Source organism: Xiphophorus hellerii, chromosome 10 (genome assembly GCF_003331165.1).
Source record: "Xiphophorus hellerii strain 12219 chromosome 10, Xiphophorus_hellerii-4.1, whole genome shotgun sequence".
In the NCBI taxonomy this organism is placed as follows: domain Eukaryota; kingdom Metazoa; phylum Chordata; class Actinopteri; order Cyprinodontiformes; family Poeciliidae; genus Xiphophorus; species Xiphophorus hellerii.
This window is the reverse complement of record NC_045681.1, coordinates 22,914,819-22,969,472: the sequence shown is the minus strand read 5'-3', so window position 1 is coordinate 22,969,472 and position 54,654 is coordinate 22,914,819. Positions and strand designations below refer to the sequence as shown.

General features: G+C 40.0%; 3 protein-coding genes across 3 annotated transcripts; 2 read left to right on the top strand and 1 right to left on the bottom strand.

The window, feature by feature from the left end:
• Positions 1–7,951: 7,951 nt before the first annotated feature.
• On the top strand, positions 7,952–19,675 carry lrrc3ca (leucine rich repeat containing 3Ca). Its single transcript, XM_032573436.1, has 2 exons — positions 7,952–8,696; positions 12,431–19,675. The coding sequence occupies exon 2, from the start codon at positions 12,513–12,515 to the stop codon at positions 13,305–13,307; it is 795 nt and encodes a 264-aa protein (XP_032429327.1). The 5' UTR covers positions 7,952–8,696; positions 12,431–12,512; the 3' UTR covers positions 13,308–19,675.
• A 9,662-nt stretch (positions 19,676–29,337) lies between these two features.
• On the top strand, positions 29,338–32,975 carry csf3a (colony stimulating factor 3 (granulocyte) a). The gene is made up of 5 exons (XM_032574769.1): positions 29,338–29,778; positions 30,207–30,376; positions 31,437–31,538; positions 31,653–31,793; positions 31,902–32,975. Exons 1-5 carry the CDS (start codon positions 29,763–29,765, stop codon positions 32,091–32,093), a joined length of 621 nt encoding a protein of 206 aa, XP_032430660.1. The 5' UTR covers positions 29,338–29,762; the 3' UTR covers positions 32,094–32,975.
• Positions 32,976–33,306: 331 nt separating this feature from the next.
• Positions 33,307–49,192, bottom strand: med24 (mediator complex subunit 24). Its single transcript, XM_032574768.1, has 26 exons — positions 49,061–49,192; positions 48,659–48,812; positions 48,494–48,576; positions 48,378–48,416; positions 48,220–48,293; positions 47,475–47,698; positions 47,006–47,117; positions 46,732–46,882; positions 45,948–46,061; positions 45,439–45,492; positions 45,126–45,208; positions 44,929–45,015; positions 43,929–44,040; positions 43,640–43,782; positions 43,460–43,497; positions 43,289–43,371; positions 41,901–42,079; positions 41,683–41,782; positions 41,190–41,365; positions 40,820–41,084; positions 39,388–39,569; positions 39,213–39,306; positions 39,011–39,110; positions 37,522–37,602; positions 35,012–35,160; positions 33,307–33,665 (listed from the first exon to the last, which is right to left on the bottom strand). Exons 2-26 carry the CDS (start codon positions 48,786–48,788, stop codon positions 33,549–33,551), a joined length of 2,970 nt encoding a protein of 989 aa, XP_032430659.1. The 5' UTR covers positions 48,789–48,812; positions 49,061–49,192; the 3' UTR covers positions 33,307–33,548.
• Positions 49,193–54,654: the final 5,462 nt, after the last annotated feature.

Here is a 54,654-nt window from a genome sequence, read left to right as displayed (position 1 = left end):
GGTCTGAAAGACACAATGAGAGAAGGAGAATTATTAATTACTTTAAAAGGGCAGAGGAAAACAGCTTGAACTGCATCAATCATGACAGACGTGAAACTCCAGGCGAGGATAACAACTTAACATTTAAAGGTTTTGGCACGGGAAGCCGCCAGGAGCCGCTTCCCAAGCAGCCGTTTGGTTTTGTGGGCTCTTGTTCAAACGAAGCATAATTTCGTCTGTCACACTGGTCAGCAGGTTAGCGCGAGGCGAAGGTTGTTTATTGGTGTCACACTTTAAAACGGGTTTAAAAACGCCAAAAGCAAACATAAATAAAAATGGAAGGGAAAGCCCTGCCCCACCCCCACGTGTTGCTGTATCTAGGAAGACAATTACACTATTCCCTCATTTACAGGGGACATAAAGTCAGCTGCTTAGAAATATTTCTAAAGCTAAAAAAGTGCCACTCGTCCACTCTTATCAATGTAGCATGGTTTTCAAACTACAGTTTCACTTAAGTAGCTAATTTATTAAGTAGCTAATATCATATTGGTATAATTCCACTTTATTCAGTTTATTTATGCAGCATAATATTGCTTAAGCTCCCAGGTCTTGGTGTAATCATACAAAACATAGGTTCGGAGTGCAACTGGACGATCCCCAGTAATTCATAGCTTAATATGAAATAGTAAATCAGTGAGGACTGGAAAGATTCAACTGTTTTAGCAGATTAATTAAATTTTCCTCCAGTATATTTTTCTATATGGCAGAAGAATCAATTGATGGACATGAATATTTCTGTTTCTGCTATGATTTAGGATCCACAATATGCCCCTTGTAGCTCTGGTTACATGATGGCACGTTTGTAAGAAAAACTGATCTCACAGTCTCAGTATAGGGGGTGATTGCTTCAATTTTGAGGAAATTTGATTTAGTCGAAATGGAGTCAGGCAAAAATAATTCTCTGACTAATGTAATTATTTCTGTAACGACTTGTGCATACGCCCAGTGTTCTGTATCCCATATCTGAAAAGCACTTTAGGTTCCTCTGAATCACAGATTTGTGAGCAGGAAGCTTGCTCTAAAACTGGAATATTTTATTAAAAATCAAAGGGAAGTCCATTTACAGCAGGAGGTTCACACTCCAACACATCTGACTCCCTTTCTGAGTTTCCTCTCTTGTGTACAACTGCTTGCTGGTTATAAGTTTTACAGTTATTGTTTTTACAATTGCTCAAGCAAAATTTTCAAAGTAGTTTTCTGTTTCACTTTAAACAATTAGCACTACACTTTAGCTTATTTGCAAAATGGAGTACTTCAGTAAAAAACACAATCTCAGCAACTGTAAAAAATTTTTTAAAAAACTGTAAGTAAGAGGTACCTTCCTCTTAGAATAAAAGGAGAAAGTGCAATAAATGAGATCATGGAAGTACTCATAATATGACACTGGTCAGGGCTCAGTGGTGACTGGTGGGGAAAAAAACTATTGATCAGGGTAAAATAAAACAATTTCTTTATCAAAATTTCAGAGGTAAAATCAATTAACAATTTAACAACCATATTAGGCTCCATTTATGCTTTGGAAGAGAAGTTTCTTCAGGCAGGTTTACAGCAGAGGTTTGATTTCAACTCAATCTATGCAAAAAGAAGGAAAGAGAGAGAGAGGAGAATGTTTCTAAGGTGAGTGTCTGACTGCGTGATTGTTTGAAGAGATTGAGTTGTGGCGTGTGTGTGTGTGTGTGTGTGGGGGGGGGGGGGGGGGGGGGGGGGGGGGGGGGGGGGGGGGGTTGGGGGGGTGTGTGTGTGTGTGTGTGTGAGTGTGTGTATTTGAGGAGAGTGTCTAAAAAAAGATGAGAATTGGATCTTTACATATTTCACTATGATTCATATTCTGCAGGGCTAGCCTGTACTGTGTAATGAACCAAAATGGCTAACTGTAATTATTCATATGATAATCTGACGATATGCATTTCAGTCAGGACCACAATATCAAATTCCCTAACATTTATTCATTAGCATATTCATTAATGTCATTCACTTATTCATCTGAACATGTTGGAGGCTCTGCTGGTTAATATTATGGGCTTTGGCTTTAGAGTCTAAGCTTATGAGCGTACTCTCTATCAAATGTTAATTTTGTCATGCCAGGTTCCAGGTGTCACTAATTCACATTAAACCACACTATGTGTACTAATACGTTGAGTCAATGAGCCACTTTATAGTTGCCTCACCTCCATGAAGCATGGAGCTTTTACACTGGTGCATCCCAAGCTGTGTTTCCATTACGAATGTGCACTAATCTTTGTTGCTATTCTGTTGATGTTGAAAAAAAAAATACAATCTTACAATTGCAGTGATTCCACTAAATAAGAAACGAAATTAAAATCACACGTGAACGAGATTGTCGACACAACAAGTCATTAGAAGTCATGGTTGCGATTGAGGTAAACATTTACACGAGATATTTTTGTTATTCAGGCGTTGAAGTGACAAGGCCCTTATACTTGGGAGCAGCTCCCCCGCTTTGGGGAAATTGCTTTGTGTGATTTTATGGAAGAGCTACGCATTCAACATGTTCAAACGACAATTTTTTATGAACTGTGTGATGCTGGGAGAGCTCTGTTGGAGCCACATCATCCTCCTACAGCTCCCACTCGTCTTTTTCGCCGTTTCTGCCTGTAGTAACGTCCTGCTGTTGATCAAGTGATGTGAAAAAATGTGTTTTCATTGCAGTTTCGTGAAACACATCTATTTTGATATGGCCAAATAAAAAATTTAAAAAAAAAACACCTCTTCTAAAACTGACATGTTTCCAATAAGCAGATTTATTTTTCTGAACTTCAGTTTTTGCATTTTATGGTCAATGGGAACGAGGCTACAGCTTAAAATAAAATGCGTGAATTTTTACTTTGAAAACAGCAGCTTAGAGTTTGGCAAGTTTTATGAAGATAGAAACGTTATCATGCTCTCAAAACACGTTCAGGCACAAGATCAGAAGAAGTGGCCGACGATGTGTTGGGTGTAAATGTTTTCTGAACACTAAAGCAAGTCAATAAAACATGTCAATAAAATAAACAATTAGGAACACGTACATGAACATATGGGCTTTATAAAAATTGTATTAGCTTTGTTTTCTTCTTTTATAAATACCTTCAAAGCTTTTTGGATTAAAAACAGTAACGCAGAATGTCAGTGCAGGATAAGTGTAATAATAATGTGCTTCAGCAGAAAATCCATCAGCAGGCTCGTGGATTTATTTATTTTTTTGACAAGTGTTTAGTTATCTAAAGCTCTGAACATGTATAACAGTTTCATATTGGCTCTTAAATCTCTTCCTTCAATGTGAACGGCAGCAGACTTCAAAGACAGGCAGGCTGAGGTGCCCGACTGTTATTTGCAATAGCAGGGAAATCATTTTAACACAGCGCTCTGAGAGCTTTTGATTAAAAGGCCCAAGACAGGCAAAGAAATAAAAAAATGAAGCAGGTTAATGCATTCACAAAAACAAGGCAGCACTTTGATCTCGCTCAGGGGGGGGGGGAGACTCCTGTTACTGTGTGCCCGAGCACTCGCTGTAACGTCTGCAAGAAGCTAAAAGTGTGAAAGTTTGTGTGGACAAGTTGGTGGGCGAAAAAAAATTAGGATAAGAAATGAAAGTGAAAGGTAGAGGTCTCCTTAATATGAGTGTTTTTTTTGTTTTTTTGTTCTGCTGCAGCTCAGGGCACACAGCGGTGACATTGTGCAGTCTTTCTCAGGGCAGCAGCTGTTTTTTTTCTCTAAGAGTCTCACTCTGCTACCTGCAAAAAGATATCAAAGGATGCTCGATTTTGCTTTGAGACACTTAACAAACTGGAGGGCAAACCTTTTCATGTCAGATCTTCTTGAAAGAGTAACGCTCGTTTTTGAATGCAAAGGGAGCCTGAAGCAGCCAACCACGTTGGAGCGTCTAACGTAATTTAATAAAGCTGAGATGGACCGACTGCCAGAGCGCTCTTCTCTGTCTATGAAGACAGTAATCCTATTTCCCCTGTTTCCCCGTCATGTGCTTTTGCGTCTATCTGATCCTCCTTTAATTGACAAAGACATCCACTTAGACAACGTGCTGTAAAAGGTTTAGCAACAATAGCATTCATTTAATTTAATTCACGTTAAAACCACATAGTGACAAAGACACAAAATAAATTTTTTCTCATAGTAAGTTAGACCAAACTGCTCGTGTTTTCAGGGTTGCCAGAATTTGTTTTTATTTGCCAAATGACAGAATAATGAGAAATAGAGGTGTTTAAAGAATTTTCTATTAGCTTTTTCTTGAATAAAAATGTCATGATTTGCTGTAGTGGTGATGAGGTGGTGAGGCCTCTGTGACATCATGGGATAAAAATGACAATAAATCAGCCGAGATTTCAGGAAGAGAATTGCAGAGCTTCGCCGGTTTGGGCCAGTTGGGTACAGTTTCACCCAACGTTGCCACTTTTATCTGTTCAAACAAACATACGCACATGTGAACACCATGGAAACATCCAGCCATCCCACTATTCAGAGAGCCGATGAATATTTTGTTTAGAAGATTAATATGTTTTTGTGTGAAATGTGCGTATGCTAACCAAAACTGGTAAAAGATTGCCATTATCCAGAGAAAACTATTCTTTTATGCCGAAAGGTCACTTTGCAAGGAAGAAGCCATTATTTCAAAAGCAATACAGACTCAAGATTTTTATTTGAGACTGTACTTTAGGTCGAAGATCTTTATTTTTAGAGGCATGTCCTGTGGCCATTTTAAACCTAAAATTAAATTGGGTCTACTGACCAGGTCACTGCCATCCTACGCAATTGGCATAATGCTCTACTTCCGCACCTGTGAGGAAGTAGAGCATTTGTCGAGCAAACCCATGTCAAACAATGTTACGTTGGCAAAGGTAGTGCAAGTCATTGTGTTTCCTGACACATTTTTTGAGTCATTTCTGCCTTACCAGTCAACAATGAGGCAAAGACGACGGGCAAGAAAATTCTCCAGCTAGTCGTGCATCAGGTCTGTAAGGTTATTTGCGGGAAACAACAGAGAATTCAACAATAAACGCCAAGATGAAAAACGATGAGGGGAACAAAGTCTCGTTGGATGTGAGTGTGAACGCGGTGTCGCTCACATTTTGCATGTGCAAAGCCCATTTTCTCAAGATATATTTAAATCTGTCCAAACAGCGAAAAGGAGGAGTTGTGAACAATGGTGTCGAGTTCTGGCGCTGTTTCAGAATTGTAATCTGCTTCTGGTTGCAGTTTGGCAACGGCAGCGGAGGAAGTTAACGAAGGCATTCAGTCCATGTTGGCCACGCTACCAAATATTGAGCCATTAATGTTGGAGCAAGAGGAATGATTAAGACATCTTATTGCTGGCAATAAAATGAAAATAAATCAGCAGAGATTTATTTTCGTCACTTAAAAAATAAATCATCACGTAGCCTCCTCTAAGCTTCTTCATAGCTTCCTTCATAATAGTGTTGTCGCGCTACATACATCACAGCCAAACGTTAGCAACTTGGCAAAATGAGATCCAATTGTTTCAACCTTCAACAGAGTCCACACATACAGGAAGCCATCATTTCTCAGTAGGAGCAAAGCATGGAACAAGGGGCAGGTTTCTACTGCTGCCTTGCTTCTGGAGGTTGTGGGTTTGATTCCTGCTTCCTCCCCTGCCATATAGCAATGTGACCCTGGACAGAGCAACTCAAAGTTGCCTACTCATCTGCTTATCGGTGGCTTTAATGTTAGCGAGTAAAGAGGATGTGTAAAGAGCTTTCAGTGGTCAGCATGACTAGAGTGCTGTATAAATTCTACTCCAATTACTATAATGACCATCATTATATTAAGAGCAATACGGCTGAAGCTTGTAAGCCTGAGAACACTAAGTACAGAGAAGGTTACTTGATTGTAGTAGGAAGTGGTGTACTTTATAAAACTGATGGCATCATGAGAAAAAAACTTTATGTAGAACTACTGAAGTTGATGTGTAAGCACAATTGGATCTTTCGATTGGACATTAAAGCATACTACAAGTTCAATGTTTGATTATTTATGTGGCATCAATCCACAACAATTGTTCTCTCAAATCATTTTACAAACCAAACAGCTCCAATTTACAGAGGAACATATAGTCCATTCAGTCCAATTATATAGACTGATTCAAATGCAATCCGAGCCAAGTTATAAAATAAAACTATCAAGTCCAAGCTGATTGCAGTTCAGTCAGTGACTTTGCTGCAATGACTTACAGCTGCATTTCCAGGAAAATCTGATGACTTTGTGTTGTTTTCAGGACTAGAGGCTTTTATTGACAGGGCAGAAGACATGACTCTGTACATGGAGCATTTACTCCACAGCTACATTATGTAATGCCCCAACGACTTTACTTGTTTGATGAAAATGTTGCATGTTTAGTTCTTTTGTTGAGCGGGTACACTGAAAAAAAAAAAAAAAATTATTTTGGTAATATATATATTTTTAAATTCTGTATTTTTGTACAGAATGTGAGTGCTTTAGCCTTTTCAAAAGACTATTCCTTTTGAAAAGAACAGCCCTTAAGGAAGTGTTAAACATACTACTCATTAAAGCTGTAGCATGTAACTTTTATAGAAAATATGTTTTTTCCATATTTGTTAAAATTGTCACCATGTCGTGACAGAATGTTATCAGACAGCTAAAATATGAAAAGATTTATCTCTTCTATCCCCTCCCTGTGCTGTTACTGTCGTCTGAAGAAATGCACCACTCCCGACCAAAAACAACCAATCAGAGCTAAGAGGTTTGAGGGTATTAGCGCTGTCAATCAATGCTTCTCGATGTGCTAATGGCAGAGAAACAACTCACAGTTCCAGGAAAACCATCTATCTGCCATCAATGGTGGCCATGCTAACTAACCTTGCCATCCTTGGCAGGCTGAGTAGCAGAGAGCAAGAGCAGACGGTGAGCACAAGAGTGATTGACAGCACTAAGACCCTCCTCCTGGCTCTGATTGGTTGTTTCTGACTGAGTTGTGTGTTTCTACAGTCGGTAATTTGAGAACTGGGAGAAGACAGAGGAGCTCGATTTTTTTCCACAGATTATCTGTCTTTTTTATACTGTTGTGACATAATGATAATTTTAACAAATATGTACAATATATATATATATATATATATATATATATATATATATATATATATATATATATATATATATATATATATATATATATATATATAATAAAAGTTACAAACTGCAGCTTTAACCCAACATTTCTGAATTAAAAATGTTGGTAAAAATAATAGTCCGATGTCACGTTGTATTTTTACAATGTTGTGTTTTGTGTAAATGAGCAGAAAATGATCAGAATTAACAGAAATAAAACATCAGTCTGTGTGAAATTATCTTGTTTCACTTGGTGGATGGAGTAACTAAAATTAAAAGACCTTTTAAATAATATTTAAAAGGTCTATACAGCCGTGTCATTTGCTGAACACGGCTGTATAGAAAACATCACAAAGCACATGCTTGCTGACAGACAGACAGCAGTGAAGTAACTGTCTTCCAAAATCAAATGCAAAAAAACAACAAAAAAAACCCCAGCAGCAAATAAAGGAGTGTGTTGGGCCTACAGTACTGTCTCATACATTTTATTAATACATTTCAAATTGTCAAAAGGGGGATATTATATCTCACTTAAAGAGCAACGAAATATGATTTTAAGTGCATCCCACAAAGAAAGCAAAAGAAGTTAATCATAAAAAAACTCTGACAGCACCAGGGCGAGCCTGGGTGGAGTATCCCACTTTATTGATTTTAATTCCTTTAATACCTCAGGCCTCGCTGCTTGGCTGACTCACTCTCTCTCTCTCTCTCATATAGCTGTTTTTATAGTGAATTTGATTTGAGCTTCCTTATCGGCTCGCAGCAGGCAGGAAAAAAGCGGCCGAGGATCCCCAAACCTGGCAGCCAGGCTGGCATGTTTGAAACAACAAGCTTTCAGATCAAACATGATTAGTGTGGGCTGCTAGCATCGCATGAGATCATTTCTGCGTGTTTTGTGTGTGTGTGTGTGTGTGTGTGTGTGTGTGTGTGAGTGTGTGTGGGAGGGGCCGCTCACTTAGTGGCACCTGATGCTCGACGCACATCAGGCCCCCTTCAGTCCCGGCAATCAGCACAGCGAGTGAACGCGTTCAGCTGGACTATCACAAAAACAGCTATTTACATGAATTTGCTCTGCACGCGTTCAGCTGCAGCTGCAGAGGAGAACAGCCTTCAGTGCGCGCGCTCACCCTTGAGTCGCACCGTGAGTCCCGCGCGCTTCACTCGCTCTGCATTCACCGGGAAGGGGGAACAAACGGGGGGGGGGGGGGGGGGGTTTATGTGCACTTTTTTTTTTTCTCTCTTTTTTTTTTTAAGAATCCATGAAACCGCATAACCCCCGCGGGGTCAGTTCACGTTGCCCGGGTTTTGTGGTTGCGTGGAAACATAAACTACAACGACAACAAAAGAGGAGAAGGTTTTCGGTCAGCGGAGAGGAGCCGCGGAGCGCAGGAGCCATTTCCAGAGACGCGTCCGCGGGTTTCCCGCAGCGGATCGGGTGCAGAGGTTGAGCGGAGCCGCCTGGTTGGCGCGGACCGATCCGCGGCGCTGACCAGCGGGGGAGCCGCTCCATCCACCCAGAGACGCGCCATGGAGACGAGAGCAGAAACGGGAGCAGCGACGTGAGTGCGCGCGATGCCAATCATTACGCGTAAAGGTGTCACTGTAGAGTTTTTAGCGTCAAAATGAGTTCTTACCCCAAAAAGAAGAAACTAATATTAAACCGAACTTAAATTTATTTTTATATTTTGAGTACATTTTCTATTAATTTTTTTTAATTTGACCAAGTATTTAAACGTTATTGATTTTTTTTTGTGTGTGCTAAGTCTTAAAATATCTTCACTATATTGACGGTATTATTACTTTTTATTAGTCTATCCGAAGCTCATTTTTAAAAATTAAAAGCACTGTTTTCAAGCGCTATATAAATTTGAGCTATTACTATTATTATTATTAAAGAGCCAATTTACTGCTTGTAGATTCATGAAGTCCAAAAGGTTGTTTTAGCAGTTCTATGCAAAGCCTGTCATCATCATTAATCAGCTAAGGAGCATAAATTCAGGTTGCATAACTTCAAAAGTAGATTTTTTTTTATTTTCATTCCCCCCCCCCACCTTTTCTAATTGCTTTTTATCCAATTCAGAACCAAGCAGTGAATGAATTCCATTAAAATGCCTGATCCATACATTAAAACTGACCGCTTTGATAAATATTTGCTGCATTTCATTTGCTGTGATGGTTGGGTTTGAGTCCCCCATAATGGCTCCCTTATGCAGCCGGTGGCTTTTTACAGAGCGGCCCCGACAGGGGATTTATGAAGTGAGTCTGACCTGTGGCTGCTGCGACAGCGCCGGATTTATTCCCAGAGCGTTGCATTTCCTGCGTAAATTAAAAGCGGCATAAATAACAATGAGGGCAAAACTCCATCAATTTTAGGGAGACGCCAGCAGAGCCTCCGTCTGACTTATTGTGTTTGCTGTGCCACCCTTACACTCTATCCATTTCTGCCTTGATCTCATCCAGAACTTGCCTCCATCTTCAACCACTTAACTCTTCCTCCTGCCAAACATTTGCCCCTTTCCTCCATATCTCATTAGTGTCTTGCAATGTCCTCTGTGTTGTCACTGTAATCTTACCCCTCGCCTTAAATCCCCTTGATATCATTCTTTCTCCCACAAGCCTGAGCTCCTCATGTGTCCAATTTCACTTCTTGTTCACATGTTTTCACCTCCTCCTCGTCCTCCTCCTCCTCTTCCTCCTACTCCTCCTTCATCGGTAGCCCTCTTCTGCTCCCCAATTATCTCTCGCTGAAATACCAGCCTGGCAAACAGGAAGGGAAAAATGCACCCTTTTGCAAAGGCCTAGTGTCAAATGTACAAGGCTTTGTACTTGCATCCTGTTGTCTTTTTTTTCTCCATGCGATTAGACATTTGAAAGTGTCTTATCTTGGCCTTGAGGAAGATTCAGGGATACAGTGCTGTAAAAAATAGCTGCTTTATGCACTGCAAACACAAACACCAGTGTTATTAATAAGGATTTTATGGGATAGACCAACATAAAGTAGTGCATAATTTGCATATTTATCTTCCTTGTTAACTTTACTGCTATGGACAAAGAGCAGATAAAAGAAATCTAATTTAAATGAGCTAACATTTAGGATTCTCCATGCTTTTAAATCACTGACAGCACATCTGGGTTTTTTTAATTTGTCTGTTTGAAGTTGTAATTTTCTCTGGCCGGTTGAGATTTCGGTCAAAGATTGAAAGACCGACATGCCACGCACGGATGAATTATTACAGATCATAAAAGTGTCTAACTGATCTCTCGGCAGTGCTCTGAATCTATTTTAGAAGGCAACTTTTCTATTCTGGGGATGTAGACCAAGCACAAGTGGGGTTCTTACTGTGCAAGCTTTTAGGTTAAGATGCAAAACGAGCACACTTGTGGGGCTTTTTGTACTCAGTTTCAATTTAGATTCCTCATCCGTTGGTAACCAATGAGAAACAATCTGCTGATTGAGGATGATCCAGCTTCCCTTTGAGATGTTTAACTTGCACCGACTGAAGCTGCAGATTAAGCTTCATTTGATTAAATGTACAGCTGGAAATCCAGCATAAAGATGCCATGTGTGGACAGCAGAAAAGAAGAAATTTAAGGTGTTTTCATACCTGATCGTCTAATAGACTCGGGTAGATTGGGGATCAAATCAAAATTGCAACATTTGTTACATTTTCAGTTGGTGTGGCTCTCTTTCACACTGCACTGTGTGAAACCAAACTCTTTGGAAAACCTGCCCCTTTTGCCCCCTTGCCTGTGGTGACGCTGCACCAAGGACCACTGAAAGAAACAACATGAAAACCTCTGAAGAAGACACCGAGCGCAACTTCCTTCTTCACGAAATGTAAACAAAAATGGAATGGTATCAGATTTTAGTGGTTGTAGGACTTCTCTTTTGTCTACAGGCCATTTCTCCTGCTAGCGCTAGACCCTAGCATTTATTTTAGTAGTATTTACCCAGAATGCCCTGCACTATAATTTACTTATTGTTTGTTGAGTGGTCTCCAGTCTGCGTAGCATTTGAACCGCACCAAGAGTTTACTTCAACCAATCAGAGACCTCGGTTTTCAGACGGACCAGTTCACTTTTTTGGTCCGCATCAAAGTTTGATTCGCATCTCCCCAAATGAACCAAGCTTTCTAGGTAAACAAACTAGAGTTCCTTTTGTTTAACTGTGAACTACTCACTTAAACTATTTTATAAAATCTTAAAGTCAGTCCAGGACAAAATGTAAAAAAAAAAGGGGTATTGATACTTTTGCAAGGAAAAGTGAAATTCCATTGGCTCTTTGGATCAAAACATTTCTCCTGTTTTCCAAACGAAGATACGACTGCTTAGCTGTTTTTCCAGCAATCACACAGAAGCAGCACTGTCCTCAACCCACCCGTGTCATGCGATACTTCAAGGTACATAGAGGTCCATTTCATTTTGTTATCTCGGTAAGCAGATCTTACCCAGTCTCTTGGCATTTAGAAGAAATTAACAAGCGTGATTGAATTACGTTTTGTTTTTTTGTGTGTTTTTTTTCATTTTGTCCGAGCACAAAGACGGGGCATCACACTGTCAGGTTTGTTGGCCTCGTCGCTGTTTACGATGTTAGCATTTACCTCAACAAAAGGATTGCATGGCCAACGGTGATGCTACACTCACTGAGAGACTTTTCTTTAGGAGGATTAGTAACAGGATAGGCAGTAGTCCTGATCAGCTATTAATGAAGTGTGTTAGGGTGGGTAGGGCCTGCTATTTTCAATAGCCGAGGTACAGAAAATAAACTGTAATTTAGAGGACAGATGGACAAGCTTTGTGTTACTTGCACTTCTGAGCAACTGCGCCTTTTAGTGACTCGCTCAAACAATCCAAAGAAGGACATTCTAGCAATAAGCAGAGTGGTAAACTGTTAACTCTGAAAATGCGGCCAGATTTAGATCAGGTTCAGCTTGTAACATTTTGTTTCACATGGTGTTAGATCAGTATGTTAATGCAAGGGTCTGGGGACCGAAATAGCCTCGCGCTGCAGGTCCGTCAATTATAAAAGAGACAGAGCAACATCATCCACTTTTTTGTGCTTGTTTATTGTGCAGAGTTAAAGCCTGTGTTTGATCCTGTTTTTTGAAAATGCAGCTTTCCTGCTGCCTCCACACTGCAATTAGATAAAAGGCTGTACCACCAATAGATGACAACTCTGTTTGAAGAATGGTGCTAATCACTTGCATTTGATATTTTTCCATTTTTTGTTGTTCAAAACATAGACCTCTCTCTCTCCTTCGCTTCTGACCATCTGTTGCTTTTCCCGCTGTAGGTTCGTCAGCACCAGGGGAGGTTGATGTGGACTTCCACCCTGAACTCCTGCGGTCTTCCCTGGAGCATGCCCGTTGCCCACCATGCACCTGGCTGCAGTCTGGCTACTGCGTTACTCGGTGGTCATGTGTTTGCTGTTGCACAGCTTGGTCTTGATGGCCTTCTGCTTCCATCATGCTGCCACCACTTGCTCCAAGAGGTGCTACTGCTCTGAGACGGAGAGTGGAGGCAAGACGATGCGTTGCAGCAATCTGCAGCTCACGGAGATCCCAGAGGACATCCCCAACGACACGCAACGTGTCTACCTTGACTTCAATCTTCTATCCGCAGTTCCAACGAATGCGTTTGCTGGTTTGACCCACTTAGTAGAACTGGACCTGTCGCACAACGAGATAAGCCAGCTGGAGCCTGGAGCATTCAGAGGACTCAGCTCCTCCCTGCAGTTCCTGGATCTGTCTTCAAACAAGTTGGTGAACTTTAACCCTGACGCCTTTGAGGGCCTTCGAGCTCGCGCCAACCTGACGAACAATCCGTGGCTTTGCGACTGCAATTTGCAGATGGCATTGCCCCGTGTGGACCTGGAGCCAGCCTCGCTGACGGGTATAGTGTGCCAGACGTCTGATCCAGAGGAAATAGGAGTTCAAGGACTTGCGTTCCTGTTGGAACCGGATATAGACCTGTGTGTGGTGATGAAGAGGACTACAGATGTAGCTATGCTGGTTGTTATGTTTGGCTGGTTCACCATGGTCATTTCCTACCTGGTCTACTACGTCCGTGCAAATCAGGAGGATGCCCGCAGACACTTGGAGTATCTCAAATCGTTGCCCAGCAGGCAGGGCAAGTCAGAGGAGTCCTCCACCATCAGCACTGTGGTGTAGTCACAAACAGAACCTAAAATCCTAAATCACCACAAGCAGGTGTGGCATGTATCTAGACAATAATAGGGAATCTCAAGGATTTCCTTGCTGTTGAAGAGAGGAAATAAAACATTTTCGTACACAGACAGACTGAGGTGGATGTAATGTAGTCCAGATAAATAATTCATCTTTCTGGAGGCCATTAGAACTTTTTGTTGGCTGAGTTGATGGCCTTGTCTCTACACTAAGCAAGTAAAAGCAGTGAACTCCAGAAATGGGATACAAATGGGTTTTATCCAGTGGTGCATGTATCTCAACGCTCCTCTACAGTGGTCAAGACACAGTTAGCAATATCAATGGTCTGACAGTGCTATTATCACGCTCTGCGTAATATGTTTCTCAGCAGAGTCCTAATATTATAGACCCATCTAATACAAGTAAAAACGGCATTTTCAAGTTAATATGATGTTCTGTGAGTTTGTCTCATTGAAAACAATAAAGACACACTGCTTCAGAGCAGTTAATCAAACGTTTGGAACTTTAACACATTTTGTTACAGCTGCAAACGTTGGTGTATGTTCTTAGCTCAACACAAGATAAAGTATAACTGTGAAATGAACATGAAATATGTGTTTTGTGTGGTGCACATTAACCACAATGACAACTGCCTTCCTATGCAATTCCACTTGATTCTCATCTCCCTTCACTGCATCATCTGGAATTTCTCTGACTTTATTTCTCTAGTTGATTTTCAACTGGGCCAATCAGCGAAAAGGAAGAGTTGTGAACAATGGCGTTGAGTTTCTGTGCTGTTTTAGAATTGTAGTCTGCCTAAATAGGGTTGTAGTTTGGCAATGACAGTGGAGCGGAGGATGTGAACAAAGACATTCAGTCCGCGTTGGCCATGCTTCCAAATATTGAGAAATTTAAATTGGAGCAAGAGGAATGTTTAAGACATTTTATTGCTGGCAAAGATGTTGTTCAGCTCGGCACTTCTCCCTTGGAATCCTTGGGGGACGGTAGTTTACAACGAACATAATTTCCAGTAACTTTCAAAGCTTACTGGAAATGTATCATGTCCAAACGTTAGTCTTTGGATAAAATCAGGTCAAACTTAAAAGAGAGTCCACCCCTCCAGGAAGCAGTCATTTCACAATAGCTGTAGGACCAGACCCTTTGGACGAAGCAAGGAGTAGAACAAGGGGGTGGATTGTACCAGGGTAGGTGTACATATGTGTTCAACTAATTTTTCTGCAGTAAATCTAAGTTCTGAAATGATATCCCAAGCTTTGTACATTTTTAATCCATTATCTGAAATGGACTGTGATGGACTGACGACCTGCCTGGGGTGAACCCCGCCTCTCGCCCATTGACCGCTGGAGATAGGCACCAGTACCCCTCCTGACCCTACTAGGGATGAGAGTGTAAGATGATGGACGGACAGACGGACGGATGGATGGAATGACACAACTGCTAATTGAACAAGACATAGCCAACTACATAAATTGACATGAAGTAGCTAACAGCCCAACTGTAACTCTAGAAGCCGCAGACATTCACAGCTAAAGAAGAATAATCCGTTTAATGGGATAAGAAGTTTTCAGTTTTACATATCTGGCCTTTGTAGAAGAGTAGCATTAAGAAAACCATTGCTAAAAGGTTTCATTTCCAGCTTGCCACCATGGATGGGTGTCTGGAGGGCTGCGGGCAAATGTGGAAGAAGGTCTCGTTGGATGTGACCAACACTTAACTACATCCAAAACTCTGTGTGTGTGTGTGTGTGTGTGTGTAGGGGGGGAGAGGTCAGCAGGGAATGGGGGCGAGAAGTGGAGGAGTGTGAATACACCATCCCCATTGTCAGACATAATGGTGGCAGCATCATGTGGCAATTCTTTTCAGACATGCCACATGAAGCGTAGACCCCTTCATCACTGAAGGAGGCTACAACGGAAGATGGCTGCAGTTAAGTACAGGACAATCCAGGAGGAAAGATTTTGAGGCAGCAAAAGACTTGAGACTGGAGCGAAAGTTCACCTTCCAACAGGGAAACAATGCTAAACATTCAGTCACAATGGAATAGTTTAGATCCAAGTGTATTCATCTGTTAGAATGGCTCTATCAAAGCATAGATGTAAATCCAACTAAGAATCTATGGGAAGGATAGTCAGATCAGATAATCTACCCAACCTGGCTGAGCTTTAGCTATTTTGCAAAAGAAAAAAAAAATCAGTTTCTAGATGAGTTTAGAGAGATAAACCCCAAATGACTAGCAGGTATAAAAAAATGGCTCTGATTGACTCAGTGAGGCTAATTACAAATGCAAACCACACTTTTCTGATTTCTATGTATGAAAACATGTTAAAACTGTCCTCCTTCACAGTCATGCAGTACTCTGTGTTGGTCCATCAGTTTTAAATTCCTATGCAAGTGTGGAAGTTTGTGACTGCAATGTGGAGAAGCGCGAAAAGGTTTAGGGCTAAAAATACTTTTTCCAAGGCAGTCAATCTTACTTATATAAAAATTTACTTCTGTGATTTATATTTAATTTTTCATTTAAACCAGATGGATGGCATAGAAAATGCTTCAGACATCCCACTTAATTATCAAGATGTCAAATTAGATTGGTCTGACAAGTAAATATTCAAATGGTGCAAGAAATGTGAGAACAGCAATCTAAACAAGGACAGTTTTTATATTGAGATTAGAAAATGGCTGTCACTCGAAGTAATTACAGGAACATGAAGGACTCACTAATGACCATCTTATTTGGATCTGTGATTACAATTTGGGGGCCTCAGACCTCACTATGTCAGACAGTGGAGGCTGAAATAAAAATTTTAAATGATTGCAAAGTGCATTATTTTTGGCACAGGTGATAACACTTTACAAATGATGAGAGAAAATGTAATAACTATATTTTTTTAGGTTATTTGTGTTGTCAGCATGTCTTTGTCACATGTATTTTCTACGTCATGCAGGACTTTGCAGGTTTGTTATTTTGTGGTTGTAAAACTGGAAGCTTTTGGTCCTCTTAACTAGATTACCCCAGCTGCTGTTTTCTTTCCATCTAACATCCTTATTAAGCAGCCAGGGTGTCTCTATGAATTATCTATAATGCAGTCACTCCCGTGTGCTTTATAAATAACATTTAAGAGGTCGTGGCCGGTCAGTCCATTAAAGGAGGCAGCAGGGAAGTGAACTTTCCATTTCGCCGGAGCATATGGCAAAGAGCAACACGCACAAATGCATTTGAGCTCCTACTGATGAAACAGTCAATACCAGACCAAGACTGCAAAAACAGGGAAATGCATTTGAACGGGAGGCATAATTGAATCCATTACGGCCTAAACCCCGAGATGTACTCATCGGCTCTCTCTCCAGCGGAAAACAGCCTGATGTGGTGCTGAATAATGAAATCCGATGTCCGAGATGTGGGAAAGGGTTTGTCAACAAGGGTTTTCCTTGTGTTCGACACACTAATGCCTCCAGAGCAGAGCGAGACCAATAAGTTATTCATGAATATCACAAAAAAATAACTTGTGCAGAAAGGCCGGGACTGCACCCATCATCTTCTGTGACCTACTTCTTGCGAGAAATGAAAGGATAGTGCCACACGGGATCAGCGCCTCTCTGCTGTCTGACTTACATTCGTTGGGTGAAGCACTTTCCAAATGCCCTTGAGCTGCTGGGGAGTTTCCTGAGGAGTCATTTTAGGCTCTCACTTTGGTTCTTTAATGTTCATTACCAGCACAGGATGTCATGTAGTTGTGTAAATGCAGTACCACTTCAAAATCATTTCACTGGAAATATGGATACACTTTAGACTTCTAGTGATTTTATGCCATTCAATGACATCTGAAGTAGGTTAATGTAGGAGTCGAGCTAACCGAGAGGGAAATGTGAAACAAGAGTCTCACAAAGGAGTTGGGAATAATACATTGGTCTATTGAAGGAGAGACGCGGAGGAAGTTCAAACCATTTCTTCTGTCAATCACAATGGTCAAGGATCTTATCCCCTACTCCAACATCTCTCCACCTGGCTGTCTAACCCATCAGCCAGACAGAGATTTACAGTGGAAATTCCTTTACTGTCACTGTGCAAGAAAGCACAACAACATTTGTAAAATAGCAACTATTGAGGACTGTAAAAAAAAAAAAAAAGAATATTTAATTAAGTATAATATAATGCGCTAATGTAATATGAAAATATGGTAGAAACAACTGGGTTGTTAAGAGAATGATGATTGTTCAGGGTTTGGATTCATTTGTAGTGTTCACTGCAACAACAACTCCAGACAGAAACATGTTGTCTTCTTAAGATAAGACAAAGATATTTCTTTGCTGAACCCAGTGGGGACAAATTAAAAGTACTACAGCAGCACAAACACAAGTAAATTAGAAAATATCTCAATAAAATTAAAATTAAGCAGGAAATTTGTTCGATGATCTAAAACATTCAAGCGTGACAAAACAGCAAAAAGAACCCTTTAAGGAAGGGATGTCAAACTCATTTTCATTTCGGGCCACATCAAGATCATGAAGGTCCTCAAAGGGCTGTTTATGGCAGAATGTACGAATAACCTATTAAAATATTATGTTATTCTATACCTTTCTATGTATTCAGTGAGTAGTTCTTAAAATGTAATAATATTGGACATATTCCCCATTTATGTCATTTGGCACTACAGAAATAAAAACAGATTTGATTTGACTGCTAAAATAATATTTGCACAGCTTTATTGTGTGGCCCTCTTGAGTCTTCAGGGCCACATAAACAGCCATTTAGTGCCCTCAAAATCATCACAGTAAAAAGAAACTAGAGCAACGGGGAAAGACTGTAATTACAGCGCCTATTTAGTGTTTCTTATAATTAATAAGACTTTTTTAATAACTTTTTTCAAATATGATGGGAACATCAATACTGACTTGGTGGCAAAATGGGCCACTGGCTCCTTCCAACAATAAAAAACTTAAAAGTGTTTTAGAAAAGCAAAGTTACACTCTGTCTCCGACTCTGAGAGAGAAGTAGAGTCCTTTACAGCAACATATTAACTTATGCCTTAAGAACCTTATAGGAATAATTTACAGTAATCAAGCTGTGTTTGCATTGATCATATATAATAGTGCAAATTGGAATTCCGAAAATAAATTCGCTTAATGGAAACATGTCAATTTTTAAAAAAAGAAAAAAAAAAACAGCTTACATTTTTAATGAAAAAGATTTCTGCTAAGATAAGGTAATTTTTCGACTGTATCAAAATTATTTTATTTCGCAAAACCACAAAACACTTTTTTTGCATCCCATGAGTCATGTGATCAACAACCGCATGTTACTACTGATGGAAAAGACAAAGAACACGACAAAGAAGTAACAGAACAGGATGATGGCGCGGCATGTTATTTTTAGTGACTTAAACTTATTCAGGTGTAATCTTAATTGCATTTCTTATTTAATGGAAACACTGCAATTGCAAAATTTTGTATTTCTGACATTGACAAAGTGTTGTGCACATTTGTAATGGAATCGCAGCTGTTTTTGGACTGTGGGAGGTGGGAGGGAGGGAGAGAGCTGGAGTACCCAAAGAGAACCCAAATATGTACATGGAGACACGTGCAGATAATTATTAATTGATATGCTGACTGTTTTTTGAATATGCCATATGTTTTCTCACCCACGCCCCATTTAATCAGCTCCTATGTTCTGATTTGTGGAGTTGGTTGTGCAGAAAATGATATTGATCTCAAGGAAGCCCTGAAGCAGTCTCCCGTGACGAGCAGGAGGCTCAACAGTACTAAAAAATAGATGGTAAGCCTCTCTCCCTGACATTTCCTGCCACACACACACACACACTAACACACACACGCCAGCACACCCCTGCTCTTGTTAACACACTCTGGCGGTGGTTTTGAAAGCAGCCGCTCCTAAAGGAAAGCCACTCGCCACAAGAACGGACAAACCGAAAACTATTAGCAGACGTGCGTGTCAGTATTTCTCCCGGCCGATTCGAGTGTGTTCCTTCTTTTGTTCGGCCGTATGTACGACAGGTGTGTTTGCATGGCGGGAGCGAGGGTGGAGGTAACCCGACGCCTGTGTTCTCCGACACACACATCAATGCTGCTGAGGTTAATTTAAATTTCAAGGCAGCTCGGCTTGCCCCATCTGCAACCTGGGACACGTTACACTGGTGTGAGCATTACAACTGCTGGGTAATGGGACACAAAGTGGGGGATAAAGTGACTCATCCAATCCCACAGAGCGCAGGCCGGCTCGGAGTTCAGTTGCAGCTGAAGTCCTTTCTGGGTCTGAGATCTCTTGAGGCAAGGATCTGATGGGCCGCCTGAGAAGCGGCAACTTTTAGAGAAAAAGTGAAGCGATAAAAGATGAATTTTTTTTTTTAAAATCTACAGATTGGAGCATTCAATTCCCTTGCTAATAAAAGAATAAGGCATCCACCTGCTTTGGGCGAGTTCTGTCACCAGTTATGTTAAAGAAACATAAATCATTACATATGTTCATTTTATGTTTTATAGCTCCCCCTATGGAAGAGAGTGAGAGGCTTAAATATGAACCCATTTGCTAAAAATGAACTGAAAAAAGAAAGGTAATCCAACTTTTTTTTTTTAAAGTTGATTTATTACAAGTACTCAAATTAATTTTATCCAAGTAAACATATTACATTATTAACTTGTCATGTTAAACAAAATTAATTAAATTAAGTTTGATGAACTTAATTTGACTACATGTAACCAAAATGTAAATAATTGATCTAAATAGGATAATTGCAAAACAACAAAATCAGACAAAAAAAACCAAAACATTTTTGCAAGTCAATTTCTTTCACCTTTAACAAAAGCTGTAGGTATGAATTTGGTTTATTTTTGGCTAAAACAAGTTTTTGTCTTCATCCAGTGAAGTTACTTTTACTTGATTAAAGTTCCACCAAAAAGTCTGAACATTTTTTGAGACAAAATCTCAGATATTCCAAAAAGCTGACATTGTTGAATTTTGAAAATCAAAAATTTATGATGACAATCACAAAATTTCTGAGTTTTTTCTAGCAAATTTTTGACTTATCAAATTCAGAACTTTTCTTGTTTTTTCTAATAAATTTGTAAGACTAATCTCAACATTTTTTAGTTTTTTGACAAAAACGTACTCCTTTTCTATCTACAATGGCCCTAATACGCCATCTTAAAATACTGTTCTACTGGTGTTTATAGTTGGCCTCCATTTGCCTGCTTATTTTATACACGCTGCACAATGTATTGCAATAGTCAGGTACAAGGACATGGACTGAAACTAACTAAAAGAGCAGCTAAAGAGCAGCTGAAGTTCAGGAAAAACTTGAAATGTTTCCAGAAAGAATAAACAATTTTATCAAAAGAAAGTCTTGCTCCTTTGGAAGTTCTTTGATATGGTCTAAAACATTTGCACAAGACTGTTTGTAAACCCACATTAAGGACAAAAGCTATGTTGTGTAAAAGTCGTGCCAAAGTGAGTAGCTATAGAGGCTCTCATGGAAAATTTACGTCTTATCACTGTCATGCTGTCTGCTGTGAAATCATTTCCTGAGCAACATCCTTTCATGTCTACACATCCGTCCTGAGGACGAGCTGTCTGGCTCCGTTTCCACAGTTTCCACACATTATCTCCTGACTGGGCCGGCTCCAGTGAAACATCGTTTTCCAACGTAATCACAGTGTTGCTTTCACTTCACATGAAATCACATGCTTAGTAACGTCAGTCGCAGAGAAGAAAAAAAAAAAAAGTGTTGTAGGATCAATGGTGTCAGGCATCCAGCGTAAACACGAAACTCTCTGGATCTGATCCAAGTATGTCAAAGTCGGTGATCTGGTGTTGCCTTGCAAATTTTACAGAGCGGTGGCTAAACTCGGGGCAACCTTTATGCAGATACAGAAAAAATCATTGGCATCCACAGTAAGGAAGCATATCTCATGCGAAGTTGCCCACAGGCCCAATGATTTTGTGTCTGGTTAAAGCTGCAGTATGTAACTTTTATAACAAAAAAATCTATGTTTTTATTTATTTGTTGAAACTGTCACTATGTTGTGACAGTATTATACGACATAGATAATCTGTGAAAAAAAATCCAGCTCCTCTGCTTCCTACCAGTGTTAGCGTTAGGTCTTAGCGCTGTCAATCATTCCTGTGTATGTCTCCCACCAATGACAGCAGAAAAGCGTTTTATCATTAAGGGTAAGTTGTTTCTCCACCATTATCACATTTAGGAGCGCATACCTGATGGTGATTAACAGCACGAAGCCCCTCCTCCTGGCTCTGATTGGTTGTTTTTGGTCGTGAGCGGTGCATTTCTTCAGACAGCAAAAGTAGCTCAGAGAGGAAGTGCAGAAGATTGATCTTTTCACAGATTACCTGTTGATTATCTGTCAGATTGGTGCAAATCTAGTAAATAACTGAATTTGAAGTGAAAGAATTCAACCTTCATTAAATTTTTTTGAAAGATTATGATACTGATTATGACTTTAATTTTTTCACACGCAGCATAAGTCTACAGCGGGTCCTTTCCTCAAGCCTAGTGGCTGAAAGAAACTAACCTCTGACTCATGTCACGGATTTCTAATTTAGAGTTCAAGTACAAGTTGTACTTCAAGGAATTTTAAGAAGTAGCAACTAGTTGTGTAATTAGTGACTTTGTTAAAAACTGTTATTTCTCAATCTGGGATTTCCCCCACTACTCAAATCCAAGGTTGGATCTTTTCCAAATGTTCCTGTTTAACATTTATCTACAGCTCTAAAAGACGGGTTCATTTCAAGGCTTTTCACAAGTCTTCCAACACGGAGTGAATAAATATGTCTGCATTTGTATGCAGGCATAACAGTGGCAACAATGTTTTAGCACATGATTGTGAATTGAAGGCAGAGAAGTTCTCACCTGAACGCTAATGCATCCGACTTATTTCAAGTGTGTTTTAACACATTATAGTGTCTGAACAGCGGTGACTGTAGATTAATGTCAAGCACATTCAAAAGTCAGAAAACTGACATTAGATGGCCAATTACATTCCAAAAACTTTCTTATCGTTGGCTTCCTTTGCAATATAGCATAAGAACAGAGAAAGAAAATGAGAAAAACAAAAAGCCACACAATCTGAAGATTCAGGAGGTAAAAATAAAATAGGGCCAGCTTTGTTTTAGGGAGCTTTACTGACTGGTGAATAGATCAACTGTTTGAAGAGAGAGCCGAGACGTGTCCAGCTGTGCTTGGCCTCAAAATAAACTCACTGCAATGTTTTAGTATATTCAGAGGCCACAGATGCACCGCACTAAATCCACAAGGAATCATGCAGCAACACATAATGAAATAATCTGAATCTTTGAAACGTTTCTCCAATCCTTGGGTGTCCAGCTCCAGTCGAGCCAGTTATCGATGTCTCTGCTCCAATACTGGAGGGATGAGATACGGAAAATTATTGCGTCAAACCGATACGAAGTAAATACGCGGCCCCTTTCTGTGGAGCTAGATTGGGGCCATAAAGTTTGCTCAAAAGAAAAGAAATTTAAGTTGAAAAAAGAAAAAAAAGAAGATTTGAAACATATTTACATGATTTGCCATGAACTGGTGACCTGTCCTGGGTGACCCACCTTTCACCCGTTGACCGCTGGAGATAGACATCAGCTTCCCTCATGATCCCACTAGGGATACGCATGTTAGAAAATGGATGGATGGAAATTAACATGATTTGTGGGGCTTTATCCTAAATAAACAAAGTGCAAAAAAAAAATCATTTGAGAGCAAATGGAAACGAAATCTTTTTTGAAGTAGAATTGTGAAACTACAATACAAACATAAAACTACATTTCAAGAGAGAATCTGAGAGAGAGAGAGAGAAAGACTGAAACTTTTGCATTGTAGATCTAAAGGTTGTCAAGAATATTACCACCACCAGAGGGCGCTCCCATCTTGTCCTTATGTTGATATCTAAAGTCTGGTGTGCTCCCTGAATCATACCCAGTGGACATCTGCATTAATAAAATGTAACCTTTTTATTTATCTGCTGCTTTTAGTGATATTATGTATCAGTTTTCCAGGACATGACATTTCCTGGAGTCTCAATAAAATTCCTTTGATTTGCTTCTGACAGTATATTATGGTTACAAAACTAAAACTCTAATTCAGAGCTACTATCTTAGCAGCTGATGTTAGAAAGTTCTCATAGACAGTTTCTCATCTCTCCGCTGCATTGTGTGTATACTTGAAGCAGTTACATGTAAACAGATTACGAAACCCAAAGTGGCCTACAACTGCATTCAGAAGAGAGCATTAATGAGTGGAATTAAACTGCATGCAAAACATTAAACTTAATGGTCCTGCTCTTTGAACTTGAACTGAGCACCACTAAACAGTGACATACTAGAGGGTGAGCTCACAATAAGCTGAGAAACATTTAGTTCTAACTATATCAACTTTCTGCATGGAACAGTTGCAACTAAAGAGCTTGTTGAGGTGGCACAGACAAGTGAGTCTGAAACTCACCTATCTGTGAGCAAGTGAGTTTCAGACTGTTAAAGCTGTAATATGTTTTTTTATGTAAAACAAAATGTTTTTTTTACATATTTGTTAAAACTGTCTCTAGGTTGTGACAGCTTAATATCCTGGACAGGTCAACAGTGTTGAACTGATGACCTTTCTAGGACGTACGCTGCCTCCAACCCAATGACATCAGCCCACGATGACCCTGTAAAGATAGGTAGCTATAAGTTATAGATAATGGATGGATGTTTCTGCTCTAATGACTCTGTCGTTAGTCCCACATCAGAACCTGCTGCAGGCAGGGAGTCAGCAGAGATTAACGTTCTGTACCTGCATTTTTATTTTCTCAGTCCATCATGCAGGTAAGTGGCTTTTATTCATGAGTGAATCAGAGCAGCAGCCTCAAGTTGCCTCCTTAGATGCATGAATTAGTTAAAACGTTGTCCCACATATTCATAGCTCCACACACACTTGTACGTCACACTTCACCTTTTCCCGGTTCAAACAAGAGGTAACCAACAAAGCCGAGTGCAAATGTTGGTCAGTCCAGGAAAACACAAAGCATATTAAGAAAAGAAAATCCCACATAAATGGGACTGACTTTCAATTTCACTCTCCCGTCGTCAGAGGAAATGCCCGCTTCCTCCAGGCTTCTTTGTTATGCTGCTTGGGATTTCATTCAGTTAGACAAGCTCATTCATAAACTACTAGCTCAGCTGAATCACCAACGGTAACGACGGAATTTACTAGAGAGATTTGCTTAAGTTCCTGTTCTTGGAAATGGAAAGTGTTTTTAGAAATATATTAGGAGACTATTAGACAAACAATAAATTATTACAATAATAATAATATTCTATAATTATATATAATAGAATATTATTGATCAGTATCAGTAAACTCTTGTAATGTTTTCCAAGTGCTTTTGCAGAACCTTGTAACTTGTTGAAACCACCTGACTGTGTACAACAAAAAGTCTATGCCATCTGTAGAACTTCGACATAAAAGTGCAATAAAAAAACCATAAGCTATTTTCATCATTTTTTTAACCTTATATAATCCCCACTCCACCAAACAAAAGAAAAAACACCAGTAACTATAAGTATGGTCAATATTAACGTAGACACTTACTATACAGTGAAAGCTCTGCACAGATTAATCTAGATCAGTCTTTCTCAAACTGCAATCCCCAAACCACTGGTGGTCTGCAAAAGTACTGCATGTATTTGTCGTGACGTGAGGTCAAAGTGCGACGTGTACAATTATCTTACCAAAGGATTGTGTATAAAAAAATAATAGTGTACAAGTTGCTTATGATGGGGGTCACTCAAAAGAAAAGCTGGCAGTGTTTAGCTTGAGCAACAGGGTGCATACAGCCGGGTAAGACCTTAAAACGGACATACCTTCAGCTGCACAGGCAGGTATGCATCAAGTTGTTTGGTTGTTTCCTGGGTGTGAACGTGCTTCATGTTGGAGAAAAAATCTGCTTGATCAGAACCGCTTGAGGGATTTGTTGGCTGCAGAGGAGTCTTGTGTTCAGGAAGATGCTCCTTGTTGCAACTGAGACCTAAATAAAACAATCATTGCATTTTTTATAAAACTCTTAACGATGCTCTAAGTCATTTGTCCAATTGACTTTTAAGGAAAGAACGACCTAGATTTCTCAAGTCTTCTGTGTCTAAATAAGATTTCTGATTCATTTCACTAAACAAACAAAAAAAAAGTCAAAATCGGAAAATGATGGAGCAAGATTTAATGATTCACATCATCAATTTTCCTGCCCAGTTTTACATCCTCTTCATCTGCAGTCCAGGATTTCTTAAATCTCAAATGCAAAATGGTTGCAGTGACCAGGTCCGGGTCGGATATCATTTCCCCAAATTGTTTCTTCACTCCGTCTTGCAGGGTATCGACCAGTGGCTTGCATAATTTCAGCGACACTCTGGTTTTGTCAAGCTTGGAGATGAGAGCGTTGACTGTAGGGAGCAGCCATCCCATCGGAATTTCTTTTCCACAGGGTATCTGACTAATTCTAAGATTTACTTGGAATAATTTCAATAGGCGCAGCATTGGGTAATTATTAAGTGTTAAGTGCTAGGGTGTTTTCATACCTGATAGTCCGGTAGACTCAATTTGATTGGGAACTAAAATTGCAACATTTGTTACATTTTTTCAGCTGGTGCGATTGTCTTTCACACTGCACTGAGTCAAACGCTCCAAACTAGTTGAAAAACCTCTTCCCTCCCTCACCTGTGGAGGCGCTATTGCAAGAACTCCTGAAGGAAGCAACACAAAAACTTCAGAAGAAGAGATGAGTACAACTTCCTTCTTCACAAAATGTAAACAAATATTGGAAAAGTGTCAGATTTTAGCAGTTGTAGGATTTCTTTTTTGTCTTTGGTAAAAGACGACAAGCCATTTTTGTCACTAGTGCAAGACTTGCATGTTTGTTTTGGTTGTATTTACCCAGAATGCCCTGCACTATAATCCACTTCCTGCTTTTGGAGCTATCTCTGGTACACTTGCATCCACTTTTGCATTTGAACCATACAGGAGTTCACTTTAATAGAACCGAGATCTAGGTTTTTAACCGGACCACTGTTTGCCTTTTTGGTCTGCATTAGAGTTTGATTACGCATTCACACCTCTCAAAACAAACCAGACTTTATAGGCAAACCAACTCCAGTTCAATTAAAGCAGATTAAACAGGCCTGGTGTGATTGCACCCTTTGTGTGAATAGTAAAACACCAAATATTGACTACTTACACTGGAACATCAAGTGCAGCACAGACAGCTCTCACCGCTCCCTCTCCTTGCTCTTTGAGGATTCTCAGGATCCGCTCTACAGCCAAGTAAAAGGAGTTCCACCTTGTCATGTTAGGTTGCACCAGCTGCAGTTTACAATGTTCTTCAACCACCTCTTCAGCAACAGTAGACCTCACAGTCTTGTTCCAGAGAGCCTGACACTTGGAAAAGGCCGACCTCGACGATTTCTTGTAGGCCTTGTTCGAGTTTTTTGTATCCACCAGATTGAACAAATGGCAAGCACAATAAAGATGCTTCAAAAGCTGATATCTGAGACCATCATCTTCAGTCATCATGGTGCCAACTTGGATGAATTCTACTTCCTCATCCTGACAATCTTGTGTTGGATCTTCATCAGTTGCCTCCTCACCAGTAACGTTGTTGTTTTCGTCTCCTCCAAGCACTCAGACGGCTTTAACAAAGTTTGATCCCTTGTCAGTTGTGGTTCTGGCAATCTTCCTCACAGATTGCATATTAGCAGTGTACGTCATTCAAGTGCTTGCCAAGACGTCAAACGTGTGAGTGCCCTTTAACTGCATGCATACAAGACCAACAGAAGGTGCTTAGATCCAGCCAATGAGCTGTGATGCCAATGAAACTCCTCCTCCTCGCAGTCCAGCAATCAGTCGTTGTGGCTATGTATGGCACCTTCCTCATTGCTAATGTGGCTTTATCAAGTTGGAGCCGCGCAGTGGTTCAAGACATGATGGAGCAGTTCGGCTCCAGATCTCGGATAAGGCTCTGAAACGCTGGCTGCTCAACAAGAGAGAACGGCTGGAGACCATGAACTATGAAGTTCAGAACTGCCTTGTTGACACTCTTGTGAGAGACTTGCACTGTTTCGTCTGTGTGAGGTTTGTGAGAAAACCTTCAGATTTTCTCTTGCAGGTTGCTGTAGTCAATTCATTATACTGTATTTCTCCAGCTGCCTTGTACGCTTCCTCTAAAAAAAACACAGAACTTTGGTTAAAGAGAGCTAACTCAAATGGCATCAAAAGTACAACACACAATGATGGTGGTAGACAACTAGGTAAATAACAAAATTGCAATAAAAAGTTTTATTACTTCTCACCTTTAATAAAGTAATGCAATTTCATCATATTTTGTAGAGTATGGCTGGGGGAAAATAACTTCAAATAATATCACAATTCATTTACCATGTTACTTTCTTTACAAGTAATCAGCAACTATACTCATATTCTTTTATTTCTTATTATAGTCAACTTAAAAGTTACTGTTGCAAATTTTTTTTTTTTATAATACAAGAGCATTTGTTAATTTTACAATGAGTGAAAGGATTCCCAGTTTAATAATATATATGGTAATTTAATGACCATGGTAAAATATGTCTCAGAGAAATTCTCAGCAGGAAACAGCAGAACACCGGCCGCTGTTACCGATGTCAGCCTCTCAATCGGGTCACTATCTGACCTCAGACTGGATCTAGCTTCCTGTGCTGCGCAACGTTTGTCATTTTGGCGCTCAAATTGCGCCATATTTTCACTCAAACTTGTGTCACCAAACTTAGAACATTTATTGTCGGTTGTATTTCAATAATTAGTCACGGCATTTAACTGCAACCACTTAAACCTCAGTCAACTTCATTTTACGATTTTTGAAAATTGGGAGAGAAAAAAAAAGTCTGCTTACCTCAGTGTGCTTTGTCGGGTTGTAAGGCGAGTTCTTAAATGCAGAAATATAGCTTGTTTATGTTAAACACAGAAGACATTTGATACGAACAATCCTTATTTAGTCCCGAAAATTCAAACGTCGAGCTCAGACAGACACGGCTATGGCTGCATTGGCTTCTCCGCTTTTGTTTCTCCAACAGTTTCCATTGCTGAGTACCGCACGCGCGCGCGCGCGGGATGTCAGCTCGAGACACTTAACCAAGATGACCTCACTCCAAATCCCAGGTGTGAGCGGCGACTGTGATTGGTCCCCCTTCTTGCAAAGACCATAACGTGCATCCATTTCACTTCAGTAAAGAAAAACAGCAACAGCGGAGTAAAAACGCCGAAAGGAACGAGAAACGATAAGCCAACTGGAAATGTAGAGTCAAACGTACAGCATTTATTTTAAATGTAGTGGAGTGAAAGTCACAAGTTAGGTAAGGTAAAAATGTAAGGTAAAAATGTAAGGTAAGTAAGGTAAAAATGTTCTTTACTTGAGTAAAGTACATTTTACTTAAATGTACATTTGAATAGTAAAGTACTTTACATTTAAAGTAAATGTAAAGTACTTTAAATGTACTTTACATTGAAGTACATTTAAATTTAAAGTACTTTAAATGTACTTTACATTGAAGTACATTTAAATTTAAAGTACTTTAAATGTACTTTACATTGAAGTACATTTAAATGCAAGTACACCAGTACAATACAGTACACAAGTATATATACTGTACAGTGATGGGCTGTAGTCTATCTATCTATCCATCCATCCATTTTCTAACACCTTTGACCCTTGTGGGGTCAGAAGGTGCTGGTGCCCATCTCCAGCTAACGTTCTGGGCGAGAGGCGGGGAACGGCCTGGACAGGTCGTGAACCTAACCATCCCACTGAATTCATTACAAAACATGTTGAGTTTGAGATTATTATTTTTTTGCTTCATTTTGCTTCAGAGATGCTTCATTGTCTCAGAAGATTGTCATGACACATTCTCTTAATTTTAGTTTAGAAAAAAAAGAGAATAAAAATTAAATCCAGGCTAAGATTATAGGTTTTTACTGGCAACAAATCGTTATTTTGTCCATGAAGCAAATAAATGAATTCCCATTAAATGTAAGAAAAGGAAGACAAACTAGTTCACCAGTTAGTACCTTATTGGTTCCAGTTCTACCCCAACTTTCAGATTTACATCAATTATACATGTTATAATCCCATCACAACAAAAATCAGCCAATTTCTAATTAGTCACAAGTTGTATTTGGGCTATCATTTCAGAAAAAAAGAAAACAGTCATTTGTACATTTCAACGGAATTTGTGTCATGGATTGTGAGATAAGACGATGATGAGGATGATGATGCTGCTGCTGCTGATGGAAACCCCTCCACCCCCTCTGGGTGTTTCTATAAATATGCCAATAAGGGTAGAGTAAATCAGTAATAGTGCTCATTTTCAGGTCAATACTTGTGAAACCTGACCCAGCTGAGGCCATGCATGTCCTGATTGGTGAGTAGTGAGTGAATCGTTGTAAAACTGCTGCTTCCCCTCCTTTGCTGCTCATCTCTGGAGAGAGCTCCCTCACAGACAGCTCTGACCCGGGCACTGGGGGCGGGAGGGATCCGCTCCGGCTGGTACCGGACCGTTTAATCTTAAATAGAAACACTCCTTCACATGGGCTCAGATAGACGTGTCCAGTTTTGGTTTTTTGCCTCGGGTTTCATGTTGCAGAGAGTCTTATAAAACTCTTGCAGCCTCTTGTGTTTATTGGCGGAGAGAGGAAGGCTGAGGGGGCTGGGATTGGGTGGGGGGGTCGAGCTCAGTTCTGCAGGACACAGGAGCTGACAGAGACGGGCTTTGTTCTGTCTGTAAAGACGGTTGTTCTGCGTCTTCTTCTTCTTCTTCTTCTTAACTATTCGGCCGTTTCCTCCCCGCAGTCTTCGCCTGCTTCATGGCCTCCGCCGCCCGCAGCGCGCCTCTGCCGGAGAGCGCCAGCGCACTTGTTGAGGATCCGCAGTTCCAGGAGATCCTGCAGAGGAGCCGCAGCTTGACGCACAAGATCCTGGACTCCATAGCCGACACGCACAGCTCCTGCGTTCACACAGAGGTGAGGCGCTGCAACCTGGCACGTTGGTTTTTTTTGCGTTTCGGCTGAATATATGCGGGCAATACTGCTGCGTCATTGTAAGGAACAACACCAAAACAATGAATAACGCTCTGAGCTGAAGGGTTCAGTCAGGAGAAATGAGGCTCTGTTGTTCGGTCCGTCTGAAATGTGTTTATTGTTTTCTGGGCTGCAGACGGAACCATTCTGGAACTTAAAATGCACCTTTTAGAAGCGCGGTTAACATTTCAGTGCCCGTCACTTTCTCTCAGAGATTACAAGAATAAATCCACAAGAAGGCTTCTTCTCGGTTTTCTCTTTAAATGCTGGTTCTTTTAAAACAACTTTTTTTTTTTTTTTTTACAAATTAACAAAAAGTACCATACTTTGCCAGAGGCGACCTAAAGTCACACAAGGCCCAGAGCAGAATATAATTTGGGGGGCCCAAAGCCCTTCATCACATTAATATATTTTTAAAAATTCTTGAGCTTGATTAGTTTTTATTTTACATTGAGGAAAGTATTTAATAAATGAAAAAAAAAAGTAATCAATTTTGTTGTTTTAAAACATGACTCCAGTACAGACACATGGGGCATAAAGTGTTCAAATGAACAAGTAGCTTTGAATTATGACTCTTAGATTTCTGACTTTAAACAATCTGAGACTAGTGAAGTTGCTGTTCAGAAAGCAACAGAGAGAAATTTGATGTTGGCGAATTTTTCAGAAAATACAAAGTTTTACGACCTTTATTTGCTGTGCAGCTATGTTTACATTAAAGCTTTATGCTTTAATATCAAATAAAAAATTACCATTAAGTATAGATACAAATAAAGTTTAACATTAGTACTTTACATGATACTTGAAATAAGTATAAGTACAGTTTATCTTACGAATTAGGTAAACAGTACTTTGTGGTTATTGCAAATAATTTTTTCATAATTATGAAAATATTGTAGATGTTTGAGTTTGTATGTGGCTTAATGCTGAATCAAAACAACTTTAACAGATAATCTAAGCGTATCTATTTAACATTCTCAATCTACATATAATTTCTTCATCACAGACTCTAAAGTTGGATTCTTCAGACATCGGCAGGTTTTCAACCATGGCCACCAACATTGGCTTCCCCCCGGCTCCTGTAGTGGTTTCAGAAAACTTCACTCTGGTAAGCGTCTTCCATTCGTAGAAAACTTTTTTTTATGTAATCATAAATATATATATTTATTAAAGAAAAAAAAAAAAAAGACATACTCAGGTTGCTCCCCTCGTTCTGTATTAGGAAACCGTTTTGAGAGTGATGCATGATGGGCTGCAGCTGCACCAAGGGTTACTGAGCTCCATCGCCCCTCGACTAGCAGAGAAAGACAAAGTGGTTGCGTTGATGTCCGATGTCAGAGATCTAAAAAACCAGATTGCTAAGGTAAATTTATTTTTGAAGTTTGTATCGCAGCTAAAAGAAAAAAAAAACAAAACAAAACGCTTCGTATCACATCTTGCAATCACAACAACTTCCTGATACATTTCACAGATGCAGAAAATGAACCAATCGCACACTGCAGCGCCCCCAACGTCGGCCTCTGTGGAACTGCGCCTCCAGGGGGAATTTGAGGTCCAGGTGGCGGCTCACCTGACCCTGCTCCAGCTGCAGGCGTTCAGCCGGGACGTGGAGCGTTGCCTCAGGAGTCTGGACCGCAGCGCCGACGACGACAACCAGAGCTGACCAAAGATCGTTGTATTCTTCTTTTGGCCTGAGCTGAAAACCTACGTTGCCGGTTTTTGTTATATTTATTGATCTGCTATTTATTTGTTAAATCTATTTCTATTTATATATTTATTTCTAGAGACAGATTGTATTTATTTAGGAAATCTATTTTTTTGAAAAGCCTCTGCACTCGTCAGAGATATGACCAGCTATTAACACTCATATTAGTGAGTTGTGGGAACATATTTAAGCAGCAGTATGTAACCTTTTAAAAAAATGTTTTTTTTAACATATTTGTTAAAATTATCATTATGTCATGACAGTATAAAACACAACCTTTGAAAAAAAAAAATACAGCTTCTCCCAATACCAAATGCAGAAATTCACTACTCAGAAACAACCAATCGGAGCGAGGAGGGTCTCAGCGCTGTCAATCATTCTCGTGCTCAGCTCCTCCTGCTTGCACTTTGCTACGCTACACCTGGTTCTCCACAACATAGAATGCCATGAATGCTAATGCTATTTAGCATAGCCACTGATGACAGTGGATTAACAGTTTTTCTGTAACAGTAAGGAGGTTGATTTACAGCGCTAAGCCCCACCTCCTGGCTCTGATTGGCTGATTTTGACCCGGAGCGATGCAATATTAGCACTAGGAGGAGATGCAGGACCTCAATTTTTTCAGATTACTTGTCTCATAAAATAATGTCACAACATTTTGACAGTTTTAATAAATATGGAAAAACACTTTTTGTAAAAGTTATGAACTACAGCTTTAACGGCGATTATAGATGGTGTAACATTTAAAAAGAAACTATTTTTGTATTGCTATTTAAAATCTAATATGTTGTTATTTTCCTACATCCCAATACAAAAATAAAACTGTTTTTCTTGAAAATACAACTGTTCCGTTTTCATAATGATGGTGCAGTGAAACCTGCTGACACGCGCTGCCTCACTGGTGAATTTGTTTCCGAAATTCCAGCAAAGGACACAGAAGTGCAACTAAAAGTGAAACGGCGGCTCCGGCGTCACGTCAGACAGAGTTCCTGCAGGTGTGTCGCCAGTGGCAGATGACCAACTGTCACCAGGACGATGACTCCCTCAGCATGTCATGTGAAAAACCTCACAGTGTCATCAGTCTGACTAAGGCACAAAGTGATCACAAGAACAGGCGAAACTGTTTAAACAAATGTGATCTGGTCAAAAATAAAAACGTCACAGAAGTAAATAACTGGCAAAAGCAAACTATTTTTTTATTCAAAAACCTATTTATAAAGTCAAAGATGTATGAAAAAAGCTCAAAAAGATACTGTGTGTAAAGAAAAAAAAAAGGGAAGTCTAATACTCCAGTCGGTCCGTTCAGGCTTAAGTTTTGTTTTTACCCTTCGTCCTTCATCTTCGCTTCTCAGAACATGTTAGATTGGTGGGGCGGGTGAGTCCGGGGCTGGACGAACTGGAAACTGGAAGAGTTTAAAGAGCCGAGATGGCTTTGGCAGCCACTCTCCTTCCCAGGGGCAGATTCAGGTCAGTGATGGCCAGGACCACTTTGGGCTTGGCCAGCGCCGGCAGCTTCACCAGCTCCGACACCTGAACACACACAAAAACACACACTCACTTTACACACACTGCTGGGTGAGACTGTTTGTGCTCTATCAACGTCTACGTTTTGTTTTTGTTTTTTTTCCTTTTACACAAAGAGGTTCAGCCAACAGGCACCAATCATACTCATGACCTACTATATTAAAGAAAGTATTTGATCAGTGTAATGGCAAACTCTCTACAGAAGAAGGGACTGAAATATTTTCTCAAATGTCATTTATTCTTGTAATAAATTGATCTAGAACAAGAATTCAAATCTTATTCCAATAAGCCTAATTGAACATAACAATTTTACAACTTTGTATGTAAAAAACAAAACTCAAGGAGCAGCATCTTACACACCAACAGAACTGTACAATGATAAATAAAGAAAAATCATTTTCAGGGCTTTAAGTCTAAGGGTGTTTTTACACCTGATAGTCTGGTAGATGTGGTTCGAATGGGAACCAAAACTGCAACATTTGCTCCATTTTCAGGTGCTGTGGTTCTCTTTTACACTGCGCTGTGCCTAATCAACCAAAACACTTGTAAAAACTGTTCCCCTCCTCACCAGTGGAGGCGCTGCAGCAAGAACCACTGAAGGAAACAACCCAAAAACCTTTAAAAACGGCATGAGCGCAACTTCCTTTTTTCACAAAATGTAAACACAAATGAAGTGGCGTCAGATTTTAGCGGCTGGAGGATTTCTCTTTAGCAAAAGACCTCGAGCCATTTCTCTGATGCCAGGTGTATTTACCCAGAATGCCCTGCACTATTGTCCACTTCCTGCTTTTCAGATCCAAAAAAACAAAACAAAACAAAAAAAACAGTCAGGCTTTTCAGTGATTGGCCAGAAAACTGCTATCGGTGCATCCATAGCTACAAGGTTCAAAGGGTCTGAGTGTTTCTAAAACCCTGGATGTGTTTGCATCACTCCAGCTGTCATCTGTGCTGCTCGAAACATTTTTCTCTGATTGTTCACTTGATTCTGTCAAGCTACCAGTGTGACAAAAAATTTACAGAAAAAGATGAGTCAGCACAATTTTATTATAGCAGCAATGAGTCAGCTTTCGCGTAAATGACTTGAGGGCAAATGTCTTAAGCGCGTCTATTTTTGCGTTCTTAAACTATCTTACTGGTTTTTATTCAACTTATGCAAACACCTCACAGCACCCTTGACTGGTAATCTTTTGATGCTGTCTGATAAGGTGCTCGCTTTTTACCGCAAGCGCTAAATTTAAGGGGAGGGATTCCAAACCTTTTCTCAGTAAAGCCTGATGCAACACTGACTCCTGTCCAACCATGCTTTTTTTTTTCTTTTTCTTGTTGTTTTCGCCTCCCAGCTCATAACTCACCATGGTGAAAGGCATGAACTGCAGAATGCTCCCACGGCTTCCCTGCTCCAAGCACTCGACGCACTCCTCAAGAAAACTCTGCACAAACTGGGTGTGAGGCCCCGCCATCTTGGAGCCCAAGATGGAGGAGAACAGGAGGAAGAGGTTGGCTGAGGAGCAGAAAACAGAACGTTTTGTTTTCAGTTAGCAGAGCTGGCACACAGGTCCTACAGAAATATCTCAATTTCAACCAATACTCATTTTCATCTAACAGTTGGTTAATGCTTCAAATGAAAGTGGAAATGCAATCTCACTGTAGCAGTCATTTATAATGCAATGCGTGTTGCACAAACTAAATGGAAGAGTTGAACAGCTTCCTGTCTCACTCATTCAGCCAGTTTTTCCCCCCATTTTATAGCCAAACATCCCTGCTTTATCTACACTAATCATGTAAAGTGACTTAAAAATTTTATTTTCACATTAAAGTTAATTGAATTTCATCGTAAAAAAACAAACAATGCAAACATTAAATTGTGTTTCTACAGTGAACTAAACCTTTTCAAAATAGGCCTGATGACAGAAGATATTCATGTTTCCAACCACATATCTTATCTGCAGTTTGGAAATGATTACTAAGTGGGGTTTTTTTGCTTTCTTTTCACCACAATTGAGATGTTCGATAAGAGGAAACCGTTTTCTGTGGAGGCATGTCAGCTGTTCAGCCGGGTTGCCAGATTGCGGTGCACCGAGGCTAATCTGTCATAGAACATCCTGCATTAGAAACCGTTTATAGGAAACTTAAAAACGAGATCTTAATTAAATGTCTTAAACCAGTCCACATGTCTAATAACTTCTATAAAACAGAATTATGCTGGTAGAGTTGTATCCTTTTTCTCTATATGCGTTTTTTCCTAAAACCTAAACTAACAGACGTTCAAGTAAAGAAAACAGGTTATATTAAACTAAAGTTACAAAAAATGACTAAATAGGTTATTTAACTACATATAAAAAAATAAATCAGAACTTCTCTTCACACATACTGTATGTTGTATAGAGTGGTAACTTATATCAGCAGGAAAGATGATCCTGTAATATGAAGCAATTTATATTTTGAATAGTAAAATAAACTGAAGATCCAGTTAGAAAGCTGTAATTTGGTGTTTAACTGTGATACAGTGTAAGATATGTTGCAGTTCAACTGTAGTTTGACTTTATTCGCATAAATACTTTTATTCAATACTTTATCTCTAGAAAATTCTGTGGAAAAAAATGCTAAGATATAAAAATGTCAGCAGTAAAAAGTGTGATAACTGACTAAAACGACCACAGATTCAGAGTTACACAGAAATAAAAAAAAATTAAAAATGAAGGTAAACAGTTTTGATTCCAATCAGACAAGCAGTGACTTCTCTTAAAACTACTATCTACTACTTATCTTAAATACTCATAACAGCAGTCATGCATTAATAGTTGTGGGTGATGTGACGACCTTAGATTGTGAACGATTACCGACAAAGCACGAAAAATTGTTTCCTTTTTAACAAACATCATATTGCGTTATTCCTGCACTGTGGACGGGAAGAAACATGTCCGCCAGTCAACTAGACGATAATTTTATTTTATATTTAGTAATACTTAAATTACTTAAAATATCACACTTATGTATATATCTGTTTTATAATTTTATTTTTTTTTTACAAATAATATTTTTTTATATTAAATACAAATATAACCGTAAGCAATATGGTTATATTTGTATTTAATAATATTTAACACCTTGGATAGAGTAGCTTGTCCACAAATAAGCAATTTCCCATTGGGGCTCAATAAAGTATATTGAGCCCCAATATACTTTATAGTAAAGTATGTTACTCAATAAAGTAATATACTTTACTCAAAGTAACATACTTGGCTGAGGAAGGATATTACTAAAGTATATATACTAATATACTTTACTCAAAGTATATTACTTTGAGTAAAGTATATTTTGTTCTATTCTAGAGATCAATACAGGGAGTATAAAAAACAAAAATAAAAAAAAAAATCACATATTAGCCGATTCATTGGTCAACCAACATTTCTGCTTCCTTTCTGAAAGTGAAGGATGAATGCAGCAGCATTCCTCTTTCAGCCAGCTGACAAGGCAAGACGGAAAATGTTGGAAGTTTTGGAACTTTGGTATTCCCCTAGTATTGGCAACCAACTTGATGACATCAGAATGCTTACTAATAATGATGATTCATTATCCCCATAAAGAAATTGGAATCAAAATTCAAAATGGGAACTGAATTTTTTTTACTATAATAGGAAGTCAATGTGAACAAAACAGCAACAGGTGCATTTCTACAGAAACGTGTGGTGCGTTTCCTCCGAGGCCGTCGCTTCAGTCAGCTCAGTTTGTTGGTTTATTTTAGACACATTTTCTTCCATTTCATCTAAATCATACAATTATCATTTCGGAACCACTAATAAATGCAGGATATTAGGATTTTAGTTCTTATTTCTTTATACGTGACGGAGAACAGGCTCACCCAGGACTCTATTGAGAGGGTCCCTCATGTTGACGGTGTGCAGCTGAGACGGAGACAGGGAGCTGCTCATGGACCGGTCTCCTGTGAGGCAACAGGAGAGATGACAAAACAGCTGATGAAGTCACAAGCTTTTTTATTTATTTATAGTGCCTCCAGGAAAAAGCACAAACTCCAGAAACAGTTTTTAAAAAAAGAGGGAAGCCACGATGGTTGGGGTTATTTACACAAGATTATTTTTTACTGAAGATTCAAGAGTTCCACTTTCGCTTCTACTGCTGCAAAAACCTATCGAACAAACAGAAGTTGTTGTTTTTTTTTAAGATGGCATGTTTCAATTCGGCAAATTAATTTTCAGAATTTCAATATGCATCATTTAATGGTTAAAGGAAACGCAGCTAGAGACGTTTTAATGTTGCAAAACCACACCAGCCAACATGAAAACCAAACACTTCCAACCCGAATCAAAAACACCAGTTCAGGTCAACCGACACGCCGCCTTCACTGTCAACCAGCAACACGCAGCAGAACAACAAGCCTCAACACAGGCCCCCGGATCCAAACTGTCCAACAGGAAGAAACATGTCCACCAGTCACCTTGACGATAAGAATGAGAACATTTAACCCGCACCTACCAAAGTACATAGTAAACGCTGGATGTTAATGGTTTCCTAATGTGCTATTGGCTCCTAATGTGCTGAAGACTCCACTGATGGGGCTCATTCTGGCACAACTTGTTGATTTAGGAACATTTGAGTTTGTTGGGTCAAACTTTTATGCACTTTTCTGTGCTTATTGGGTGAATTGTGAGCAACATTTCTCATCTAACGGGTTCTAAAGCCCGTTAGATGGGGGTTTTGGGGAGGCTGCTGATGTTTGGGATCTTTTTCTGGCTTGGGAAAAAAAGAAACAACTGAATACAAACAAGGCATTAAACAAACCCATCATCCTCACGTGATGCTTGTTTGGTTTTTTTTTTCTTCCAATACTCAAAAGTTTCTAAATGAGCTCTTGACATCGGTCAGGAAATGAAACCCCAGTTTTTGAAAACACTGCAAGAGACGTTGTGTATTTCTTGTCCACAGTCATGCAACGGCTTGTCTGGGAATTTCTCTGTAGATGCAACTCAAAAGGAAAAAAAGAAAAAGTTCATTCCCGAAAGCTCAAAGTCTAAAAGCTCATTAAAACAGTCATGTGGCTGGGAATAAGTGGGTACAACACAATGCCGCTTTAGCTCTCTGTTAAAATCTCACTGCTGTTGCGTAACGCAGGTCTTTTTTTTAAAAAAAAAAAACAAAAACTTCCCAAGAGACGGCCTAGTACAGAGTTTGCCAATGGGGGAGTCATTGTCTAGAGAGACGGGCTGTTTGCCAAAGCTAAAGCTTTGGCAAAGCTCATCTGTTTTGGGTTTTGAACAGAGCTCGCAGGATGAAAGCTGTTGCTAGCCTGATCTTAGAAAGTCAAACTCAAACGTTCGGGTTAGTAACCGGACCTGGACTGGAGAGAGCGACGGGCTCGTCCTCGTTGGAGCTGAGGAGCCTCATGAGTTTAGACGGCTGAGTGTCGTCCAATGGGAAGAGACTGTTGTAGTCCTGTGTTCCCAAAAACACACAAATAGAACCAGATCTGTGTTAGGAAAAAAAAAAAAGGAGATAACAATGGCAGCTTGTGTGAGACCTGACTGGACGTTTTACCTCGATATCTTCTCTCTGCCTTTTCCGCTGACGAGCCGAGAAGGGGCCTTTGTGGTGCGAGGAGTAAGAGCTGAGAGCGCACCACACTGACAGCCTGGGGTTAAAGGTCAAGAACAGTTGCAAGAAATAGCGTAACCTCCGTCACAAAGAGCACGAATCATAAATCCCGTCTTACTTGGCCAAGGCCTTTCCGGGAGGGTCGGCCAGGCTGTGCCAGTGAGCAGAGTCGGTCAGGAGGTTGGGCAGGATGGTTCCCAGCAGAGTCAGCGTGATCTGCTGCATGTCCAGGCAGAAGATGCTGTACAGCAACTCTACGACCCGGGTGGCCCACTCCTGCCGGGTTTCCTTCAGCAGTTCCTGAAACAAGACCCCGGGAGCAGTTATGATTCACAATCGGTCAGCAGTGGGTAAAGAAATCCAGCATGTAAAAGATCAGGACTAACAATGGAGACGCCACCGGCTCCAAAGCTGTTTTACTGTGACCTTATGTGACAGACCAACACTAACGAGCAGAAACGCTAAACGTGAAGTGGAAAGAAAATGATGGGTGGTTTGGTTTTATCTAGACCCTTTTACTCTCATACACCTAAACACCCCTAACTAGCTACAGACTTATAGTTAGAGAAATCTGTGTGTAGCTCAATTTCAGTGAAAAACAGCTTTTCTATCAAATTTAAGACTTTTTAATGCCATTTTGAATGCAATTTAGAACTGAAAAAACTAGAAATACAAGGGATGTTTGGGGGATCCTGTTGCATTACAAATCAAGCATAAGAAAAACTGTGAAACTTCTGTTTGTGTCTCTTGGCAGCGGCTTTGTGCTTCTCACACTGCATATGAATCTGTACAGCCTAAAGATCCGCAGTGCCTAGCTTAAATGTTTGCACCTATCCTCATATGGGTTGGCAACAGAAGTGGCAAAAATGAAGGCCGTCCAGCCAAATTGTGATAAAATAACAGTTACCTATGAGAGAGGCAAAAAAAAGCTAGCTAGTTAGCTTTTTAGCTCAAAACTTTTGTCTGACAGTAAAGTCCCAAGACAAAAACAAAAAAAAACTACATACATGTATATGAGAATATGCAAGACTAAATAGTGTTGCCATGACAAAATTAAAGACCTGTGATTAATGTATTTAAGGCCAACTTACATTTTTTAAATGAATTTAAAACATTTTAAGGCCTTGATTTCAGACACATGAAATTAAGACTTTTTAAGGATGCAGGACAATCCTGGACACAACTCTGTTAGAGGCTGAAAAAGTTTCACCCCAGTCTAATTCAAGCAGAGCTGCATGGGACTGCACAATGTTAGGGAAACAAGACGCTGTAATGTTGAACAATGCAATAATATGGACTGTGTTCAAACCATATCTTGATGTCACCATCATTTTGGCAAATAATACTTTAGGTGGCAGCATACAATTCTGCAGAAGTCTATCTAAACAGCAACAATCTATCCAATTCTAAACTACTTCATTGATCCCAAAAGGGAAATTACATCCCGCAGCGTGAATAACAACTCAAAAAATACTGCACCCAGCAGCTCCTTGCAAGGACAATGTATGTTATGACGACGATTGGAGGCACCGTAACAACAGTCGTGTTACCTTGATGAGATTGTTAGTAAACCAGAAGACCCCTCCCATGTTGAGGAGACTCTCAAACAGGTGCAGAGCCCGACTGTCCACCCAGCCTTTGCGCAGCACCACCTGGAACTGCTTGCTGAGGGAATGGTGGATGGGTTCCTTGGGAGGCAGCAGGTTGCGGTACGCGATCGGTTCTTGGCCTTCTATGGGCGAACGCAGCATGGCGCCCGTTTGTTGGAAGACGTCGGCACACATGTGCTCCATGATGGAGCTCATTATGACCACGCTAAACACAGTTTGAGAGAGGATGAAGAAGGCAAGACTTAGCCGTCTACCCTCGGACGATTGCGGGCAACAGTAGTGAGAAGAGAAGTGCTGTGTGCTTTTGTACCGTTCGTTGTAGAACTGCATCGTGTTCTCCGCGTACAGGGGAGTCACAAGCTGTCGGATCATAGTCTGAGGCTTCTCTCTCTCGTCCCGTCCCAACATCCGGACGTGCGCCACCAGCCACGCCACCGCACAAATGGCCATGCTGCACACTTTCCCCTTGATGTTATCAGTGATCTTCTACTCTCAATGCAAGAAAAAAAAAGGAAGGAAGGAAGACAACTGGTAAGAATTGTGCTCATCAAAAAAAGATGAGCAAAGTGACATCCGTCCACACTGAATGAAGCAGGAAAGAAAGGAGAAGTGGGTGAAAATGTGACGTCATGGAGTGTGACGAGAGTGGAAGTGTCATTTAACGTGAAATATCGTGATGAGTCAAAAAGGATAAAGCAATAAAGTAATGTGAGCCGCAATCATTTCGGAAATTTCAAAACAATACATTCCAGCGACGCGAAAGATAAAAATAGAAAGAAGACGACAGTGAGGAGAGGACTGACCTGCACCGCCTCCACGGAAAGAACTCCGTTCTCCCACGCGTTGAGAACTTCCAAAATGGCCGCCGGAGTGCTGAGGCAGATTTCATGCCACTTCACCTGACTTTTACAACAGATCAAATTAATAGTAAAAAAAAAATTTACATTTAAAAACACATGTCACCTAGGAGCATTCGCAACACATATTCCTCACAAAAAACACTCATTCGGATGCAACGTACACTAGTTTCATTTCTGAGGAGTTGTTCAGCAGGGTCACCAGGCTCTCCACTTTACCCGGCTCGGGTCTGAAGCATGGGTGGTCTGGATTCAGAGTCTTGCCCTCCTCAGGCATGCACGTCTGCAGCCATGTTTCAAAAAAGGGCGTCTCCCCTGAAGGACTGGGGTCGGACAAGATCACCTACAATATAAGAAATATGGACATCAGTAAGTTATCAAGTCTCTGTTGAAATCAAGTAACTCTGCGTGGAAACCAGTAAAGAGTAACAGTGGTTAGGTCATTTAATAAGGTCATTTAATCTTTTTTTTTTTTTGGAGGACATAGTGTAGCCTTATTGTAAAACACATAATTAACGCAGCTACTTTAACTCTAGAGGTTCTTTAAAGTCTGAGATGAGCATAACAGGGGTTCGAACCGGCAACCCACAGTTAACCTTCAGGTAAGAGACAGATGAGACCGCCATCGGATTTGCCCATAGGAGGCCTTGCTTTGGAGATGTATGACTCTTTGACATTTGCATAAAACAAAGCCAACATTTTTGTTTTCTCTGGTAAAGCTGCTAACAAACGTGTTGAAATGTTGGAAATGTAGCAGAGGGTGAGGTGTGATTAAAATCCCAAACGTTGTCGCAAACCCATCTGTAGCTTAGCAACAATGGAAATGAGGACATCACATGCATTATGATGCGCAAAAGATTGTGCAATGGCCGATGGTGGGATGTAAATAGTTGCAAAAATAACACGGGTGAACGCTTTGTAATATGGACAGAGACTTAATGATGACAGTTCACAGTAGCATGTCTTGGATTACAACATATGTTGTTCACATGAACTGCTAATCCACTGCCACCGCTTCTGCCCACTCTTCTTTCATATAGTCAGAAAGCTCAGCAGAAAGATGGGGCTTTATATTTTCATTTTGCTCTTCCACAAGGAGCTTTGCTGTTTTGTCAAATAAATGGCTAAAATTTGCTACCTAACATCACTAGTGAAGTCATGCTCTCGACAAAAAGTTGAAATTTTTGTTGAATGCTTTCTGAGTGAAAGTAGTGCCATCTGGTGGACAAACTTAAATAAATATGTACATTGCAAGTATTCCAAAAATGAAACATTTTTACTCCTTGCTAAGATAAATGTCTGAACACAAATGTCATTTCAAATAGTTCTCAAAGGGACTTTTCCTGTTCCATTTGAAACAATTGTATTGGTTTTTTGTAAAATTTAATAAACTTAGCCAGACTCAAGTAAATTCCTTTATTATTCTAACGTCTTAAAACAGCTATGTTCTGGCAAACCTGAGCTTCAGTCATTCATCACAGAAAAAAAAAAATGACTTGGATATATATAAAAAGAAAAAGGCCACAATGTCTCCTGGATCTCGTGAGCTTACCTCTGAACCGTACGTCTGCACAACATGACAGAGCATGAGGAAGGAAATGTCAAAGAGCTGGGCGCGTACAGACGCAGACTTAGCTGAAGGACAGAACAGAAGACGTCCGCAGTGTTAGCATCAGTTTTTTTTAATCACCCACTGGAACATGACTCTCATAAATGAACTCACATCCTTCGCCGCTGATGTGCTTCGGAAACTCGTTGAGCCTGGAAGAAGACGGGAAACATTTTACGTTTTGTTTTAAACGTCATTAAAAATGTTCAGCGGAGGGAAAAAAAAAAACTAAACAAAACACTGGTGAAATAAAAGTTCTGGATTTCACGGACAAGGCAGTGTGGATATACTCACTTAATAAATTTCCGGGCGAAGGATTTGAGTTTGCCGGTGGCTGCTGCTGCTGCCAGGAGCAGATCCAGACTCTTCCCAGACAACATGTGACCCAGAACCCCCAGGAGGCCCTCAGGGGATTTTGAGTGGTCCGCATCCACTGTCTAATGAACACGGAGTAAAGAAAACGTTCAATTGGCCACTAACATGATGAGAATCAACATTACTGATGCGACGTACTGTCAGTCTAACATGGCTGCTTCAATTTCCTACACTACACTGCAATCCACACGACGTCCTGGTGGTTTACCTTGAGAATATTTGTAACAGTTGGTTCCGCTCTCAGGATGAGGCCCGGGTTTGGCTGGATGTTTGCGTTTTCTGCCGTTTTTAGCCGTGGGGCAAACTCCCTGTCTTCATTCCTGAATAAAATAAACAAGATGAGGAGAGGAGGAAGAGGAGAGATGTGGGTTTTTACATTTCTTCCACCATCTTACACCGAGTTCAGCAGAAATCAATTCAACATGCAACAAAGTCCGTGCAGAAGGTTAAAGTACGGATGTCATTTGAAATGGGGGCTTTTGTGTGCTTGACCAAGAGAAAGTAGTGCATAGCCGAAGTGGAAGGAAAATGATTTTGTTTTTCCCTCAAAAGAAAAATCTCAAAGGTATAGCGTTCATTTTCACATACAACCCCGTTAGCGGCAATATCCCGAAATAAAAATCCTGTGCAACCTTCAGAACAGAGTCCGAATAAGTTTAATCTCAATATAAATGCAGGTGTCCAGCAGAAAACATTTCATGGCTCAATATGAATGTAGGTACACTTTTCTAATTTTTCTTTTAAATCAATCGCACTTATTTGTAAAGCGTATTTTAGTGACAAGGCAGTTGAAATTGTTTTACATTGTGAAAAACATCGTAAACACATCAGATGGTTGTGAAAACCAATAACAGACATTACATTTTGTCAAGTGCCACCGTTAAAATGATCCTGCATCAAATATGTTGGTCAATGTTCCATTTATTATGGTTCCCATTTTGATGGGACTTAAAGTCTCGGTTTGAAGGAAGTCAGGGTTTCAGACGTTTTGCAGTTTTCTGGAAGCTTGTTCCAGATTTGGTGTGAATAGAAGCTGAATGCATTCAGGCTGAATAACTTTAATCATTGTGCATCACTTTCCTTCCCCAAACACTAACGCTACAGTTCTGTTGCTGTATCACATAAAATCAACTGAGGGTTGTGGTTGCAAGGTGACAAAACGTGGAGCGGTTTCGGTGTTGTGAGTATTTCCAGAAACGGAGCCGTACCGTTTGGACGTGAGGACTTCGGTGTTGGAATCCGACAGCAGGCCCAGCTTGTTGCACTCCTGCAGCAGCATGCCGAGGCAGTCGCAACTTCAAGCAGAGCAGCGAGGTTAAAACGGATTCCAGGATCTGAGGCGGGCTTTCCGGGTTTAGACGGAAAGAAAACAACGGAACAACGGTGATGATTTTTGACGACTTACTTGCATCTCTGGTCTGCCTTGTCCAGCAGCGGCGTCAGTTTCAGGAGGTACTGAAACGCAATGTTTACCTCCTCTGTAAAATCCTGAAAATAAAAGAGATTTCAGAACCAGAATCAGCCTTTTCTGTCATCACACAGAAGCACAACGAAATTAGTTTTAGTACAGTCCATCCAAAGAACAAAAAAAAAAGACAAACATAAGATGTGTAGAGAGCTGCCTGAAATCTTTACAGGTTCATCTGGACAAAAGCAATAGAATAAATATCCATTATTGTATGACCAATTTGTTTTGAAGAGAAGAGTGAATCTTTGACCTGTCCCTTGTCTCCTTGCGGATATTTCTTCAGTCTGAGCAAAACTTGAGGAATCTAAGAAAAGACAAAAAAATAAGATTGTTGTGGCTGTTTTTTTTGCCGTGAAGTCATAATGTTGGATTCATTAAGCTGAAAAGAGCTGAAATAGTGAACATTAATTTTCCGAAAGTGTTAAATACTCCTAAAAAATATGTGATAGCTTAACACAGTCAAGACTATGACGACTTATTAGGACCATCGCAGATAGAAAAAAAGGGAGGAGTAAATTTACGCCACAAAACGTGGAAATTTTGAGATTAATCTCAGAAATTTTATAAAAAATAAAATCTAATAAAAATAAAAAAGCAAATTTCCAACTTTTTTCTAGAAAATATCTGAGATTAATCTCAAATATTTTTTTTGCTGTAAATTAGCTTTTTTTTTCTATCTGCAATGCCCCAAATACGCCGTTGCATATGACTGAAGAAGAGCATGTAGTAAAAGAAACAACGTTCACAAAGGAGTTTTACTTTGAGGAAAGTGAAGGCGGTCCATTTCAGCTCTTCGGTGCCCTCTGGTGACTCGATGAGGCCAGTGAAACAAGCCTTCCAGATCTCCAGGACGAACAGAGGACCAGGAATTCTCTGAAGAAAACAATTCAAATCAATAAACAAGAGAAATGACAACAACTAATGCTCTGTGGTTTAACATTTCTCCATTCAATTGCAACAAACGTGTGAGATATAAATACTGTTTTTCCAAACACTACAAACATAACTTCTCACCTCTTGAAATTTATCATTAAGCCTGAATATTACCAGATCAGGGAAATCCCTCTAATAATTACTTAACCCTGGATGTGTAACGCGTCATTTTTGAGCAAATGTTTATGACGACTCAGACTTTGGCAAATGCACCACCACATCTGGAGCAAACTGTTTGTTCCAGATGCAACAAACAAACAGTTTCCTCTTTATTGATCTGAGGTCTGCAAGTCAAACACAGAAATGTTCTATTTCCCTGTTCGTTTGATGTATTTAAAATCAGCATCTTGCACCATTTCCAGCTTAAATATTAAAGAAATATGGAAATTTTTCTTTAATAATCTAAGCACCAATCTAAGCAGATTGGTGCATCTCTAGTTTGAAATGATAATTAGAACAATACAAACTAAAACTTAGAAGGCTGGACTTACAGCACATGGATGGAAGTCAGGCTTTGAGGTAAAAGGCGCAACTTTACAATATTTCAAACTATTGAGAGTTTCATGTGTGCAGATTTGGTTGCAGGATTTCTTCCACACATCATGTTCACCTGCATCCTTTTAATCATCATCAGCTGCTCCACCAGAGGCTGCGTCTCCCCCGTCAGGTTCATGGTGCCCTCCAGCATGATGAAGGCGTGGACAGATGGGAAGGAGGCGTGAGGAGGAGGCTCACTCTGCACAGAGAGCATCAGGGGAATACTGAGGAATGAGAGAGAGAGAGAGACAGAGGGAGAAAAAAGAAGAAAGAGAGAGAGAGAGAGATCATCAGGTTGGACTGAGATTCCCGCTTTAGCCACACCAAATTCATCCAGGAGCCCTCACCTTTTCACCAAAGCCAGCGTTTCCTCTATGGAAGTCCTCAGTGTCCCGTTAGGAACATGACAGAGGCCGTCTGTCACCGCAATCATCGTTTCCTCAACATTACCCCAGGAACCTGCAGGGGGCAGCAGAAACACACAAGGAGATCTCACATGGTGATCAGAGTACCTCAAAGTAAGCAATTAATCAGAAGGAATCGATTATTCAGATTATCAACTGTCAACTACCTTAGTATCGATTAATCATTAACTGGAGTATACAGACTCAAAAAAAAAAGGCCAATTTTTGAAAGAACAACATTCTCAGAGCAATAACTAAGCCAAAACTGTATGAAAAATATACACAGTTTTCATACAATAATAATAATAATCTCCTATTCAGCACCCTTTGCTATGAAACTATTAACTCCAAAACATATATCAGCCATACACTTTGGTGTAGGTGTCGTCATGCAGCTAGCGGTTAGCGGTACCTGGGTCTTCCAGCCGGGCGATGTGGACCAGAGCTTTGTTCTTGGTGCTGCTTATCAGGCCGTGCAGTCGCTCCTGGCAGGCTCTCAGGATGGCCTCGGTGCTGGCCGACGGCCCCAGCTCTCTCAGCTGGTCACAGTAAAACGCACAGCCCTGCAGCAGCCACACCACCACTCCCAGCAGGGCCCGACACAGCCCAATGCACTCCTCGGCCTTCCCGTGGCAGCTGAACGAACGGCATGCAGAAAACCAGCTGGATCATCAGTAAAGCTACTCTAGAAGGTTGTGTTCAATGCATTTAAAGAGGCAGCATTATGTGTTTTCCAGGCAAATTTGTGATCAAATTCAAAGTCCTACTTTGAATTGGTAGGATTTAAAAGTTGCTCCATGTTGCACAAATGTATGGATGCATATTTTCCTCTCATCTTTTTCTTATCTGTCCTCATAATTCCCCCATCACCATCTCTGATGTTCAGAAATCTGTGCTGCTGCACCTGCTTTCAATTCAATTCAGATCAAAAATATCGCATTGATCCCAAAGGGATATTAAATCACTCTTAAATTCAAATGATGTTTGAGCATTAAGTGGCTGCATTTACAACCGCAGTGAGTAAATACACTTCGTATTCTACCTAATATCAAACTCAAGCAGTCTGTTGTGGTGTTGCTGTGCTGATTGGAGACATTAAACTGTGCAGTTCTGTTTTATATGTGGTAGCATTAACCTGACGTTAGTTGTGCACATACTTGAGACGATGGCAGAACATGTCCATTATCTCCAACAACGATTTGACACACAGCTCCCGGGAAAAGCCGTCGAACTGGAAGACATGTTGGTTGAGAAAACTGTGAAAATCCTCCAGTAAACGTGATGCTGCAGTAACATTTATCAGCCCGCCGTTTACCTTGCTGATGGCAGTGAGAACGCTGGAATACGACACCATCTAACACAAACAGGGAGATATTTAGAATGAGCAAAACACTGATTAGTACTCTGTTTTTATGACTGCTCTTCCCGTACCTGTGAACTTATGGCATATTTAAGGTAAGACAAAATGAGTGGGTTGGGAGATGGACCAATCATCGCCTGCTCCATCAGAGCCTCTGAAACACACACAGAGGGGAAAACATTAAGAGGAAACGCCTATAAACGGACTCAATGTAACGTCAAGTATGCTTAAAGAACCTGCGAAGTTAAGGTAGTCCCATGTTGCCCCCTTTGGAAAGTTTTTCTTAATGTTGACTGCCCATTGGTAGTCACTCCAGCGCTCTTTCCAAGCCTGCAGAATGGCTTGCTTCAAATTCACCACCTTCATCCTGGTGGGAATGAACACACACTCCTGGAATAACAAAACCACAAATTAAAACTCCGCTTCTTAGAAAGTATTCACTGTAAAAACCACTGCAGGCTTTCGCAAACCATTTACAAATTAGGCTATATGTTAGCATCTTAGCCGTTAGCTAGAGATGGCATTCACCAGTTTGTGAATTAAGTTTTAAAAATATATATAAATATATATTACGTAGTGTAAAACATACAGCTTCTTCAAGTACGGGGAAAATATCTCTCCCCTAATGTAACGCTTACCTTGCCTTATGACTTTTTTAAAGCGTGACCGGGTTTTGTTTATACATCCAGAGAATCAACGCGTTCAATCAAGTGACGTCACCTAGGGTTTTTAAAGACGTAGGCCCTTATTCGTTGGTTTTCTGACATCTTCCGCATTGTTTTTCTTCTTCTTGGCTTTGTATTAGAATGGAAGTGGACATTGCGCGTGACCGCCACCTGCTGGTCCCATCTGAAGCTTGGGATGTTGTTTTACAAACCACTAAACATTTTTCCATGGCACTAGACTTTATTAGAATATTACCGGGTATGTCAACCATTCTTGAATAACGATTTGCGGGTTTTTGTGTTGTAAATTAGAGTATTGTGGCTTCAGAAGCAGCATCCTGCTTTTGAAGTGAATCTGAAGACTGAATACTTTGTGAAGTTGCAGAATTATTGCTAAATTTATTCAATAAGAAGTGACAAGAAAATCTCAAATATCTGCTGTGAACATTACTACAAATGAGCCACATTTGTGAGAATTTACTGACTTCAAGTTGCTTTTCGAAATCTAAATTTAAGATGAATTCAGTAATCAGTAAAATACTTGGAACCACTGTTCCAGACTCTTTTCTCAGGTGTCTGTACATGCTATACCTTGGTTTGGGGAAGGTAACAACAATCATGGAATTGAAGGCAGTACAACAGATAAGAATTGTTCATTGGACCAGTTTCTTCTAAATTCTTCTGGATCGACCCTACAAAGTTAACATTTTTGACCCAAAGATGAATCAAGCATTTTCATTGCAATATCTTTCCCCACATAATCCTGCAAATTGACCATAAAAACAACAACAACAAAAAAAACTTCTTTTTAGCTTCACAAACATTTCCACTAAATCTTCCTGTAATACAGAAAGAGAAAAAAGTTCTTATTGGAGTATTTTAAAGAAAGAAATACAAAAGCATAAAGGTACGCAAGAAAACAATATAACTTTTAATCAATTAAAAGACATTCTCGTTCTTTACTTCCAACCCATTTCTTTATATTAATATTTTCGTTACATTTCATCTACACGATTCTGCCAGGTGAGCACCTTCACTTGACTGGCTGAGGAGGAATTTGAGTCAATGAGGGAAAAAGTCATGACTCCATTTGAACACAAGGTGTCACTCTTGACCAAGCTACAGGTTGCATGTTCCTCCTCGAAAAAGTATTCTCACCGCTTGAAACCTTTGTGAGGTTTATGATGGCACTTGACGTGGACTGAACGTACTGTATAGTAAAATGTTTAAAGCTTAGGTTCTTCTTTAAATAAACTTTGTTTGTTTTTTGTTGTTTTGTTTTTTTACATGATTGATATCCATTGTTTTTAAAGGACAAAGGGCGAATTGTGTGACAAGCAAAGACCCTCATGCTAGCTTGTACAGCTCGGTGTGTGGGGGACAGTACGTCTCTGTGGGATAATAAGCATAAAATAATCCACTTTGGATAAAATTAAAAAAAAGCTTTTTTAATATATATATTATTTTTTACTTTTTAAATATTTTATTTGAAAATCTACCGTAGGTGCTATCTTCAAACGGTAGCATGAAAAATTGTTACGTGTTTTCTTTTTCTTAGTAAGACCGCAATGTTTCAGTTTCCTCACCTTTCTTAAATTGAATCATTTTTCAACCTTACCTGGGTTGGCTCAGTGCAGTCATCATTGAAAATGCCTGGCAGTAACAACAACAAAAAAAAAGTTTTGCTCACTCTGAGGCTTCATCTTTTTATTTTTTCCTCTCCATAAAGTGCAAAGCGCTGTCACAACTTTTGCAAGAAAAATAAAGATGTAGAACAGCAGACTTGTGCAAAATCATTTTATATGATCATCTCTTCATGACTTGCTGTTGTTTGTTTTTTTCATATATATATATATACAGTATATATATATATATGATATATATATATACCAGTGTAATGAATCACAAATATTTTTCATTGTCAGATTTGTCCTTTGTGAGTTTATGTAAGCTCAAACGGCCCAGAGTGTTTTAATACTATTCGACAATCATACGGTGACATTATGGCAGGCTTACTTTGACCTTTCCTTCTGCTGTTGGAATTAGAATGATACATTGGTGGTGAAACAGGAGCTCAGTTTGTCCATTAGAAAAGATTCACACAATCCTGATAATGGTAACAGTGGCCTGCAGGTGGGTCAAAGATTCTCTCCTCCATCATGACTCATGAAAAAACAGAGTGAGTATCTGGAGGCAGCGCATGCAGAGCACTCACTCACTCTGCTTTGTTGGTACAGGTTGGTTGCTTTGACATGTAATATGCAGTCCTAACATTTAAAAGAAATGATGGCAACAAAGTGATAATTAACATAATTTAATAGATTCTAAGAACTTCAACTGTAAGTAAAAATGGTGCGAATTGTGTTGCTCCGGTTCCTGGGGCGGAAGTGTATGGCAATTAAAACCAATCAGTTCCCATTGGGTGCAACTTATTGATTTGACCCATAAAATACAAATAAATTCTACTGTTTTATGAATCGGCTACAAGCATTTACTTTTTGAAAGTAATTTAATTGAGCTGTAGTTATTTTTGCATTAAAAATGGACACAATTTTCAGACAAACTAGTATAAGTACCCCACATTTTTATGCTGCAGATTTGAATTCCCTATTGAAGTTTGTGGCTGCAGCATCATAATGTTTAGCAGAATAAAGCTACTTATATATACATATATAAAAAATAAATGAATAAAAAATGGTAATATAGTGATTTCATTTTTCCCTACCTTTTTAAGTAACTTAAAACTAGACAGAAATAAAATCAGATTATCATATTTAAAATATTTTAAACTTTTCCACACCTGGCTGGCAGAGACTGCCCAAAAATAATTAGAGCTATAATAGTGTTAAAAAAAAAAGTGATTCTGCAGGAATGCACCAGATTTCTGCTTTTATACAATAGGTTTGAATTCAGCATTGAAGTTTGCTGTTGTAGCATATTTAAGTGACATACTGTAAGCAACTTTGTAAAAAAAAAAAAAAAAAAAGTTTTTTTTAATGGTTATTTACAGACTTGTTTTTCTTTTTCAATAGATTAGAACAAGACAAAAACTAAATCAGATTTCTATCTTTAAAATATTTGTAAACTTTTCCACACCTGGAAGATAAGATTAAGTCATCTCAAACTCTGACGATGTTGATGTAGCTATTTCCTGCTGAGCCAAAAGGCAGAAAACATTCTTTGAGGGTAAATGTTGCTACAGTAAGAACAAATAAAAGTGCATTTTATAACACAAACAAACACAGAAACTGTCGGTGGATTTGAGTTTACTGGTGGATTTTAGGAAGCTAACAAAAAAAAAAGCAAAAAAAATAAAAAATAAAAACCTGTGAGGTTTTCAGTGGGGACTTAGGTTCATGTTCTCGCCGTAAAAGAAAAAACCAGAAGTGCGTGACGTTTGGTAATCTCACATATTCCCTGTTCACTATTGTTCTGCGTTCTTCCACTACAAAGCTGTGTAATAACTGAGCTCTGGCATCCCCAAACTCAGAATTCACTGTGGATTGGATGAAATCCTTGGAATGGGTCACCTTGGCAGACAATCCCCCTCCTGCGCTCTGGAGAGTTTTAGGGACGTTTTCCTTTGTCCTCAGCCTGCATGCAGCCACATGATGGAGCCATTTGAACAGCAGGTCCAGAGACGCTGCAGGATGACGTCGGTAGGTACCACCTCAGGCATCTGGGCTGTGAACTCTACAGGAGTGAACAGAGTCGTGGTCAAATTAAATGGCCCTGGTTTAAATGTGGAACCAACGCGTCCTACATAGACAGAAACGTCCTCACGCAGCGCAGGGGGTTGGGGGGGGGGGGGGGGGGGGGGGGGGGGGGGATGAAGAATAAGGTTGGATAAATGTTTCATGGCAGCTACAGAACCTTGTGAGTGTCGCCAAGAGAAAATCAGGTTTGTAACGGAATCCTCGAGGGAGACGGATTGTAAAGTAATCTTCTAAATGACAAGAGGTCAGGCAAGGAAAGAGTGGGAAGCTGAGCCTGCAACTACATCTGGCTTAGCTGAATCAAAGTGAGGACGGACGCATCTCTGATACCGCACAGGGAGGAATGTTTCCGTCGCCACGTCAAAACTGATAAGACGCAGAGAAGATTTAACAGTACAAAGAAAACGCTGACATCAATGTTTTATCCTCCAGTGGTCACAAAGCGTTCAGTGCTGCAGCCTTTAATAGTTTAAAGTAGAAAATAATTTTTACTCCTTGAACAAAATGTTGGGTTTGGTCCCAGTTTGTTGTGTTATCATTCATCCCAGTCGCACAACAACCTGACCAGACTTCACTGGACCTTTTTTCACAGAATTAAAGACTTGCTGAGATTATAACTGATCCTTCAGTCATTAGCGACTGTAACCCTGTTGCCCTGACATCCCACATCATGAAGGTCCTGGAGAGACTCACGTTGGCCCACCTGACTAAGCAGACAAGCTCATGTCAGAACCCCCTCCAGTTTGCTTATCGCCGTGGAGTTGAAGACACCATCATGCACGTGCTTCAACAAACCCATTGTCATCTGGACAAAGCAGGCAGCGCTGTGAGCATCATGATCTTTGATTTCTTCATTTAACACAATTCAGTCTGATCTGCTCTGTGAGAAACTCCAGCAGACACAGGTGGAGGCCTCACCAAACGCCTGGATCTATGACCACCTCACTAACAGACCACAGTTTGTGAGACTGACGGACTGTGTGTCCAACCAGCTGGTCAGTAACACAGGAGCACCACAGGGCTCTGTACTCTCACTATTCCTTTTCACTCTCTACACTTCAGACTTCCAGCACAAGTCCGACTTCTGTCATTTACAGAAATACTAAGATGACTCAGCAGTTGAATCAGAGATGGACAAGAGGCTGAGTTACAGTAAGTGAGTAACATTGAAGATAAAGCAACAGGTGTGCTAAGCGGGGCTAAGCTAACTGAGGCGTTGACAGACTAATTAAAACAATTGTCAAACTCCCAGTGTTCCTCCAAGAAATTAAACGGCAAGAAGAAATAATAATCTGTATGATAAGCAGCACACTAGCTAGCTTTATGACTCTGTGATCGTGCTACTGTGATCAGACCATTCACAATATTTTCAAAGAGCCGTTACAAAAAACTACAACCTGATTCTTCAAATGGTGTCAAACGTTTGTGGGTTAGTCATCATTAGTGCAGCATAGGTTTTCATTTGTGAGTTGGAATGCAGACGATCAAAGGTCAGCTGGTCCTCCTAACATTACCAATGTGCTCAAAAAAGTTATGTCTGTTGTTTTCGCTGGTTTGTACTGCAAGAGCTTTTCGTGTCACCAAAACCTTGGTAGCACAGAGGTTATCCAAAGTTCACGACTCATTGCCCACATTTCCCATGATCACAAACAAAATGTAAAACCAGTTTGAAAGTCAAATCAGATCTTAGAGACGCAAAGTACTTTCCACACTCTTGTAACATATGTAAAACCTAAGTTACAGTAAATTTACAAACAGTTTGTGAAGTCTCACCCAGTAAGCAGACTGCCTCAGAGCTTCTGAATGACCCATTTCTCCTGCGGTGTCACAAACTAAAAACTGGATCATTGA

What these genes read in the sequence shown, in the direction of transcription:
- lrrc3ca (XM_032573436.1), top strand. Translation starts at nt 12,513, where the DNA reads ATGCACCTGGCTGCAGTCTGGCTACTGCGTTACTCGGTGGTCATGTGT.
- csf3a (XM_032574769.1), top strand. An exon ending in GCTCCTGCGTTCACACAGAG is followed by an intron (nt 30,377 to 31,436) that starts GTGAGGCGCTGC and finishes TCTTCATCACAG; the next exon opens with ACTCTAAAGTTGGATTCTTC. An exon ending in TAAAAAACCAGATTGCTAAG is followed by an intron (nt 31,794 to 31,901) that starts GTAAATTTATTT and finishes TACATTTCACAG; the next exon opens with ATGCAGAAAATGAACCAATC.
- med24 (XM_032574768.1), bottom strand. Translation starts at nt 48,788, where the DNA reads ATGAAGGTGGTGAATTTGAAGCAAGCCATTCTGCAGGCTTGGAAAGAG. An exon ending in CCGCCTTCACTTTCCTCAAA is followed by an intron (nt 45,493 to 45,947) that starts GTAAAACTCCTT and finishes GTCTTTTCTTAG; the next exon opens with ATTCCTCAAGTTTTGCTCAG. An exon ending in TGCAGACGTACGGTTCAGAG is followed by an intron (nt 42,080 to 43,288) that starts GTAAGCTCACGA and finishes CTTATATTGTAG; the next exon opens with GTGATCTTGTCCGACCCCAG.